A 72,089-nucleotide genomic window follows, 5' to 3' on the forward strand; every position below is an offset into this window, starting at 1 on the left:
GCATTTTCTCTATAAACTTTATCTAGGTACGTTTATTATTTCTGACGCGCATTTACCCAATTACTCACGAATGTTGCACTAAGCTCTCTCAAATCACAATGCATGTTTACATGTCCAACCAGTATACAAAGCACATGTTTTTTAATGACCTGGCAAAATTTTATTGCACGTGCAAATCGTTTGGTTAGAAAAATCAATAATCTTTCAAACGGTATACTATACATGTATTTTCATGTGCAAATTATGGTTAAATCGAGTTGTTGGCAGTAATTAAATAGTTATAAGATCTTATAAGATATTCCGTTGATGATAAATCTTATTGTTTGTGTGTTTGTGCTAAGTAATGAGAGTTTCAAAATACAATTCTAATTAATAAAAATGTGTAAAATTGCAAATTTAAGAAATAATTATTATAGTTATTATAATAACAATGTCTAAGATAATATATGATACTACTTTCAATTTAAATTCAACGTTTAATTTAAGTTAAACCAATATCGGGATAGTTAAAATTTTTGAAAGTTATTAAGCACCAGTTTCTTGCACGAATACTTGTCATGGTTACATTGAAAATATTTACCTTTATAAATATCTTAATAATACTTAATTGTTGTTTTATGACGTATCTTTGAAATATCTGCTGAAAGTTATTGAATATATTATATCATACACACCGCCCATGTTATAGTATGATATTGAAAATTGCTTTTGACTTTACATCAAAGCTACTTTAATTGTATTCTGTCAACAACATAATAACAATTGAAATGACTTTAATACCTGACTTTTTATGAATACATACCAAAAGCATGGATATTTTGAGTTTGTAAAAGCAGAGTGTCGGGCATTGGGGAATAACTCATCTAAAATCAAGTATAAGTATTGTACAATCTACTTTGATTTATTTCTTGAACGTATATCTATATATATTACTTTCCGATTAAGTATGATATATAACAATAAGTGATAGGTTGAAAGTTCTTGAATTGACAGTCCCAGTCCTGTTTATTTTTGTTTATCCCTCGTATATGATAATATTCCGAAAATTTAATTGTTTGAATATGTCTTCTGTTTTGCAGACTCTATAATTAGACTGCAAAACTGGACTAAACACTTACGTCAATGTCGGAAATGCCTTTTACTTTTTAGTAACTACCAATTTGAAACACTAGTTATTTGATGTGTTACATAAACTATGATTTAATTGAGACGGCAACCACAGAATGTCGGTACCAAACAATCTTTTGTAATAAAGCTTGGAAATCCTAATTCTTACGGTAGAAAAGAAGTTTTCGGCTGTTTCAAAATTAAATATTTTCATATATGTATTACATTAAAAGATCATAATCGTAAAAAAACATGCCATGAGTTTTTATGAGTATACTAAATATAATCACGGAGTATGTACTGATAAACATTTAAATATTTTAGATGCATAATTGTTATCCACAGTAACGGCCTTATTTAAAATAAAATAAATGGGAATTTATTCCCCTATTTATTGAATTGTTACGCTAGTGCAAAACAAGGCAACAAAATTGAACCAATGATATGTTTTATATAACTATGAAACAATATTCTTGTCTTACGATATCACTGTTTTTACAAAATATCTTTACAAGCAATCCTTGAGTTATAAAAAGATTTTCTTTTTGGAAGATACCTTACCTATACAGTTATTCCCTGACTTGTCTATTTTCATGCATATAAATTTGAGTTTTAAATGTTACTTTCAGGAAAGTTACAATTCTCTCTCTTGCTTGATGCGTACATAAGTCTTGTCATTGTCAGATTAAACCATATACTTAATGAGAAAAAAGTAACTTCTGACATATAGCCTTTGAAAACATGGACTTGGAAAATGTTTCTGTATATCGTGAAAGATGTTTTGGTTTAAGACATGATAAACAACGAAAGGACATTGGTGTCACCTTTCGTAATTTGATTTACTAGTTTTAAAGTCATTGCCAGGAGGTTTGGTCGGTACAATTGATTTACAACTGCTGTCTAATGAAAATACCAAATCAACTTAAACCTTTTGAATATCCGTACGTGCTATGCCAGTCTACCTCTATGTCTAATTTTCGCTTTTTCCAGCGTTCAATCTTAAAATTTATATGTTAAGGAATGTTTTATATTTAATCCAAACTATTGAATAGAATGATTTTGATACAATACTAAAGAAATTTAAAATGTTTTTTCTCAATACTTTAACTAGACCGATTCTCTTACATTTATTAAATTAAAGTTTCAAAATTATTAGATTTCGAGGACTGATTTATACTGGCAGATAGGAGATAGGTTCTGTCAGATAATGTCTGTGTTTAGATAGAAATAAAGTTAGCATCAAGAAAGCTAATTGATCCATTAACTTAAGGAATCTATTTATTGTTCATTAAACACGCAAACTGTAAATAACCATAATACTTGAGAGAACGTCCAGTACGGCAAAATTGAAATGTTGCACCTGAAAATTAAAAGATGACCTTGTTATATTTTTCTGGTCCTTTGGTTAGGGGGCGTGATGGCGGTTGTACTTTTCATTATCCCTCATCTACAGATTCAATCAAACCGGATCTGCAATTTTCATTTACTTTTGTTGTGATCAATTGTTCCTAGGGATCACACTTACTCTGAATCCTGTTTACATGGGCTACTTTAACAATCTTCATTGATCTTATTCCATACCTTTCAGTGACAAAAATATACTTTTGTTCGTGTAAGAAAATCATTAATTGTTAAATACATCGATTGCCTTTAAATGAAACTTGTAACATAAATTACACAAGGTAAGATAAAATGTACAACGTGACCAGTATGTGGAGCTGTCATTCAAACTGATGAAGTTTCGTTCTACAGTAAAGTGTTTAACAATTTCAGAAGAGTATACATTCCGTCTCAAAAAAATCTGGTGCGATTCATACATTAAATGCTGTTTAACTTTTTGAAGAAAGACTTCCATATAACAAATATATGGGAAATCATAAAATAAACTAGTATGTTTTTATCTCAATAATGAAAATATATCTCCATGTGGAATGGTGAAAATAATTTTAAGTGTGCCATAACGCTGCCCTTATTCATTAGAATAAGCACATTGTATTTCAGTGTAATTCTAAAAATACTCACATATGGGTAAAATGAAATGAAATGAAAAATTATCAAACTCTTGTTATCTATAATATTATTGTTATATAAAATGTGATTACATTGATAAAAAATGCATATAATCACGCAACAGTTTAAAAATATTTTTATGTCAAAATATAATAATAAATTCTTGATATTATTAACTTGATTTTTTTCACTTATTTTTATTTTAATTTTACAGTGCGGACAAGATAGAAAATGCGATTGCCATGTTATAAACAAAATGTTCTGTAGTTTTTTTTGCAAATTGGGATAAATATTGAAAGTATCTAAAAATTCTCAAACGACCTTCAATTGTAGACTTTTACCTCATAAATTCACCTGATTTGCAAGATTTCAAGAACGTCATTAATACAGTCTGTTCGCAAACAGTATTTAAGCTTAATTGTTCTCTTTGATTATTTGTCTTAAAGTACACTTCTGATCTCACTAGTGTATATAAAGCTGTCTTGTTCATAAATATAGATTGTACTATTTTTATGAAACTGAACCAATATTGTTTTTGAAATATTAACTGGAACATAAAATAGGATGACACAAATTATCAATTAACTTTAACATTTACCACACTTCAAAACATAATTACGACGTATGCTGAGATAATCAGCAAAACAATTTTTAATGGAAATACAATACTTAACATAGACATTTATTTAATTTATTTAAGATCTCATATTCAAATTTCAACATTTTCTTATTGGTGCTAAAGGGGGTAGACGGTGGTTTGCACTTGACAAGTGATTAGTTACAATAGTTGTTTCCGTTGATTTATTATTGCATTCAGATTTAAGATAGATCCATATGTCCTCGGTTTGACGTAACTCATATTAAGACTACACAACCAGACAAATCCATTTATGTCAATGTCGGAAGTGGCTGCTTCTCTGCAATAAATGTCAATATAACACAGTCGTTATTTGAAGATATTCTAGTGTAAAAAGTGATTTAATGTAAAAGGAACACGAACAGTGCTGCTTTCAAACAATCAATCTTATCTCAGAACAAGCTCTTTGAAATTTTACATAAATTATAATCATGTCAAACTCTGTCAAAATTAAAATACTTCGGAACTTGCATTTGAATAAAAACATAATTATTATTGAACAAACAATGGTATAACGCTTTGTGTACAACGTATAAATAATAGTTTATGTAGAAATAATTGTGTTTGAAAAAAACCCATAAATTTTCATTATACATACAACTTCTTAAAAATAAAAGCGAAGGTATATAATCTTTTGTCAGTTCCCATAGTGACAATTTCACAATACAAATAATGTCTTGCTGCACAGCACAGTAAAAATGATTGATTGTTTGATTGATTTTAAGAAAATGATAATTTTATAAAAATCTTATTTTTATAAGTTTATAGCGTACTGTATAACAAATGCATAGTCGTGTTTTCCCCAAGCAATCCTCATTGCTCTGTAATTGGGTTGTTTGGTTCTATGCTTGGTACCGTGTCGATGGTTCTGTTAAGCTTGAATTGTTCGTGGTTGCGTCCATCGAATGAAGCATTTTCTTGTTATATTTTGTGTATATATATTTTGTTAATTAAAATCACCACAGAAAATTTTCAATTGTTTCAAAACCTGTCTCCCTGTACCTATATAAATTTATTTAACATAATTATGTAAGGCATGTCTGTATTTCTTGCATTATCTTACAGTCGTAATTCTTGTTATTTTCACTTAGTCACTGGTAACACTAAGTTCATGACATTCAAATGTACATTTCGGCATGTAACCTTTTAGACACATTATAAAAATTGCTGTGTATTGTGAAAGATTTAATTTGTTTTATAGCATGATTTGAGACAAAACATCAATTTAAGGACTACTCCATTAAATGTTTTGTTTTATTATGTACTTATTACTAGGAGGTCTGATTTCATATTTGAGCTGTATTACCGTCTTTGACCAGGATCAAATAAACGGAGCAGGCGACATTTCCGCTGTCGTAAAGGTAGACGTTTAGTCCGTATTTCACTATTTGTATTTTGTAATCGTTCTTATTTGGGACAAAACTAAGTGTCTATTCGACGTAAAAGTAAAACATTATTTGAAAAGCACACCCGCTAAACAGTAAGAAATGTACATATAATTCCATCTAAATGAAGCTTGTAAATAAATAGAAAAAAGATAGATCTTGAAACAAATCTTTGTTAAATTTTCTTCTTTTACAAGAATTACCGGTAACAGAATATTACAAAAGCGTTAAAACAAGACAGGGTTTTTGTCACAAAAGGCGTACATTTATTAAATTAAAAAAAAAAACTATTTTGCATTCGCATCTTGAATGTGCGTGTTTTTGAAATTTTCTCTATCTAAATGTCATGCCGCGATTTAACAAATCAAGTGAATTGTGTAAAAGTAAAGGTAACGGAGATCTAAAAAACATACAAGTTACAAATATAATCAAATGTGTATAAATAAATCATCGGCAAAATAAATCTAGATATTTTCTTTCTTATTTTTTTAAGATTTTGGATTATATGTTTATTGTTTTGCATTTGCTACGGAATCAAAGTTTCAAAATACAATTTTAATTAGTTTCCTGCCTATAGAAATGTGAAATATTGTAAAATTGAAAATGGTTATTACAATACTAATTCCTTTTTAATTGCACCTTAAACTTAAGTGAAACTAATTTCGGTACAGGTAACATTAAGAAACGTAATTGCATGACGATATATTAAGATACTGTCATACTATGATTACATTACAAATATATACCAGTACTAATTGCTTAATACTTAATTCAATGAATTTTGTTAAGACAATCATACACACCGTCAATGTCACAGTTGTCGCTAGAAAATATTAGCAAGAATACAATAAATACGATATACAAGCTTGAAATTGTAGAACATATTATTTGCTCCATCTTGATATAGGCTGAAGTCTGTTAATTGTTCTACAACAAGAATAAAATGGAAATGCAGAAAAGCAAGAAGGCAGGTAAGTAGTCATGCAGACTTAGCACTAGTGAATTTAGAATGTCATAGTCGCGGTATTTGTCCTGTATTTCTCTTATTTAACACAGCTTTTTTCTGATATAACATAATTTTGATACATTGATAATGATACATTAATAATACGTTTATTGCGAGTATCGAATTACTGGTAGTAAGGAACGTAGAAAGCTAACACCAAATTAAACAATTATTGTATACGTTTTAATTTAATTTTTCTACCGGAGTTTTAATATTACCAATAAGTCCAAACTAGACATAACATAACCAATAACATGATAGTATGGCAAGTTAAGAAATCTCTTTGACTATATTTAACAAATAATACATGGCCTTAAGGGCAATATGCAAGCTAAGCTCAGCTGCGCTTCGGGCCATATACCTTCCTCAGTCTGACCAGTCAGCCCGTAAACTTGCATTTTGCCCGAAAGGCCATGTTTTATTTGTTATATTATACCGAATCTAAATCCTTTCATCCCTTTTGTTGCTGACATTTTTACTATAATTTATTTGTTCAGTGTGTGAAATATCCCAAACCCTAGTCGGATTCATTATTATTATTTTCAAGCGATACAGCAAAAAAATTCATGCTCTTCTTTTGTTATTCAATTTTTGTTAATCAAATTAAACAGGCAAAAAACCCCGAACTTTAAGATTTAATATGACGTCATCCAGTCCATATAAGAATTATGGACCGCCCCGGTCTGTATGCGGTTTATGGACCGAATGACGTTATATTAAATATAAAAGGGCGTATGCAAATGAGGTATAATATATAATATTAACCCTTTAAATTACAGAAACAGTAATTTAATCAAAATGAGACTGGTAAATGCGGAATGAAAATAGCTTGCAAAAATCAGAAAATCCGTTGAGCACAGTGAAAGGGAAAGATTTTTAACAATTGATCAATTGCAGACACTTATTGAGTCTACACTTTGATACAGCATCTAATACACACCCCTAGCTCCAGTTTGAGCAGTATTACATTTTAACGAAATAAAGTATTGGAATCAATAATCCCGCAGAAACAGAAAAAACACTGAATTTAAGTACGAGCCAAAACATTGTACAATTGTCACACAGCACTCGACTACTGATGTCGTAAGTATAAAATCTGGAAAATTGGATATCTAAGAGAGCAATATTTAAGTTGACCATAACATGTGACACTTCTAACAGACTGAGTTTTAATTAAAAAAACATTTTTAATTTAAGCTTAAATGAGCTTTTGGCATAGGTTAGTCGATGCGGCGCCCATCCTCCACCATCATTATTTACACTCTAGAGGTCATAGTTTTGATTATATCTGTATATAACGTGTCATATCTTGAATACGTTTAAAGATTGATTTCACATATAAGTACTTGCTAATATGTATACAGTTCAGTCTTGGAGGAATAAAAATTACAGTTAACAAGATTGAAGGATGAAGGTCGTGCTCAAATTGGTTTTATTGTCGTTTTGAAATTGTTGCACTAAAATAAATTTGTGCATGAATGATGTCTAGAAATATTTTTATATCAAATGAATCTCCAAAATTGCTACAGGACACTGTTTTACGACGCGTCACCCTTTAAACAAATATCAAGGTAAAATAGAGAAAATAAGGATCCCGAAAGAAAGCCCATCACGACAAAATTGAAAATGTTGCAGGCTCGGTTTGATTGAGCCTGCCCATGGACGGTACCGTCGAGTGCAAACTACTGTCCACGCCCCTAGCACCGGCTTTAAACATCTTATATTTTCTTTTGGTAATTGGTGCACTTAGTAATATCTATGAAAGAAATGTCTTTTTCAAAAAATGTTTCGATGGCTGATTAGTGTCTGTACAAATGGTATATGGCAGTCAATGTTTTCTAAGTTTTTTTTAACAATTTGTTGCAACTTCTATTAGATAAGAATAATTAAATCATAATAAAAAACAATAATACGATTACGAAACTTTTTATAAAAAAATGAAAACGAATATATTTAGCAAACACTGTTTTTTCTCATCTCTCACAAAAGTACGCTTATTTTAACTACGAGGTACCGTGAATACTCCTTTAAATAATTTTTTGTATTCTGAGACTGGTAGGCTGAAAATATAAGTTCCTATTTCACGTCAATGAAACGTTGAAATGGACGAGTACCTTTCATTTTGTAACATAATATCAGTCACCTTGGGCGTTCTTCTGTCCTAGTGTTCTTTCCTGTTTTGTCTGTATTAAATCACTGATACAAACTGTCTAACTAACGCCAAAGCCAATGCTAAAATGTAAAAAAGGAGAGAAAAAAACGAAAAAAACAAACAAAAACAAACTTGGTTGTTTATTCTGCGGCTTTAACTATTCTTTTCATGAAAAATTAAAGCAAACAATGTAATAGAAATACGTTCATCGTTGTATTGTCTTCTTGTAGTAAGAATAACTTTTTCTTATTTTCTGTTTTCATAATAAAAAGTTTTTCTCAATTTTTCCCGGTAATAATGAAAATATAAATATTTTAGACTTTTACCAGTATATTTTGTTCATAAGATTTTGTTTGAAATAAACAGTTCACTGTAACTTATAAATTGTTAAATTAAAATAATCTTTTAACAATAAATAATCAATGAAGAAATAATCATCTATAGAAAAGAAAATGTCTTAATGTACAACTTGTTTAAAATTGAATAATTATGTTACCGTCTCAATTTGTGATAAATGTATCATGCAAGCAGATTTGTTTTATAGTTTTAAGCCTTTTCTATGTATTGTTTCCTTAGTTTGCAATAGCATCGTTCGAGGCATATACATAATCAAATGATCGGGCAATGTGCACATAATATTTTCTGGTGTTTACGTCCAAAGTAACATGATTTGAAGTCTTGTTTGTATTTATATCGATGTTGAATGCCGTTATGTCAGAGAAAACAGTTTATGCCTTATAGGACCTTCCTATGTTGACTGTTTCAATTTGATATATTTTATACTGTTTATGCAGAAATTTCAAATTTCATTATATAAATGAAATTAAATTAAAAAATGAAATTAGGGGAAACAAAATAGTTTAACGCTTTAAAACACTCATCAGAATGGTTTCCGTCGATTCAACACATTCACTTTGATTTTTCTTACACGTTCAGGAGTTATTTCGTAAGCATAAAATAATGTACCCAAAATGATCACTTATAAGTATGTACGATTTTAAGTTAAACAGACATTGGTTGATATAAAGACAGACAGGTCTTTAGAAATCTGCGGTCCATAAACTGCACATTCCTGTTTTGATCTTTATATTTTGTGTTTATTTTAACTTTTTTATAAAGTCAGATGTCAAAGACATTCATACAACATACAGAAATTAAATACAATATCATTATAAGGTGGATTCAACTGAAAGATAAAAGGTTTTTTTTTTGTTTTAACAAATGTCGGCGTTACATCTGTGATACTAATATATTTTTGTTAAATTTGAAAGAAAAAGAAAAACTATATTTGCCTACAAATTAAAACAAAGACTCTTGATCAATGCTTTATGAACAAATTATCTTCTTTTAAACCATATATCAAATACTTTCCCCATTGTACGTAATAGAGAATGCTATACTTTCTATGAGTTAAAGTTAAGCAATCATTATTACAATTCATTATAATTATACACCGATACACAGTGTATAATCTGTAATCATACTATTATGTTTCTTAAAATTCAGGCGTATTGTGAGCATTGCCATTTTATTTCTGGACGAGGCGCCTTTCGTAACGTTATTTTCACACATAATTACATATTCAGTAACTATATACTATTTCCTTTAACACATTGTTTCCATTCAGGGCATAGAAAAATGGCATTGGTTTTCGAGTTTAATATAATAAATGGAAACTAAGACAACTGATGACGTCTTAAGCTATATGGGGATAAATAATTGCCATATTGAACAACAGTAATACTCAAATTACAGATCACAATTTGCTAACATATAGGCAAAACAGCGTTTCATTTAAGTAGATTCTATTAAAGATCCTGTAACACAATTTTTATGGTTTTATATCATAAATATGATGCTTAAATTAAGATTTATCAAGAAGGTAATTAGAAATTTATTTTCTATTAAGTCTAAGTAAAATTTTTCCATAAGAAATGAATGCATATATTTTGATGATTATGTCGTATGGTCCTTTTCACATGTATGACTGGTCGTTTATGCCTGTAAGGACATAAAACATACGCCTTGATAAATGAATAAACAAGATTAACAATTTCTGGCGCAAACCAAGGGAAATATTTATATCAAAGTGCGCATGCGTGAGATGGTTTTTCCGGGAAGTTTGTAAAAACGGAGGCCCGGCATGCAAATTATGTCAAAAGGAAGTATGAGAAATTAGTTGTTATAATAAGATGATGAAATGGAATGATATAGGAATGATATGGGATAATAGATTGTATATCGGACTGTAAACAGACAAACACAAGAGATATATATATATACAAATACAAGGACAAAATGATACATAAAAACGATATTCAAAAACACGAATATCGACCACATGACATACTTCCCAACTTTGGGGAATGTCGCCCCGACATTCATTAAATATTAAAGAGGAAGAGCTTGAATCAGACATTGCAAGTAGTAAGCTTAGACCATAAAGTAACTAAACTACTAGGTACTACATAACTAAATCTAAATACTGAAGGCAATTACAACCTGTGGGTAAATATATAATACCCGGGCAAATTACCTTAAAATCAAGCATGTTCCACAAAAATACCATATGCCGCGAATCGCGAAAAATATATGTCACGCGGAAACAAAATTTTAAGTTATAATTCATTGAAGAGGTGCACTCTCAACAATAAATCCTTTATTTTTAAAGTACTGCAAAGTACATTTATAAATTACCAAGGTAAAATATATGGTACATGGTATAAAACATAAAACGAAACACATCAGTTACTGAACAACGCCTAACTTCAAAGTTGAAACACACCTAGACTATAAATCGAAAGAAAAAGCATTAATCTAATTTCCAGTTATCATTAAGCATCCATCCGGGTTTCTTTCTTGTACGTTTCTGCCTCTGTAAATTGTTGTTGTTGTCCTTAGATGGATTTCTCAGTGCAGGAATGACATATTCTGAACCTGTAATAGAATGAGATGTTTTATTTGGAACAGAATAAGAAGTTTGAGTTGCTGACATGGCATCTTGTTTTCTATTTGATGTTCCTGTAAAAGAAGTTGACATACAATTGTTAGAATCATGTATTGTGGCAGAATTGCTTTGTGAAACATTTGATGGACTTTGGTTCTTGTTGCTGGGTCATATGGGGGTTGCGTTCGTTGAACGCCGCCTTTCCTTGTTGATCTTGTTTATCATATTTGATGTAAGTGAGGAATTGAAATCTAACGGAGCTGTAATGTAAACATCAGAGGAGGGATTGGAGAACGAGTTCTGATCCGAATGTAAGTCAGAGGAAGCAGGCTTGTATAAGGACTCAGTTGTTTTGCACAAAGGCATCCCCATAAAGGGAAGTAAAAGGTTCCTGTGCAAAACCCTGGACCTGTCCTTGCTGTTTTCCTTCTTCACCTCATAGATGGGAATTCCAGAGGTGGGCTGGCTGAGAATGGTGTACACATCCTTTTCCCATCTATCGGCAAGTTTGGATTTTCCCCGAACACCTACATTTCGGACCAGTACTCGATCCCCGGGCTTCAATTCCGCTTCTCTCACACGGAGGTCATAGTACCTTTTATGTTTCTTGCCTTGTTTCTTGGCCTCTCAGAGTGTAACAGAATATGCGAATTTTAGTCGGTTCTGGAGACCTGAGACGTAAGAATGGTCCTTGACAGGAGATTTGTCTGGTTCGATGCCAAGAAACGCATCGATGGCAAGCCTAGGGTGGCGACCAAACATGAGAATGTGGGGAGAATAACCAGTAGAAGAATGGGGAGTAGAGTTATAGGCATGGACAAGAGCGGGAACATGAGACTTCCAATTGACCTTCTTGTCGTCTTCCAGGGTCCCTAACATATTCAAGAGGGTTTCATTAAAGCGCTCAGACATCCCATTACCCTGTGGATGATACGGAGTAGTCCTGGTCTTGTCAAAATTGGCAAACTTGCACAACCCACGGATAACTTCACTTTCGCCCTTGATCACTATGGAACCGACTAGGAAAACCATAGTGACAAACAAAATTTTCAAAGAGAAGTTTAGCGGTAGTATGTGTAGTTTGGTTCTTGGCAGGGATAGCCTGAGCAAAACGAGTAAAGTGATCAGTAATGATCAAGATGTTTTCATAACCACCCCGAGACATCTCCAGAGAAAGAAAATCCATACAGACAATTTCCATTGGATAACTCGACTGAATAGGATTTAACTTAGCAGTCGTTTTATCCAATGACTTTCTCCGGATACATCTGGGGCAGTTTCGAACCTTGTGTTCGATATACTGTTCTAACTGAGGCCAAAAGAAACGTGAACGGAACAAGGAAATCGTTCTTGTACAACCTTGACGTCCTGCCTCATCATGCAAACCCTGGAAAGCTAAATCAAGCATATCCTCAGGGAGAACAAGCTGAGTAACATGATCACCAGTTGAAGTACCTTTACGATAAAGAATTGAATCCTTAAAGTAAAGGTTGCTCCATTCCTTCAGAAATGATCGAACCTTGGCCGTTTCATGTGACTTTTGGCGTTCAGTTAACCTGTGACCAATTTCAAAAGAGTTGAACTAAACGGGAAAGTGTTGGATCACCTTGCTGCTCCTTCTTCCAATCAATTGACTTAAGGCTGCTTCAGACTTCGATCTCGTCTCTGGGATAAAGAGAAAGAACAGTTTGGGTAAAAGAAATACATTCTACGGCTAGAAGTTGACCTGGACCTTCAGATTTAGAAAACAAAAGAGCCTTGACAGCATCTGAAAGGAGAATGTTAGAATCAGGAAGAGAAGAAGCTGAAGGAATTCTAGAAAGTGTATCGGCGTCGATGTTCTCTTTACCAGCTCTGTACCGCAAGTTGATGTCATACGCAGACAAGGAGGATAACCACCTGTGACTGGTAGCATCAAGCTTGGCAGATGAAAACACATAGGTTAATGGGTTGTTGTCTGTTCTAACTTCCACAGAATTACCATAGAGGTAATCATGGAACTTATCACAGACAGACCACTTAAGAGCCAAGAACTCTAGTTTGTGAGCAGGATAATGTCTTTCTCCTGTTCTCAAACCCCTACTGGTATAGGAAATAACATGCTCCTTACCATCAGCACCAACCTGGTAAAGAACCGCTCCCAAACCGCTAGTACTGGCATCAACATTAAGAATGAATGGTTTATTGTAGTCAGCAAAAGCTAAGACTGGAGGAGAAGAAAGTTTATCTATCAAAGAACAAAAGGCATTCTGCTGATCTGGACCCCAATTGAAAGGAACTTTAGATTTCTTAGAAGAACTTTTGCAGGTAGGAATACCAATAAGGTCATTCAAAGGTTTAGCGATCTGTGCGTAGTCTTTAATGAACCTCCTGTAATAACCTGAGAAACCTAAAAAGCTACGCAACTCCTTAAGGCAAGTAGGTACAGGATATGTCTTGAGCGCTTCAATCTTCTCAGGATCTGTCTTCACACCATCAGCACTAACAATGTCACCCAAATACTGGACTTGCGGCTTAAAAAATTCACACTTGGACCCTTTAAGTTTAAGATTGTGAAATGAGAATCAATAGAATCAGAAAAGATGATAATGTCATCGAGATAAATCAAACAGTCACGAAGGTGAAGTTCGCCCATACAACGCTCCATCAGACGCTGAAACGTTGCAGAGGCATTGGTAAGACCAAAAGCCATTCTGTTGCACTCATAGAATCCGAGAGGCCCAACACTAAAGGCAGTCTTTTGCTTATCAGATTCTTTGACTGGGACCTGCCAGTAACCTGAGCGAAGGTCGAGTTTAGAGGAAATAGTGGAACCAATGAGAGGATCTATAGTTTCGTCGATGCGAGGAAGAGCATAAGCATCATTGATTGTACGGTCGTTCAGTTTCCGGTAATCGATATAAAAAAGACCCTTCCTTCTTTCTTACTAACACAACATTGGAAGAAAAAAGACTCTTGGACTAACGGATCGCTCCTGCCGAAATCATGTCTCGTAAATGCTCACGTGCCTCCTCAAACATCCCTGGTGGTATTCGGCGATAAGGGTCTTTAAAAGGTGTGGGATCAGACAGATTGATTTCATGTTCGACCAAGTCAGTAGAACCAAGATCAGTAGGCCCAGAGGAGAACTTATGCTTCCACTGATTGAAGAAAGAAGTTGCCTTAACCTGCTGTTCAGAAGTTAAAGTTTCAGTGGGAATAGAAATACCAAGGTCATCAAGAGACTTGTCTGAATTGTGGGATTTATCAGCAACGCCCTCTGAAGGATCAATGGTGCGAACAACAGACACATCATGTAAAGTACAAAGAGTCATTCTTGGATGAATGGTAATAGCTCTAGCAGTCAAGTTACAAACACGTACTGGAACCCTGCAAAAAGAAGAACCAGGTTGAAATTTAACCAATCTAGGGCACACATTCAACATAAGAGAATCAGTAGACTCTGTAACACCAGATGACATGTTGCCAATATGTCTCACCTTGCCCTCAAGTGTTGTTGTTTCAAAAGGCTTCACAATGACAGTCTGATGATGAAGAAGAGTAACAGGTTTGGTGACAATGTCAGGCAAGGAAGATATGATGTCTGAAAGTGGAGATGATGTTGACTCTGTTCCTGATGACTTCAAAACATTCAGTATGTTGGTGCCTATTATCAAAGGAACTCTGCAGGAGTGATCTGTGTCTGGAACACAATCAGAATAGGAGCTGAAAAAGATTGTGATGAAAGAGAAGGAAAAGAAACCACCTGATAGTTAAATGTTGTGTCTACATGTCTGTAAACTGTATCAATCTTCAAAAAGCCAGCAACAGGATAAAAATCAATGTCACAGAAGCCTGAAGTACAAGGCTTTGTGGAATTCAACCTAAAATATACAAAATCAAATAATAATATACATGTATATCTCTGGTTCAAAACAAAAATTGATTTTCACATGTAGATCTTGATCAAGATTTTACACCACTCAATATAGATAAATGAAAAAATCAACCTAGATCTACATTATACAATATAACTATAAAATGGCACTTGATACTAATTAAATTGAAAAAGACACTTATCAAAAATATGTAAACACTGAATTTAAAGAATTTACACTGTTTGTTTACAAATGTTCAAAGTCCACAAATATATTGTTGTCGTCTAAATGGTCCGAAGAAGTGAATGATCCAACGTTGATATATAAATAAGAATAGGTACCTTTAATTAATTAAATGTTAGAGCTCTTTAAAATATAGAAAAATAACTAGTTGAAACTTTTGTTTATATTCATGAAATTCCTCGGGAGTACCCGGTCACCGGAAGTAAACAAGAAATATATAAGCCGTTCTGATTGGCTGGAGTCGGGAATTCCCTACGTCACCGTCTGTGTTCGTTGTTTCGTCCCAAATAAATTCGTACCATGAAAATACCATCCACACATAAAAATCCACACTGGCCACCAATGTCGTATGGTCCTTTTCACATGTATGAATGGTCGTTTATGCCTGTAAGGACATAAAACATACGCCTTGATAAATAAATAAACAAGATAAACAATTTCTGGCGCAAACCAAGGGAAATATTTATATCAAAGTGCATAAATACAGATCCGAAATACATAAACGATCAATGGAAATATGCATGATAATGAAACATAATGAATAACAACAATTACCTGTAAGGACATAAACATACGCCTTGATAAATAAATAAATAAATAAGATAACAATTTCTGGCGCAAACCAAAAGAAATATTTATATCAAAGTGCGCATGCGTGAGATTGTTTTTCCGAGAAGTTTGTAAAAACGGAGGCCCGGCATGCAAATTATGTCAAAATGAAATATGAGAAATTAGTTGTTATAATAAGATGATGAAATGGAATGATATAGGAATGATATGGGATAATGGATGTATATCGGACTGTAAACAGACAAATACAAGATATATATATACAAATACAAGGACAAAATGATACATAAAAATGATATTCATAAACACGAATATCAACCACATGACAATTACATATAACGTGCACAAATATTTGCAGTACATATAATACATATTTTTCGATGTCTGAAAATTGTTTTTTAAGCATAATTATATACAAATATAATTTTTTTATTAAGTGTGACATGCAACCTCAATTATAACATACAGGATATTTAAACCTCCATTATATAGCACGAGCCATACGAGATATATACAAGCATTTTAACAGCATTTACCTTAGCTTGGTCAATTTACTCATTTTTCGTCGTATGTGATAGGTCATCAGGGGCTAAAAGAACGAAACAACCGATAATTTGAAATGTGTCTAGTTTAAGTTGATTAGGTTTAAACTGGAGGAAGCAGAAAATGGATTTTTAGGTCAAAATTTTAAATCTTAAAAAATTGAACAAAAGAGTGTTTTCTTCTTGATATTTAAATATTTTAAGGAAATATATAATTATACAAAAGCTAGGTTGAGGCTGTTATGATTTGATATTTGTATTCACAGATATAAACGGAATTGTTGAATTGTTATCTTCGTGTCCGGGGGACAGATTAAAAAGTAATAAGAACTTATACAAAAACAAGTTAAGAAACAAGTTAAGAAAACAGAATCCCAAAAGTACACCGAATATGTTGCAGGCTCGGTTTGATTAAGGCTGTTCATGATCAGAACTGGAAAATCGATAGAATTTTTTTTGTTTCTCCTAAACAATTTTATTGTCAAGTTGTATAAAGTTGTATGTATTTCATGAGAAAATTGGATGATTATTCAAGTTCTCTTGTTTGTTGACATTAATTGTTTATATGAATGTTAAAAATTTGATATTGCTTAACTGTGTAATATGATAGAAGTCTATTATGTTAAATGCTTGTGTGAATCATTTTAAAGGTAAAGGAATTGTCTGATAGACTAAGTATTAACGGATGTTACTTTTGCTGGAACGAAAATTTCGTTAACGAAAGTGAACAATAGAATGTATATATTGGCTTTGTTTTGTACAAAGGACATCGTTTTATCAAACCACATAAATGCATATCAAAAGAACAATTAAACTATTATAGAATACATTAAAAATTTGTTGGATCAAGAAGCTTGTGTTAATTGAATAACATTTGAAATATCTCACAATATTCAAATAAATGAAATGGTACGTTCCTTAACACTTGTGAAAATGGAAAAACACTAACGTTATTAACAGACGACATTCAAATTATTCGTGACAAGATTGCTTTGTTGAAGAACATTCAAATTATGACAGACTCGCCCCCACCCCACCCCCCCCCCCCCCCAAAAAAAAAAGAGAGAAAAATATTGGAAACCGTTATTTAATGTCATGTCTAGTACGCTGGAAACTAAGGCGTTATGATCAAATAATATTGTATAAATGACGAGATTAATTGTCCATACCGTAGAAAGACATTATTTCAATGAAAACATAGAGCAGTTTATTTAACTCTGTAAAATGTTGAAACATAAGCTAAATAAACAAAGCTGTAAACTAACCTGATTGTTGAATTTAAAACATAAACATGTCCATTTTGTTCAATATAAATGTAGATCTTGACAACATATTTGCATATTATAAAGTTAATAAGAATTAAAGTTATGAAGTATCCAAAAGACTATATCACACTTATAATCGTGGAAAAAACCCAACAAATTTGTAGAACCAAACAAAACGTTTAAACATTGAAATGTTAAAGAAAAGAAATCGTTCATTCTGTTCATTTATTGAATTAAAAAATATATCATTAACTTTATAAATGACCCCTGTCTTCTTTTTTAAAATAATGTACTTAACACCGCTAGGTTAGGGAAATTGTAATCAATGTTACGTTACGAGACTTTTATTTCGCAACAAAACTAAATAAGATGTATTAAAATGCATTGATACCATGCAGGTTTAATTCATTCTTATAGTCATTATGTCAAGTAAAACATAATGCACTGAGAAATAATTAATAGTCATGTGTCAAAATGTTCTGGAAACTCACAAATCACACGGAAATAAACGTAAATTTATTTTACTATTTGCTTTTAAAATGATAATAAAAAGATAGTTTTCTTTCAAATATTATCGTATCAAATTATGGATTCTTAATAAAAGTGTTCAGAACTTCTTATGTCTTTACTTTTGACGAAAGAAATCAATCTTCCACCGAAACTGAATCAAACGATTTCTGAGGCATTATGTTCGCTAAAAGGTCTAACCTGTCTTATTCAATACCAGATATCAATTTAGTGTTTAATAAGCACCTTATTAACTGAAGCTTGCCGTTAAAATTAATCGAGGGTTTATTACTTAATGTTTATAAAAAGGACATGTTTGAAATATTGTCTTAGTTTTTATTAACAATTCCAGAAGAATTAATATTTCAGTCGTAAAGGGCAGACTAGTACGTTGTTTTCTTTGCCAGTAACAAAAATCAGAATGTAGATCAGTGTTATCACTAACCGTCTTTCTACTGAAAAATGTGAACTTATATGATATGAGAAACGGAAACATATTGAGTTCCACGATTGACCACCGTCTGTCAAAGTCTTGTATACGACAAAGTAATATTGTCAAAATGTATCAAGCTTAAAAGCAATTAAATGACGATAGGTAAGAGTACCCTTAAAAGTACATTTTTTTGTCTTCGTCGCAAATTACAAAATAGACGTAAGATAAATAAATATCTTCCGCAATTAAGCATAAAAGCCTTTTCAATATTTTAACACTTGATTGGATCTAAAAGACTTCTTTATATCTAACAGAAATAATCTCTGTTAACATCATAGTGAGCAGTATACACAAAAGGATATATTTCGCGTGTGTGTAAGTTGAAACATTATTTCATCGAGTGAGCGTCGAAAACATTATTCTCACCAGTTGCGTAGCAAAAGAAAAAAAACCTGTTTTTGAAGCATACGAAATGAAATAAAATTACATCTTACACAATAAACAAACTATATTTCTTTCACTTTTTCATTCTATGCTAGGTTGATATGTTTGTGAATTTTAAAATCTCTTTTTTTTCACTATTTGCCTCATAATGCAATGATTATAAACCATTTAATTAAATAAGTAATGAACTTAAGAAAGCGATGATGATACTAAGTTAGTTCTTGAACGAAAATTTGCTTTGACAAATTACATAAATTATTAAATTTCAATGACAATTTTATTATAAAATTTAACAATGGCTCAACTTTACCGTATTACGGGCGACGTACTATATTTATGAACATTAAGTGAAGGATTAAACATCATTTAATATGTATATTGGATTTGAACTGACGGACATTTATTACATTTAATTATTCACAATTTAACTATATGGAGACAAACTAAGGTAAGACACAAGTTTTATGTGTAAACATTCACAAGAGAAACACGAAATTAAAGCTGCATGCCTCCATGTGAGCCATACTATTCAAGAAAACCAAACTTAAGAAAATTGTACTGATATATTAAGGAAAGTAATAAAGATACGAGATGACAGTAATAATTTCCATGTTATATGCAAATAATGGCGTTACTAGAAAGCAGAGGTATTGTAATGGTCGTGGAAAAGATTTCAATCATAACGAAAGTGACCTGGACCGTCCAGGAATCGGACACGAGTTGTCCGATTCACATTAAAACCCTCTATCTATTTAGCTAACTGGGTAATTGTCTATTTTGTTACTGTTCTAATTCTTGGTATTTTACACTTTTAGCATTGTTATGCTTTAAACAGACATAATACTGTCTTAATTTACAGATTATTTGTAAACGTAACTAAATGTGAGGAAAAATGTCTCTCCCAGTGAGAGTGAATTATATTTTGTTAAATATAATAAATGAATGTATATTCAGAAAATGTTTTCAACTAGTTACAGCAAATGAAAAGTTTACAATAAAGTGGTATTTGAAACAAATAAATTTGTAGAGCTGTTTTTTATCAGTCAGTATGCTCTCATAGCTTATGTTGATGGTTATAGTGTTGTACTAGAGAACAGTTCTATTTCTCCAAGAGGACAAAACATAATCTTTCAAAACCTTGAACCAAACCTGTATATTTAATACATACATCACTTCAAGGTCATTTGCCATAAATGATTTCATTCTCCATTTAAAGATTTTACATTGAAATCTGACATTGACAATAAGGGAAACGTCTCTGACAGCAAAGGAAATAAAGACGACAGTTAAAATGATTCTTTTGTCTACAAGACTATTAATATATTAACATATTGCTATATATAGTTTTAAAATAAAAAAAATAACCTTCAGAATAAATGCGTTTATTTAAGGTTTAGTAAAAGTTAATCTGAAATCAAATGTTAATTTCAAAAGATGATCTATGGTGATTGTCATCTTTTCGTAACAATGGGTATTATAAGCACATATTTTAATTTTTGCATAAAGAAAAAAAATGATTGATTTAAATAGACCGAAATAGTACGGTTCAGTCGTTAAAAATATTTTACTGTTTCAATATTTTTTTTGTATCGTTTGTTTTACACCGATGTGTAACGTGTGTTTGGTCCTTACTCTGCGGTGAATACACATAATCGGCTTTCTTGGTTATTATCCACTTTTCCGCAGTTTACCCAACTACTAATCCCATATGATTTCTGAATTAGCCGTGAGAATAAAACTGTAGCATTCTTTCTACATTTGTTTCCTTATCTATTTAGTAATAAAGATAACAAATAACAAATTTCTTGAGTATCTTAAAGAACAGATCATATTCCTATTTCTTTATTTTTATTTTCAGACGTTCATTTGCTATTATATGAATTGTGATTATTAAAGAACATTCGAACTCTATATCTTGAGATTAACAATCACTCATAAGCTATAGCAACATTGTGCTAAGTTATGAAATAACAATGACCTGTTAAATTGCTTTAAAATGTTCCTTTGTCATAATTCTAAGTTCATTTGATATGTATTAAATATTAGTACGATTTATTTAGATTATAATGAGTTTTCAGAATATAATCTTAACTAAATTTCAACATTTTATAAACATGACGTACAGAACGCTTAACTTACGGAAACAATATATAGCACACTTTTTAAGTTTCTAAACTTTTGTAATGATAGATACGGTTATAGCACAATATCAAACAATGGTGAAGTTACGCGCTAGCAAATTTATTTTCCATTATTCAATGATTTGATATAATTCAAAATAACAGAAATAACGCAATGTCCATAGGAACTCTCTAGACTCCATAGAAACAATTTGAGCTTATGAATCCATACAAATTTGTCGTCATTAAAAGCTATCTGTTTAACTTAATTATGCTTAAATGTGTTTACAAGGCGTCTCTTCCTTTAAAGCGAAATACTGTCAGTAATTATATTGATTTCTTAATTTCTATTTCCATGTTTTGTATAGTTCCTATTAAGTATAAAATCGGATATGATGCAGAATATTTATAATTAAGTTTGTAACAAATTTCTATATTTTTGTCAAACATTAATTTCATTATAATTCTTTTTGTATTGTCCAATTTATATTTTTGTTTGAAAATATTGCAATTTTATTTGGCTCTAAGTATCCGTAACTCATCAGAAATGAAATAAATGTTTATGTTTTGAAAATGAAGTAAAAATTATATTATCTACATAGAGTTAATTATAAGTTTCGATATTTCGTGACATGTATGCATTATTATCATCAACAGTAAAAAACAACAACAACAAGAAAAATGGATGGATACTAAAATGATGAAATAGGCAGTCATTATTTTATAGAAAATTTAAAATTCTTGTACTGTTTGAAATATTCTGTCCCTTGAGTGTATTGTTTGAATTATAGTTGCAAAACTTCTGTTTGCCTTTTTGTTGTATCATACTATCGTTATTTAAGTAAAACATAGTATGATACAAATATAACACTTCAACAACATTTAAAGTCCTGGTGCACTTATCATCTTCGTATTACACAATTTATCCCCTGAAGCATTGAATAAGTAACATGTTTAAATAATTAACAATCACAAAATAAATCTTACCAAAGTAAAGGAATAACTGGGTAAGATTAATATGAATTGATAATTTATTAAAATATTGGTGACTAAATCAAGTCAGATTCTATCTTGTAAAAACAATTGTGTCTTTACTTTACATGTTTGATGTTGTAGATATGTATTTGACTATTATCATTAATACTTTGTTAGAACTTTCCTTTAATAGGATATCATCGAGAATGTTTGATGGATGATCAGGATATATCTGGTTTTATGATAGGCCCTTCTCTGAATCAATTTCTTACCTTGTAGAGAAAGCCATATACATACATAAAAAGTTCCAACTATTTGCGATAAGTATTTTTCAGTTTCATTAAGTCTGTGCATTATGTCTAGGTTACAAACCAACCGGTTGAACATTTTTTATTTAAATATTTTATTTTCGGCATCCAATTTTAAAAAAGAAAAGAAGAAAAATAATTATTTTTCTTAAAAATGAAAAAATAAGCGACTGTTTATATTGATTACTTCAAAGCTGCAACTATACAATTACTTGATGTTGAATGCTTACCAAATTACAAAATAATTACATAATAATGTTTTCCGTCATTACCAAATGAAAATGACAATTTATTTGATGAATTCGACTGTAATTTTTTACTAGCAATATTTAGTACGTTTTCCATTACCAAATTACAGTCTCTACAAAAATATTGATGTAACAAAATATAAATTAAGAATTCTTAAAAGATTTAGTACAAACAGATGCTTTTCTAGAAAAGAAACAAGTTGTATAACCTCATATTTGTTGTATTATAATTCATACCGACACAAAAAGACTTTTGGATAACGCTCTTGGTAGTTGATACAGTATTAGGTTTTATTTGACTGAAAACTGTTAAAAACAGACTCTAAAACGGTCAATAATGAAATGATTTGATTCCATTTGATAAGTAGTGATCGGTTTACTCACTGGATCCTTGCGTATGAAGTATATAGTAAGAGTTGATTGCTGCAACTTGCATCGTAGCAGCTGGTAGGTGTACCAATAGGCTTGTAATTGATAATAAGGTCTTAATAATTTCTAATATAACACTCTGGATGAATCAAGAAAACTCCGTAGAAAGTTGTAAAATACAATGATGTATGCTGTACTTCATTCTTAAGCTAAAAAGCAACAAAAACACTATAAAATATTAATACATGATTTGATGTCATTACTGTTTTCTAAGTATTTGTGTCGTGTTTTTCTCTGCGGCGTTTGAATCAATCCGTTTTTCAGACTCACGATGTGATGATAGAATAGCTTTGTGCTTGACCAAATATATCACAAAAAAGAATAACGAAAATTAAGCTGATTAAACCGTATGGCAATAGATGTGATTGGCAAACACAGACGTTTTACGGATAGTTCTTCGCATACGAATTTGCTTTCTCTTCATTCTGTTTATAGATCAGGATTTTCTTTAAGTACCTTCAATGAGTAAAATACAAACAGGTTAGTAAACAGTTAAACAAAAGATAATATAAACAACAAAAGTCTTAACAAAAACGTATTTTAAGGTGTTATGTTATTATTATTGTTTTTAGATAATATACTACACTCAAGTTCTATTATCTCGAACTACATAACTCGCAAACTTTCACAGTTGTCAAAGCGTGTTTGTAGTACAAAAATGCATGAAATAATAATAGAAGATAATTTGTTTCCTCTTTTCGTGAATATGAAATATTACTTATATCGAAATAAGAATATCTTTATGAAAACCTACAGCTACCATAATTTCTGAATTTAAACCTTTGACATATTAACTTGTGTTGTTTTGAATTTGAGGCTGAACAGTATAAGCTAAGCTGGTGTTGCTTATTAGCTCCTAGGAAAATATAAGATCAGTTCAGCATGTACAAATTTAAACCAAAATTTTGAATTTAAATTATATCCGAATATTTAGTAATACAACGTTTATAAATAATTAGACAATATAAATAAAGCATTGTTGTGTTGATCTCCGATACACATTTTGATTAAACAATTATGTTGATATTCAACTTTGCTTATCAAAATATAAAAGGAAAATGGTAAGTTTTTTAGAGTTCGTTAAATTTAAATGTTAACAGTTATGGAAAATATAATTTCAAAAGAAACTTGTAAATACGCTCGTATAAACAATAATTGCACTTTCTTTGAAAGCGAAAAAAACTACACTATATCTAAACTTATTCTTGTGTACTCATCATTAAAGCTGTTCGGCTCTAGATGGGTAATTGTTTTTGTGTAAAATATCAAACTTTACAAAAATGTACTCGACAGATTATGACAAGATGGTATTCTTTCAAACCTTTTGTATTTTGTGCAAATACTGGGCTAAATGTACTGTTTTATCACTAATTTTAAACGAAGAATTTTTAAAGAGCTATTTTGATTTTCCCAACAGAAAATATTTAATAGATATTTGTTTGAAAAAGTCGTAATAACACCAAAAAATGAAAATTATTTATATGCAAAATATGCGTTAAGGTAGATCATGAGTAATGGGCACTATAAGGAATATATAATATGATAAACAAGATCAACAAGGAAATGCGGCATTCAATGAACGCAGCCCCCACCCGAGCCAGTAACAAGAGCCAGTGGCAAGGAGCCAAGGAGGACCCCAAACAAAAACAGGACAGGGCACAAGGCAGAGCACGGGCAGGCAAACCGCTTCATAAGAATAAATAATTAGTAATTGATAAGGAACTAAAAGAAAAATAACTCTAAATTTGACAACATAGGCCAGTTATATGTCTAAGAAGTCCCCTGTATGCAAAATTTAAATTAAATTTACTGTGTGGTTTATGAGTTATGGATATATATCTGAATTAAAACTTTGCTATTACAAGGGCTGTTTTTCAGAAATGAGGAAACAATAAATAATCAATAATATCATCATTATGAAAAATGTTTTCCTATTGCTCATTGTTTAGAAACAAATAATAACAATCAGGTAACACATTACACGAGCGAAAAATGATTGTTCCTAAACAAAATGTTTTGCATATATATAAAAATGTCACCCTACCACACCCATTTTAAACACTTTAAACACCATTTCCCTATATAAAAAGCCTTTTCAAAATATCCCTAAGATTTTCCACAATGACGGGCTCTTTTCAAAGTTTGCGTATATCTTTTTAAAAGTATATTTCTTGATCATGCAAAATATAAGATACTTTTACGTGTAGTTTTTATTTTATTAAATTTTGAAACTATCTAGTATCATATTTGCTATTAAATTTGGCATTAATTAGCAAATAAATACCTACAATAATTATATAATCAAATGAAATACTCTTCTCTTCCATAAGGGATCTGAGAGATACATAAATGATGTTAAAAAGGAAAAAAGAAAGAAAAAAAGTTGCCCCTCAATTTCAATGTAGTTGACGTGTGATACTAGCCTATTTGAATACTCTTCAAAGTGGAGGTAATGCATTATCCATGGTTTACCTAAAATTGGTCTTTTATTAACATACCTGGATAAACATATGTAGAAAAAAGATAAAATGATACATTAGTAAATAAACACATTTTATGTCCTGTAACGTACATTATAATTCAGAAGATAACATTAGTATAACAAGTTGAAAGTGAGTCACAAGGGAATTCCATTTACATAATTATTTTGCAGCTGATGGAAATCGGAGCTTAACAGATTTCGGTCACGCAAATAGGTGGTGTCCATTTTGCTTATAAAACAGACAAAATGTACTTGTAGTAAATTTGTTTTGTTTCATTTAATGAGATTTTATCCAAACACCTGAGAAAATAATCAGAAATACTGTTTCCCAGACAAGTGCAATTTTTGTAAATGTCAATTTTATTCAATAAATCTCATTTATTTGCGTAGGCCGATTCAACAAAAATGAATGTTCATGTTATAGAGCTTGTCTCCTCCTAGTGTTGTCATGGTTCTCATTGTATTCCTCTCCAAGCTGAACAGTTGTCTTATCTAACGCATGTATGTAATATGCTAGGATTGGGAAATGAGAAAATAGAATACTCCTTTTCAGCGTTCTGTAAAGAAACAGCAACAATAACAAAAAACATCTACCAATATTACTTTATGGAAAAAGTGTTCTTATCGAGACAAAATAATCGCAATGATTGTAATACACTCCATAATCATCTTTACCGCGTCAAATGGCCGTATCATGTCATTTTATGCGTATTTACCCGTATTGATCAATAAAAGTATACTTTTATTATTTAAGGTTCATTTTTGTCCCACTTGTATCTCCTGTAAGTTATCTTGGATGGACAAAATGATCAACCGTTAGGTAAAACATCAATACATAATTGACTTTCTCGATATGTTAATGAACGACTGGAAAGAGGTAAACAAGGCAAAATAATATAAACTCTTATGGTTTACCCTTTTAATTAAATGTCAGAAGTGATTTAGGACTATTACTTGGAAATTTAGCTTATTGCGTTTATAATCAAGTTTTATTTAAAATAGGATTCAACAGGTTTTAATCTAACATCTTTTCGTTTAAAGAAAAGCTTAAATTAAGTATCGTTGAGTTCCCTCTTTTTCGGATGTTGATTTTACCAATACTAGTTTGATGACCTATCAAACATTCGATGATATAAATAAAATATGACTTAAATTAAAATGAATATATTTGTACAAAACTTCATTATATCAATGTCAAAATGCACATTAATAGCAATTGTATTTATCATGCTTTTAATAAATATTTTGGTAAGTCAATATTAGAACCAAAATTAATTTTTTTATATCTATTTTCAATCAAAATGTTCAAAAGCCTCTTAGGACTAGATTGTCATGTCGCAGCAGATAATGCTACTCTTGAGTTGTATAAGATTTTCTGTTTTTATCTGTAACTACGTAAATAAAATCAAATCGTTATGCAATTGTATTCTAATTATTTATACATTCTCTATTTATAATTGTATGTTAAAATATGACTATGAAATAGTTTTTTGGAGTAATATATCAATGACTCTAGAACGTATTTAAACATGAATTATCGGTATTCTCGGTGTTAAGTTGCTATTATACATCGGTTTTAGATTTTTGATGCGTAGGTTTTGACCATGAAAGGCCTAAATAACCGATTAACACCGCTGATATCAATTCTTAATTAATTAACTATTTTTGATACGTTATTCCTCATTGCTATTAAGTTGTCGAGCTATGGTTATTTCGTTAAAGTAAAGAAAATAAAATGACGCAGTAGTAAGGATATTGTTCATCATAATAAGGTTTCAGAATTCTTTCTATGTTGGTTTAGGAGACAAACCGTCAGTTTTTTATGAATTATTGAGGAAGTACAAACAAAATATATATAAAGTGGTGGATCTTTATCTACAGCACAAAGTACACTAGCTAGACAAGCTCAAAAAGCTATTTTTAAGTTAAACAAGTATTTGTATAAATTCACATATATAACTCCTAAGCATAAATTTGATTTATTTGATAAATTAGTAGCTCCTATTCTAAATTATGGAAGTGAAGTGTGTGGTTTTGCTAAAAAATTGACAATAGAAAGGGTACATTTACAGTTTTGCAAGAAAGTACTTGGAGTGAAAAAGACCACACAAAATGATTTTATTTACGGTGAACTAGGTAGATTTTGTTTTAAGACAATACGCTATTATAACATAATAAAATATTGGGTCAAAGTTGTACATACAGAAGAAAATAAATATGTGTCTTTGGTATATAATATGCTCAAAAATGATTTAGAAAATGCACCGAGGAAAGTAAATTGGTGCTTTTTAGTAAAAAACTTATTTTGTACACTTGGATTTTATGATGTATGGTTGCAACAAAATGTTGGTAATAGTAATTTATTTTTGTCTTTAGCTAAACAAAGATTACACGATCAGTTCAAGCAGAATTGGCATGATAGATAAGAAAATTCTAGTAGAGCATTGTTTTATCGAACTATTTCAAATTTTAGATTTCAACCTTACTTAGAACACTTTACAAATAGTAATTTTTGTCAATCTTTTGTTAGAGTTTCGTCACATAGACTGCAAATAGAAGCAGGTCGTTGGTCAAGACTGGCGACTATACCAGTAAATGAAAGATTATGTAACGTTTGTAACGTCTTAGAAGACGAGTATCATTTTATTATAGAATGCAAGTTGTACGACGAACTTAGACATAAATATATATTATCAAAATATTGGCGACGGCCAAATATGTACAAATTTATAGACTTGATGAATAACGAAAACCAGATGATAGTAAGAAAGCTTGGAACTTTCATACATACTGCTTTTAAAAAACGTAACGAAATATTATATGGTAATTGAAATAAGGTATATGTTTTAGAAATATTAATCTAGATTGTTAATCATGTAAAGTTTTAATTTAACGAATGCATTATCACTTTTTGTGCTGTATTTATATAATGGATATTAATGTGTATTGTGTTAAGTTGTCTTTCATATGTAGCACAATAGTCTTATCACACAGAAAAGTAAATTGGTCATGTAGTTTATCTTAGTATTATGCTCACTCCAGTCAATCACCTTTATGTTTCGTTTCGTTGAAAGGTTGACTTTAAAACTGGAAAGAGGTAACCTGAAATTTAGTTCGAAATATGTCACAATTTGTAAGGGTGAATAAGGTTGAAAAAACCTTCTCCAAAGTAAATTATGTTTGCAAGATATATTGTTAAAATGAAATTATTGTTAAATGTTCGTCATAAAGTTTTGTATATGTATGCCTCATGTGCTTTTAAGCCTAATGGTTTTGATTGAAATAAACTTTATAAACTGACAAGTAGTTTCTTATTGCCCTTTATGCTGCTGAATATATTCTGTTTCGAGATAGTTAGTTTATATATAAAAAAATGTCATTCTTGTTATATTGCTTCGTCAATAGTATTAAGCTAAGCATGTCAATCATGAAAGTCTTCAGATCAAATAATAGAGTTTTGTTTGTTCAAAACAAAACACTTCTTATCATTGCAAGTAGATGTTTTTTTAACGAAACCCCATTGTTACATTTGTGTCAAACCGAGTCTGCAATTTTCATGTATTTTAGCTGTTTTTATTGTTTCCGAGAGATCCCTTTTTTCCATATATTTTAAAACAATTATACTCTTTGGTATATGATACTATTCCAATAATAGATAGTTTGATTATGTCTTCTGTTCGGTAGACTCTATTATTAATCTGCAAAACTAGACTAAGCACTAACGTCAATGTCGAAAATGGCTTTTACATTAGTAGTAACTGCCAATTTGAAACACTAGTTAATAAACTATGATTTAATTTAGACGACAAACACAGAATACCGCTACCAAACAACCTTGGGAATCCGTACTCGTTCGGCAGCAAACTTCCCGGCCGTTTCAAAATTAAATGTTTTCAAATAATTATGTATTACATTAAAAGATCATTACCGTAAACTAGAATGACATGAAGCGAATGAGATAAATTTATATGTATACTCAATATAATCACGGAATATGTACTGATCAACATTTAAATAATTTAGATACATAAATGTTTTCTACAGTAAATGACTGCTAAAAATACAATGAATGTTCGAGCATTTTCTATTAATTGAATTGTTACGCACAACAAAGCATCAAAATTGAATAAATAATCTGTCCATATTAAATTGGCCTGTCAATTATGAATACATGTTAATAAAATCAAGGAATAACATTGTTCATTATATGAATGCAAACAAAGACGTCTGTAACAACATTCTTGTCATTTGTGACATATCTGTTTTTACACAATATCTTTACAAGCAATTCTGCAGTTAAAAAAAAACAAAACAACATTTTGTATAGTTAAAAATGTAAAAGGAAGATACCTTACTAATACAGTTGTTCCCTAACTTGTCTAATTTCGTGCATATATATTTGCGTTTTAAATGTTACTTTAAGAAGAAGTAACCTTTCTCTCTCGTGATTGATGCTTACATAGCTCTTGTTATTGTAAAATGTACTCATTATTCTTAATGAAAACAGAAAGCAACAACTGACATATAGCCTTAAAAACATTGATTTGGAAAATGTTTCTGTTTATCGTGAAAGATATTTTGGTTTAAGACATGATAAACATTAAAAGGACTTTGGTATACCTTTCGTTATTTGATTTTATTGTTTGAAAGACTCTCCTAGAAGGTACACTGCCGTCTAATGAACGTACCAAAATCAACTTAAACCTTTGGAATGCCCGTTCTTGTAAGACTACCTCTATGCCACTTTTTCACTTTCCCCATTATACATTTGTAAGCGTTTAATTTCTACTTTAAAACCAAACTTATTCTAGATGTATCAGTGGAAGAATGTGTTATATTCAATCCAAACTATCAAATAGAAAGATTTTGATACAATATAGAGGAAGTTAACATATTTCTTTGACAAATTCATTTACATTTATTTAATTAAAGTAGCAAAATTATTATATTTCGAGGACTGATTTATACTGGCAGATAGGAGATAGGTTCTGTCAGATAATGTCTGTGTTTGGATAGAAATAAAGTTGGCATCAAGAAAGATAATTGATCCATTTATTTTAGGAATCTATTTCTTATTCATTTAAAACCAAAACTGTAACAAAATACTTGAAAGAACGCCCATATCGCAAAATTTAAAATGTTGCATTTGAAATTTAAAAGATGACTTTTTTTTAAGTTAAAGGTATTGCACAGAATTATTAACGTCATTTTCGGTAGTGAATGTTTCTCTGCATTTTTTCAAAATTTGTAATTTTCACATTAAAAATAATTTATTGGTACACAGTACTGAAACAATTAATTGAATGACTGTTTGTTTGATTGATTGATTTTAAGAAAATGGTAATTCTATATAAAGTTTATAACATACTCTATATCAAAAGTTAAGTCTTATTTCCTAGCAATCTTCTTTGCTCTATTTTTTGGTTGTTTGGTTCTGTGCTTCGTTCCGCGTCGATGGTTTTGTGGTTCTGAAATTATTGGGGGCTGCGCTAATCGAAAACAGCTTTTCCTTGTTGATTTTACATAATGTAAGGCATGTTTGTATTTCATGCATTATCCTACCATGATTAATGTTATTTTTAGAAGTTACATTTAGTTCTTGTAATGACATTCAAAGGTACAATTTGGCATGTAACCTTTTAGACACATTATAAAGCTTGATGTGTATTGTGAAATAATTAATTTGCTTCCAAGACACATTTGCAGCCTCCAAGATACAAACGGATTTCTGATTTATAAGATAAATAAAAAACATATGATATGATATATATTGTTTGCTGCCGTACTCTTTACAAGGTTGACCTTTAATATTATCAATGCTCAATTTTTCTTGATTAATGTAGCAACAAGGGGAACTCCTCATTAATCTTCTTATGATTAAGTCTCGTTTAAGGAACATGGGATTGAAATTAAAGAGATATATATTTTTTCTTGATTTGAAATAGACAGATAATGAAGTGTCGTTTTATTGAACAAATTCTTATTTCGGACAAAATATGATAAACAATATTCAAATATCAACAAGGAAAGGCGGTGTTCAATAAACACAACCCCCAAATGACCCAGCGGCAAGGGGCGCTGGAGGACACCAAACAAAAATAGAGGGCGCAAGGCAGAGCACGGACAGGATAACCACATAAATGATATTTTAAAAACAATAGTAACCAAAGATCAAATGTAGATTTGTGATGTCGATGTCAGGACATACAAGTTATTCCAGGTAAAATTTCAGCATGTAAAGCAGATATTTGTTTTAAAAACAAACTGTTTATTATTCAAGTTCGACATCTGAAAAATATGACAAGTGTTTGATTAAAGTATGTGTCTTCAAACTATGATTTACAAAACGGAATTTCTTTTAGTAGTAATCAAGACAATGTGACAAACCAATACGTTATCAACAATATTTAAATAAGAAACTTGCTGCCATTAGGATATACGTACACTTTTTATCCTTCTCAGAGTAAGATATTTTTGTTTTACGTAATCATATCAGGTCAAATTATCATTTCCAAAAGTAAATAAGAAAAAAACTAATTTACAAAAATAAATGAAATTTTATTGATCGGAGAGAGGTATTTAGAAAAGAAATTGATCTATATTTGTTCTATAGTTTTTAAATATTTCTTGTAATATATAAAGTATATAGTACTGTTCTTTACGTAGCATATACTGTGTGGTTATCATACATTGTTAAATACAAGACTGAATATAATTTGACGAGTACACAACTGTCAAAAGTACAAATGTAAACTGAACGAGCCGCTAGCGGAGTCGGATATAGAATTTGCAGCTGCATACAAAATCAATAAATTCAGTATTGTTCTCAACCATGTTAAATGACCTCTTTATTTTACAACAATTTTTGACATTTTGAAAAAATGTGTTAGTTCAATTACAATAAGGATTTCATATGGATTTTAGACTATCAAAACTGAAAACGAAGCCAGTTGGTGAGCGATATGGATTTGAATTGAATTTTTTGCAATCTGGAAATGAAAACGAGGCTATATTGAGAAATTTTTATGAAAACTATTCTGCATGCGGATCATTAATTTGCGTGTTATTGAATACTTTCCTATCTAAATTATATTTGTCATCATGTGAATTGTTCTTTTGTAAATGTAACGGAAATCTAGCAAACTTACGAGTTAAAAGTGTCATTGCATTTAAATTAATAAATCATCGGCAAAATAAATGTAGCTATTTTCTTTCACATTTTTCTTTAGATTTTTGATTATGTGCTTATTGTTTTGTATTTCCTACGCAAAAAAAGTTTCAAAATACAATTTTAATTAGTTTCCTGAGTATAGAAATGAGACATATCGTAAATTTGAAAATGGTTATTACGGTTAACATGATCCAATTGTGAACAATTTCTACGATCTAATACGATATTAATTCCTATTTAATTGCACTTAAAACTTGTTAACAATTTAGAAAAGTAATTGAACATGTGCTTATATTAAAATACTGTCATACTATGGTTACATTACAAATATATACCAGTACTAATATCTTAAGTATGAAATACATTTGTATCTATTATAATAATTTAATTAAGACTATCATACATACTGTCAATGTATTATTATTTAATTGACGAGTTTTCGTTTGTCGTAAATATTATCACGAATATAATAAATGCGATATACCAGCGAAAGATTGCAGAACATTATTTGTGCGATCTTGATATAATAGGTAACTGGTATGTTAACTGTTTAACAACATTAATTATTTGGAAATACAGAAAAGCAAGATGCCAGGCAGCTACACATGCTTGACGTCGGCATGTAAAATTAAAAAAAGTCAATGTCTGATATAACAGAAAATTGGAAATTTGTTACATTGATTATTATTTACAATTAATTGCGCGTATCAGATTACTGGAAGTCAGGAATGTAAAAAGCTTAAACTCAATGAAATAATTATTACATATATTTTACTTTATTTTTTCTATCATAGTTGCAATATTACCAATAAGTCCAAATTCATAAAATAACATTCTTTCAAGATCTATAATAAATTGTATAAGTTTGTTTCGGATGAGTTGTATCATTTATTGAGAGGTTGCAATGGCTGGTGAAACAAGACAGCCGAAGAATTATCGAAATGACACTTGGTTCTCGGCATAACCAATAACCTTACAGTACAGAAAAATATAAAGTCTCTTTGAATATTATATTTCACATTTACCTTTTAAATTACTGAAACAATAATTAAATCAAACGTGCGACTCTGATCAATAGTTGAACCAAAATACCTTAGAACGTACAAAATATCTCAAAAAGCTGATATCCGTCGAGCACAATGAAAAGAAAACAACGTTTTAAAGTTTGAACAATTGCAGACATTGATTGAGTCTGCACATAGTACAGCATCTAACACACACCTTTGGCACCAGTTTGAGCAGTATTACATATTAACACAATGAAGTATTGGAATCAATAATCCCAAAGGAACAGAAAATATAACAACACAGAATTTAAGAACGAGGCTAAACATTGTACAACTGTCACACAGCACTAGACCACTGATTTCGTAAGTATAGAATTCTGGAAAATGGAATATCTCAGAGAGCAATATCTAAGTTGACCATAACATGCGACATTTAGTTTTAATAAAAAATATTGTTTAAGCTCAAATGAGCCTTTGGCATAGGTTAATCGATACGGCGCCCATTGTCCACCATCAACATTAACACTCAGTCATAGTTCATAGTTTTGTTTATATCTGTATCAAACTTGTCATATCTTGAATACGTTTAAAGATTGATTACACATATAAGTACTTGCTTTTATGTATAGAGTTCAGTCTAAGAGGAATAAAAAATACAGTTAACGAGATTGAAAGATGAGAATCGTGCCCAAATTAGCTTTATTGTCGTTTTGAAATTGTCGCACTAATATAAGTTTGTGCATGAATGATGTCTAGAAATATTTTTATATCAAATGAATCTCCAAAAATTGCTACAGAACACTATTTTTCGACGCGTCACCATTTTAACAAAAATCAAGGTAAATTGGTTATTTTGTAAGCATAAAATAATGTACCCAAAAAGTTCACTTTTAAGTATGTACGATTTTAAGTTGAACAGACATTGGTTGATATAAAGACAGACAGGATATCTTTAGAAATCTGCGGTCCATAAACTGCACATTCTTGTTTTGATCTTTATATTTTGTGTTTATTTACTTTTTTATAAAGTCAGATGTCAAAGACATTTATACAACAGACAGAAATTAAATACAATATCATTATAAGGTGGATTCAACTGAAAGATAAAAGGTTTTTCTGTTTTAACAAATGTAGGCGTTACATCTGTAAAACTAATATTGTTTTGGTAAATTTGAAAGAAAAAGAAAAACTATATTTGCCTACAAATTAAAACAAAAACTCTTGATCAATGCTTTATGAACAAATTATCTTCTTTTAAACCATATATCAAATATTTTCCCCATTGTACGTAATAGAGAATGCTATACTTTCTATGAGTTAAAGTTTAGCAATCATTATTACAATTTATTATAATTATACACCGATACACAGTGTATAATCTGTTATTATACTATTATGTTTCTTAAAATTCAGGCGTATTGTGAGCATTGCCATTTTATTTCTAGACGAGGCGCCTTTCGTTACGTTATTTTCACACATAATTACATATTCCGTAACTATATACTATTTCCTTTAACACATTGTTTCCATTCAGGGCGTAGAAAAATGGCATTGGTTTTCGAGTTTAATATAATAAATGGAAACTAAGACAACTGATGACGTCTTAAGCTATACGGGTATAAATAATTACAACTGAACAACAGTAATACTCAAATTACAGATCACATTTTGCAAAACATATAGGCGAATCAGCATTTAAGTAGATTCTATTTAAAATCCTGAAGCACAATATGGTTTTATATCATAAATATGATGCTTAAATTAAGATTTATCAAGGAGGTAATTAGGAATTTATTTTCTATAAAGTCTAAGTCAAATTTGACAATAAGAAATTGATGATTACATATAATGAGCACAAATATTTGCAGTACATATTATACATATTTTTTGATGTTTGGAAATTGTTTTATAAGCATAATCATATACATATATAACATTTCACTTAAGTGTGGTATGCAACCTCAATTATAACATACAGGATCTTTAAACCTCCATTATAAAGCACCAGCCATACAAGATATATACAAGCATTTTAACAGCATTTTCCTTAGCTTGGTCAATTTACTTATTTTTCGTCGTATGTGATAGGTCATCAGGGGCTAAAAGAACGAACCAACCATTAATTTGAAAGGTGTCTAGTTTAAGTTGATTAGGTTTAAACTGGAGGAAGCAGAAAATTGATTTTTAGGTCGAAACTTGAAATCTTAAAGAATTGAACAAAAGCGTGTTTTTTTCTTGATATTTAAATATTTTAAGGAAATATATAATTATAGAAAAGCTAGGTTGTGGCTGTTATGATTTGATATTTGTATTCACGGATATAAACGGAATTGTTGAATTGTTATCTTCGTGTCTGGGGGACAGATTAAAAAGTAATAAGAACTTATGCAAAAACAAGTTAAGAAAACAAAATCTCAAAATCCACCGAATATGTTGCAGGCTCGGTTTGATTAAGGCTGTTCATGATCAGAACTGGAAAATCGATAGAATTGTTTTTGTTTCTCCTAAACTTTTTTTTATGGTCAAGTTGTATAAAATTGTTTGTGATGAAATGTGTATACACTATATATCCTCTAGAAAAGTATTGCTAACAAAACATTTGTAAAAGAAAAATCCCCAGGAGGCATTGTTTTGTATTTCACGTTTCGTATTTCATGAGAAAATTGGATGATTATTCAAGTTCTCTTGTTTGTTGACATTAGTTGTTAATACGAATGTTAATAATTTGATATTGCTTATTGTGTAATATGATAGAAGTCTATGATGTTTAATGCTTGTGTGAATCATTTTAAAGGTAAAGGAATTGTCTGATAGACTAAGTATTAACGAATGTTACTTGTGCTGGAACGAAAATTTCGTTTAGGAAAGTGAACAATAGAATGTATATATTGGCTTTGTTTTGTACAAAGGACAGCATTTCATCAAACCACATAAATGCATATCAAAAGAACAATTTAACTATTATAGAATACATTAAAAATGACAACAGTGTTGGATCAAGAAGCTTGTGTTCATTGAATACCATTTGAAATATCTCACAATATTTAAATAAATGAAATGTCGATACGTTCCTTAACACTTGTGAAAATGGAAAAACACTAACGTTATTAACAGACGACATTCAAATTATTCGTGACAAGATTGCTTTGTTGAAGAACATTCAAATTATGACAGACTCGCCCTCACCCCACCCCCCCACTCCCCCCCAAAAAAGAGAAAAATATTGGAAACCGTTATTTAATGTCATGTCTAGTACGCTGAAAACTAAGGCGTTATGATCAAATAAGATTGTATAAATCACGAGATTAATTGTCCATACCGTAGAAAGGGAGACTTGAAACAAGCATATAGACATTATTTTAATGAAAATATAGAGCAGTTTATTTAATTCTGTAAAATGTTGAAAAATAAGCTAAATAAACAAAGCTGTAAACTAACCTGATTGTTGGATTTAAAACATAAACATGTCCATTTTGTTCAATATACATGTAGATCTTGACAAAATATTTGCATATTATAAAGTTGATAAGAATTAAAGTTATGAAGTATCAAAAAGACTATATCACACTTATAATCGTGGAAAAAAAAAACAACAAATTTGTAGAACCAAACAAAACGTTTGAACATTGAAATGTTAAAGAAAAGAAAAATTCATTCTGTTCGTTAATTAAATATATCATTAACTTTATAACTGACCCCTGTCTTCTTTTTTTAAAATTATGTACTTTACACCGCTAGGTTTGGGAAATTGTAATCAATGTTACGTTACGAGACTTTTATTTCGCAACAAAACTAAATTAGATGTATTAAAATGCATTGATACCATGTACGAATGTAGGTTTCATTCATTCGAAATGTAGTTATACCTCTTATAGTCATTATGTCAAGTAAAACATAATGCACTGAGAAATAATTAATAGTCATGTGTCAAAATGTTCTGGAAACTCACTTACAAATCATAAGGAAATAAACGTAAATTTATTTTACTATTTGCTTTTAAAAATGATAATAAAAAGATAGTTTTCTTTCAAATATTATCGTATCAAATTATGGATTCTTATAAGAATGTTCAGAATTTCTTGTGTCTTTACTTTTGACGAAAGAAATCAATCTTCCACCGAAACAGAATCAAACGATTTATGAGGCATCATGTTCGCTAAAAGGTCTAACCTGTCTTATTCAATACCAGATATCAATTAAGTGTTTAATAAGCACCTAATTAACTGAAGCTTGACGTTAAAATTATTGGGGGTTTATTACTTAATGTTTATAAAAAGGTTTGAAATATTGTCTTGGTTTTTATTAAGAATTCCAGAAGAGTTAATAGTTCAGTCGTAAAGGGCAGACTAATACGTTGTATCTCTTTGCCAGAAACAAAAATCAGAATGTAGATCAGTGTTATCACTAACTGTCTTTCTACTAAAAAATGTGAACTTATATGATATGAGAAACGGAAACATATTGAGTTCCACGATTGACCACCGTCTCTCAAGTCTTGTATACGACAAAGTAATATTGTCAAAAATGTATCAAGCTTAAAAGCAATTAAAAGACGATAAGTAAGAGTACCCTTAAAAGTACATTTTTCGTCTTCGTCGCAAATTACAAAATAGACGTAAAGAAATAAATATCTTCCGCAATTAAGCATAAAAGCCTTTTCAATATTATAACACTTGATTGGATCTAAAAGACTTCTTTATGTCTGACAGAAACAATCTTTGTTAACATCAGAGTGAGCAATATACAAAAGGATATATTTCGTGTGTGTGTGTAAGTTAAAACATTATTTCATCGAGTGAGCGTCGACAACATTATTCTCACCAGTTGCGTAGCAAAATAAAAACCTGTTTTTGAAGCAACGAAATGAAATAAAATTACATCTTACACAATAAGCAAACTATATTTCTTTCACTTTTACATTCTATGCTAGGTTGATATGTTTGTGAATTTTAAAATCTCTTTTTTTCACTGATTGCCTCATAATGCAATGACTATAAACCATTTAATTAAATATGTAATGAACTTAAGAAAGCGATGATGATACTATGTTAGTTCTTGAACGAAAATTTGCTTTGACAAATTACATAAATAATTAATTTTCAAAGACAATTTTATTATTAAATTTAACAATGGCTCAACTTTACCGTATTACGGGCGACGTACTATATTCATGAACATTAAGTGAAGGATTAAACATCATTTAATATGTATATTGGATTTGAATTGACGGACATTTATTACATTTAATTATTCACAATTTAACTATACGAAGACAAACTTAGGTAAGACACAAGTTTTATGTGTAAACATTCACAAGAGAAACACGAAATTAAAGCTGCATGCCTTCATGTGAACCATAATATTCAAGAAAATCAAACTTAAGAAAATTGTACTGATATATTAAGTAAAGTAATAAAGAAACGAGATGACAGTAATAATTTCCATGTTATATGCAATTAATGGCGTTAATAGAAATCAGAGGTATTGTAATGGTCGTGGAAAAGATTTCATGTTCAATCATAACGAAAGTGACCTGGACCGTCCAGGAATCGGACCCGAGTTGTCCGATTCACATTAAAACCCTCTACCTATTTAGCTTACTGGGTGATTGTCTATTTTGTTACTGATTTAATTCTTGGTATTTTACACTTTTAGCATTGTTATGCTTTAAACAGACATAATACTGTCTTAATTTACAGATTATTTGTAAACGTAACTAAATGTGAGGAAAAATGTCTCTCCCAATGAGAATGAATTATAATTTGTTAAATATAATAAATGAATGTATATTCAGAAAATGTTTTCAACTAGTTACAGCTAATGAAAAGTTTACAATAGAGTGGTATTTGAAACAAATAAATTTGTAGAGCTGTTTTTTATCAGTCAGTATGCTCTCATAGCTTATGTTGATGGTTATAGTGTTGTACTAGAGTACAGTTCTATTTCTCCAAGAGGACAAATCATGATCTTTCTAAACCTGTTCTGATCTTATCTATGGTGATTGTCATCTTTTCGTAGCAATAGGTATTATAAGCACATATTTTATGTTTTTGTATTCAGAAAAAAATGATTGATTGAAATAGACCGGAATGGTACGGTTCAGTCGTTAGAAAGATTTTCTTGTTTCAATAGTTTTCTTTGTATAGTTTGTTTTACACCGATGTGTAACGTGTGTTTGGTCCTTACTCTGCGGTCAATACACATAATCGGCTTTCTTGGTTATTATCCACTTTTCTGCAGTTGACCCGACTACTAATCCCATATGATTTCTGAATAAGCCGTGAGAATAAAACTGTAGCATTCTTTTTACATTTCTTTCCTTATCTATTTAGTAATAAAGGTAACTAATAACACATTTCTTGAGTATCTTAAAGAACAGATCATATTCCTATTTCTTAATTTTTATTTTCAAACGTTCAGTTGCTTTTTATATAATTAGTGTTTATTAAAAAACATCCGAACACTATGTCTTGAGATTAACATCCACTCATAATCTATAGCAATGTTGAGCTAAGTTATGAAATAACAATGACCTGCTACATTACTTTTAACTGTTCCTTTGTCATAATTCAACCTTGTCAAAGTTCATTTTATCTGTGTTAAATATTATTACAATTTATTTAAATTATAATGACTTTTCAGAATATAACTCGTAACTAAATTGCAACATTTTATAAACCAGATGTACAGAACGCTTAATTTACGTAAGCAACATATAGCAAACTTTTTAAGTTAAAAAAACTTTTGTTATGATAGATAAGATAATAACACAATATCAAACAATGGATAGCAAATTTATTTTCCATTATTCAATGATTAGATATAATTAAAAATGACAGAAATAACGCAATGTCCATTGGAACTCGCTAGACTCCATAGAAACAATTTGAACTTATGAATCCATACAATTTGTCGTCATTAAAAGCTATCTATTTAACTTAATTATGCTTAAATGTGTTTACAAGGCGTCTCTTCCTTTAAAGCGAAATACTGTCAGTAATTATATTGATTTCTTAATTTCTATTTCCATGTTTTGTATAGTTCCTATTAAGTATAAAATCGGATAAGTTGCAGAATATTTATAATTCTTTATAAAGTTTGTAACTAATTTCTATATTTTTGTCAAAACATAAATTTCATTTTATTTCTTTTCATTTTGTTCAATTAATATTTTAGTTTGAAAATATTGCAATTTTATTTAGCTCTAAGTATCCGTAACTCATCAGAAATGAAATAAATGTTTAAGATTTGAAAATGAAGTAAAAACTAAATAATCTCGATAGGGTTAATTATAATTTGCGATATAACGTGGAATGTAAGCATTATTATCATCAACAATAAAAAAAACCACAAACAAGAAAAATAGATGGATACTAAAAATGATGAAATAGAAAGTCATTTACTTTACAGTGTTTAAAATTATTGGAAATGTGTAGTTCGAATTTTGTCTTGGTTTTGATGATTTTGCGTTACTTATAGCTTTGAAAGATAAGATTTTTTCAATTTCCGTCCATTATCTCCACAAAAGTTGTTCATATTCATCTCAAATTTTATATATAAATATGTCATTAGAATACAATGGTCAAGGTTGAATTTGGTCATGGTTTGATGATAACTGACAGAGTTATCTCTCTTGAACTTCAGACATTTTTAGTTTCCGTGCATTGTGTCTCCAATAGTTGTACACATTCAAATCAAGTTTGGCACATAGAAACATCATAGGAATAAGCAATTCAGTTGAATTTGGTCGTGGGTCAATGATATCTCTTTTGAATGTGGTACATTTTGAAATTTTCAGTTTCAGCACTTATTCTTTTATGGAAATATATGTAGTCAATATTTTGGCTACGAACTTTCAATATGCAATTTACAAAAGGTTAACACTTAATAGTTTCAATGCCTTGAACTTTATATAAAAATGGTTTGTGTTAACATTGAATAGTTTTATATTCTAATATAAATAAAGTAAACTAGATAAATACAGAATCCCTGAAGAACGCCCAACACGACAAAACTGAAAATGTTGCAGGCTCGGTTTGATTGAGCCTGTTCATGGACGGTACTGGAAAGTGCAAGTTACCGTCCACGCCCCCTAGCACCGGCTTAAGCAGAATTCAACATTTAAACATGAAATAGTAAAATTTTGAATTTAGAAACATCCGCAGATGTGTTCATACGGCGGTTATCATGGAACCTTCAACGTGACACAGTAGTGCCATTCCATCAAAAGCGGCGTATGGTCCTCAAGTAATAAAAAGCGTGTGCCCTAAACGAGAAAACAATGGGCGGAACTTATTAATTTAAAAATGGAATTTTGAAAGGGGATCAGAGCTTATGAAGCCTGCATATCACAGATAAGACGTCAAAAGACAAATTTAAAAAGCAGGCGTCATATCCTAAGGGTGATTCAACATTATTCAAGTAGGAATATTGGAACCACCCAACTAGAAAATGCCGAAATGTTGAAACTAAAAATACCACAAAGACAAAAATAATGTCGTGCTGAACGATCCTCAAGGATCGAAAATATAACATCAATTAAATTAAATTACGGGGAGACTTTTGACAGCCGCCACACGGCACAAATAACACGGATTTGATCATAAACTAGATAAATACAGAATCCCTGAAGAACGCCCAACACGACAAAATTGAAAATGTTGCAGGCTCGGTTTGATTGAGCCTGTTCATGGACGGTAGTAAGTCTGAACAAAACTTTTTTAAGGTGTTATGTAATTATTTTTGCTTTTTGATACCATACTACACTAAAACATGAAAAAAGAGTAATAACGCAATAATGACTAAAATCTCGAACTACATAAGTCTCAATTTTTCACACGACGCCTGACTTGTGGTCAAAGTATAATATTAGTACAAATGACATAAAATAATAATAAATATTTTTTTTTTATGAATATGAAATATAACTTACATCAAAGCAAGAATATTTTTTATGAAAAGCCACAGCTCATCGGCATAACTCACTGGATCCTTGCGTATGAAGTACACATTATTTCCTAATTTAAACCTTTGATATATTAACTTGTGTTGTTTAAAGATTAAAGCTGAACATTATAAGCCAAGCGGGTGTTGCTAATTAGCTTTTTCAAAAAAAAATCGCTCAGGTTTTTTGAAATATCCATGATCTTAAAATACCTGTGTTCATTTTCTGTTTAGAAATGGTCACACTTATTTATCAAATATACATTTGTTACAACGTTTTTAAATAATTAGACCATATAAATGAAGCATTGTTGCGTTGATTCCGATTCCAATTTATTATACATATTTTGATTTAAAATATATGGTAGCATTTATTTTGATATTCCACATTGCTTATCATAAGAAAAACGGAAAATATCATTTCAAATGAAGCTTGTTAATATAAATAATAAGTGCATTTTCTTTGAAAGTGAAAAAGAAAGAAAAAGAAAAAAAAACATTTTATATCTTAACTTATTCTTGTGTACACATCATTAAAGCGGTTTGGTTTTTGTGAAAAATTTAAACTTTACAAAAATGAGTTTGACAAAATAATGGCAAGATCTTTCAAACCTTTAAAGCATTTTATGTGCAAAAGTTGGGCTAAATTTACTGTTTTAGCACAGTTTATTTAATGAAAAATTTTGAAAGAGCTATTTTGATTTTCCCGACACAATGTAGATATTCATGAATTTCTGTTTAGTACTGGGGTAGAAAAGAATAAATGTTGGCAAAGTCGTAATAACACCAATAATAGCAAATATGCGGTAAGGTAGACCATGTGTAATGGGCACTATAAGGAACTGAAAAAGTGAAAACATAGGACAGTTATATGTCTTAAAAGTCAGTCACCTGTATGCAAAATTTATTAAATTTACCTCGAGTTTTATGAGTTATGGATATATTTCTGAACTAATACTTTGCTATTAGAAGGGTTTTTTTCAGAAATGAGGAAACTCTAAGTAATCTATAATATCATCATTATGAAAAAATGTTTTCCTATTTGTCATTGTAAAGAAACTTATAAAAATATTCATGTAACAAGTTACATGAGCAAAATGATTGTTTCTATACAAAATGTTTTTCATATGTATAAAAATGATACCATACCACACACACTGTAAACACTGATTTGACCATTTCCCTATATTAAAAGCCGTTTTCAAAATATCCCTCACATTTAGCACAATGACGTGCCTACATTTTCTAAAAAGTATATTGGTTGATCATGCAAAATATAAAATACTTTTACCGTGTAGTTTTTATTTTATTAAATTTTGAAAATATCTGGTATCATATTCGCTATTAAATTTGGCATTATTGAGCAAATAAATACTTACAATAATTATATAATTAAAATCAAATACTTTTTTCTTCCATAAGGGATCTGAAAAATACACAGATAATGTTAAAAAGAAAAAAAAGCTGCCTTTTCAGGGGTTTGAACCCAAGCCCATCAATGTCAATGTAGTTGACAAGTGATACTAGCGTATTTAAAACTCTTCAAAGTGGAGATAATGCATTATCCATGGTTTACCTTCAACTGGTCTTTTATTAACATACCTGGATAAACATATCTGGAAAAAGGATAAAATGATACATTAGCAAATGAACACATTTTATGTCCTGTAACGTACATTATAATTCAGAAGATAACATTTGTATAACAAGTTAGAAAGTGAATCACCAGGGAATTCCATTTACATAATTATTTTGCAGATGACATAAATTTCTCTCAGGAAATCGGAGCAAAATAGATTTCGGTCACGCAAATAGATGTCCATTCTGTACATTGTACAGAAAAATGCACTTGTAGTAAGTTTGTTTTGTTTCAGAAAGCTCGTTTATTGAATCAGATTTTATCCAAACACCTGAGAAAACAATTAGAAATACATTGTACTGTTTCCCAGACGAGTGGGATTTTTGTAAATGTCAATTTTATTCAATAAATCTCATTTATTTGCGTAGGCCGATTCAACAAAAATGAACGTACATGTTCTAGAGATTGTCGTCATAGTTGTATTTCTCTCTAAGCTGAACAGTTGTCTTATCTAACACAGATATGTTATATGCTAGGATTGGGAAATGAGGAAATAGAACACTCCTTTTCTGCGTTCTGTAACGAAACAACAACAACATCAACAATTACAAAAAAGTAACAACAAGAAAACAACAACACCAAACCCCTACCAATATAAATTTATGGAGAAAGTGTTTCTATCGAGACAAAATAATTCCAATGATTGCTATACAATCCATAACCATCTTTACCGCTTCAAATGGCCGTAGCATGTCACTTTAACCTACTACTTGAATAATTTTTGTTTATCTATAAACATGATTCAAACAATTTATTCTCGGCATCCAATTTAAAAAAGAAGAAGTTAAAAGTAAAAATGAAGAAAATACGCTGCGGTTTATATTGATTTCTTCAAAGCTGCTGGATGCTGAATGCTTTTTAAATTACAAAATAATTACATATCTTTTCGGACATTTCCAAATAAAATTGACAATTTATTTGATAAATTTGACTGTAATCTTTTACTAGAAATGTTTACGACGTTTCGTCATTACCATGTTACAGTCTCTATCCACAAATATTAATGCATAAAAGATAAATTAAGAATTCTTAGAATATTTTGTACTCAAACAGATGCTTTCTTAATATGACACAAAACGAAGGAACTTGTTGACTAACCTCATATTTGTAAATTTATAATTCATACAGATACTAGCCAATAATTTATGTAAAATGCGTTTTGTATTTGATACGGTATTACGTATTATTTGACTAAAACATGTTCCAAAAGACTCTGAAACGGTCACAACTAAAATAATTTGAATCCATTTGTTAAGCAGTGATCGGTTTAACTCACTGGATCCTTGCCTACGAAGTATATATTTAGAGCAGCAACTTGCTTCGTAGCAGCTGGTAGGTGTACCAATGGGCTTGTAATTGATCTTAGGTCAAAATAATTTCTCATGTACAAACTGGATAAATCAAAGAAAACAGTAGGAAATTGTAAAAGAAATTGTAAAAGACAAAAATATAGGCTGAATTTCATTCACAATCTAGAAAGAAAAAAAAAGAAAGAAAGAAAAAAAAACCGCAAAATATTGATTAATGATTTGATGTCGTGTGTCATAACTTTCCTAAGTGTTTTTGTCCTGTATTTTTTCCAGCGTTTTTTTTTATCTGACTAATGCCGCGATGATAAAATATAAAATTGTTTTGTGATTGACCAAATAAATCACCCAATAGATTGAATTTTTTTCATTTCATTTGTTTACAAAGACAGAAACAGGTATTAAGCTGATTAAAAACGTAATGCAATAGATGTGATTGACAAACACAGACGTTTTACGGACAATTCTTTGCATACAAACAAGATGTAAATTTGCTTCTCTTCATTCTGTTAATAGTTCTTGGTTTTTGTCTAAAAATTCAAACGGTTTTAATGTAACAATTTTCAAGCAAAGATAATACTGCCTGTATGACAATACAAACAACATACGTCTGTTATAATGGTATGTTATTATTATTTTTAGATACCATACTAATTTAAACATGAAAAACGGTATTAACACATTAATGACTATAATCTCGAACTATAGTCTGTCCCATCAAATTTGAACATTCCATTTTTTATTTAATATAATAGTAAAATCATTTAAATTACTGTCATGTTAACCCGGACGTCAATATCTCTAGGCATGTTTTTCATTTTTTTCATAAAATCAGTAATATGGTCAAAATGTTAAAATTATATTTTTTCCCGTTGACTTACGTTGTAACCTGACGTGACGTCCATTTCAAAATGGCGGCGCCCATAAAGACGTCATTTAGGGTTCGTCTCACATTTAGCGTGAAATATACTCGGTAATTATAAAAAAATTATTATTCTTACTTACTTACTAATCAATAGCTAAATGTTATCATTAAAAAATGAAAAATGTCAACTAAGTTGCCAGTGTCAAAAAGGCAATTTTACTAGCAAACCATTATTTAAAATACATGTAATCAAAATCATTTGAAGTGAAAATATCAGTAAGCTTAATAAATTCTAACACACAAAGATTTAATTAATTACCATGATATACTGTCGTATTTTATATTTTTTAAGAAGAAAAGAACAATGAAGTGATTTGATTAGATAGCTTTTCAATCAAGCGCGTATCTAGAATACCGCAACGCGTCGTAGGGGAGCGGGAACACTAGCTAGAAGACTATAAAATGGTTCTTCGCTAATTAATGTTTAATTAACAATTCTGTAGTTGTCTGAATTCTGCCCATAAGTGTGTATCACGTCTATTCAAAAATAAATAAATTGACCAGGTTCGATGGGATACAAAAATATGTAACCCTTCTTATCTCGGGTGCGATGTTCGTGAGCTAAAACTTTCCGTATGTTTCAACTTTCACAAGAAATCGCCAACAAATACTATATTATCATGCAAATCTGACAAAAAATATAAAGAAAGAAAAACTGATTCACTTTACGTTCAGCATTGGTTTGCTTGTTACCACAGTGTCTACTTTAACTAACTCCGTCGCTAACGAGAGAACACAGACTCGCGTTCGAGGAAAATGTAAATTATAATAATAATATCATGCTTTCTATTTTAAGCAATCAAACGTAGGCCTATACACTTTAAGCTCGTAAATACAGATTTAATTTTCCGTCTCACAATTCAACAAAATGTCCAGAAATACCGGCAGTGATTTGATATTATTAACAGTAAGTTTGAATTGGAGTGTTCAATAAGCGTCAATAAGTGTTTTTTTGTAGACTACAAGTGTAACATATAATTACTTTGTTAATATGAAGGGTAGATCGAGTCAAAGAAAAACACCGAGTGACGTTCTCAATAATTTTAGCCTTCCTTAAATTTGAAAATATTCAGTGAAAAAACAAAAGATAATATGTAGGGAAATTATTTCTGAGAAATATATAAAATAGTTTAAAAACATAAATTCAAAACGAATGTTATATGTAATTAATGGAAGAAGTATTGTACTGTTGTAGACTCATGTCATTTTAAGTGTGTTTAAAATTATTTTTAAATACAAATGTATTATCAAAAGTTTTATATTATTAATATATGAATTGAAGGTGTAATTTTAACCGTTAAGTTGCAAAATCTGGGTATACAAAATATTTAAAATGCCATCAAGACAAATTTATCTCAACGCTTAAAATTATCTGTTTGAGGTTACATATGCCTAACCGCCCTCTGTCAATGCCGCAACTGGAATCATCCATAAAAATCGCGAGGCATTTTTGTTACGTCATATATTTCGTAAATTGTTGTTGACGTAATAAAGTTTTTTTCGTCAGGAATCCATAAGCATTGTGGTGTTGATAACTAAAATTGATGGGTCGTTCTTGAATTATGGATTTGGAACATGCTGAATTATGATGTGTTTCATTTACATATTTCATTTGCTAACCCAGATAACTCCACAAATTGAACAATGTTTTAATAATGAGACGGATTATCAGTTTAAAAAATCTGGATCATTAAACGTGTAGGAGTCATGTCATTCCAGGATTTTTGAAGTAAAAAAGTGGGATCTACGGAACTGGATAAAAACTGGCAATGAATCTTCAGAATTCGAATTTGTCGTGACGTTTATAAAGTTCATAGGGATAATATTCAGCTTAAAAGTAAGTGCAATTTCTAACGTACTTTAATATAAAGTCGTCGGGGTTATAAGGTCGTCAGACATTTTCTAGCCTCTTTCTTTCTCTACCACGTTGCCTAGTAGTTTACAGAGCGTGTTTATTTAAACGTTAAACATGTTTCCTAATTTATCTTGCCGTTTAAATGTTGTTTATTTAAAATGTCAGTTTTCACAGGGACCTTTTCCATGTGTTTTTTGCTAACGGGGCGACAGAAACATACTGTTGTAACACGGCTTTGGCGAAATGCCACTCTCGCGCATGGCAGCCATCTTGTCATTTACAAGATTGTGTGCGTTTAAAATAATCTTTATTAACAGATTTACCTCCCTTAGACCATTAAATCTGTTTTAAGACTTAAAAATCTTTCTTATTCCCGTTGACGACTTTCTATATAGACTGACGACATAATATACAAAAATTGCTTTATGATTTTTGAATCTTTATACTTTATTTATCTATTTCCATTTAGATCTCAGCCGCATATAAGGATCACTCTATTACCCATTACAAAGGATCGGTAGGTTTATTTATATGCCCAAGTTAGCTGGTTTACAATTTATCCAAAATCTTGCACAGTCTTAAGTTTAAATTATAAAAGTGAATGTTAATGAATAAACACTTCTACGAATCTAATGACTGCGTTTGTTTTTTTCTGTTTTATTGTTACATTAATAGTTAGTGATGTTTTCATATGTTGTCTGATGCGTTCTTGGTGCTACCCCTGTTACCTTGACTTTGTGTTACGGACGTTTTGTTCTTTGTTTTATAAATCACTGTTCCCTTTTTTACTCGGTTATGACAACACTTGCCATGTTCTCGTCACAAATGTATACATATTTAAAAAGTATACGGAAACAACAAATATTTTAACCGTCTCGAAACATTAACGTCTTATATATTTCCATGCAATAAAACTTCTAAAAGTGCGAATATCTTTACTGTATTGTCGAAGGTCTTTAAAGCTATTATTTGTATGTGCTTAATTACATATGTATGATTGCGATTTTAAGGCAGGCCAAATACAAAAAAATGCGTTGTTTTGATAACCCAAGCAATGCGTAAAAAAGTACCCTAGTTAAAAAAAGATGTACATGTTTAATTATATAGCCTTAATTCCATTTTGTTTAACTTATACCAAAGATACTTAGAAGAAAATTAGAAATGATACAAAACTTGAATGCAAAGTTTAAAGGTTAGGAGGTTCAAGTCACGTGACCTTATCGTGACGTCGTCGCCATTTTTTGAGAAATTATACCCAAGTTTAAACAGTAATATTTACCATAATTTTTGTTTATACATGAAATAAAACACATCTTTGGGAAGATAAATCAATATTTTATTGATTTATGTCATTATTTATACAAAATTACGGAAAAAATGTAACTTAAACTTTGTAAACTTCAACCCATGTCGCGGTAGTTAACACGCGTTGATATACGGCCGGGCAAGATTTTAGTCGATTTAAAACGGTATGGTGTTTGTTTTTACCGTTTGCTAGAGCGCGTAAATGATTCAGATTGTTGATTATCCAATGAAATTTGAGCTTACAAAATTCTCATTACTATGGTGCATGAACGCTGGAAATCGGCCGGAAAATAAAAAATTGACATGTAAATAAAGAAAAAAAAATGTTTTTTGGGTAAGTTTCGGTTTATTTAAAGATAACTTTCATAAATATTCATGTTTATCATACATTTTACTATTGAAAATGACCACTTACTAATAGAAGTAAGCCAATTTAACTCTAGCAAACGTGTATTTCCAGACCCACCCGCGAGGCTATTTTGGCAGCATACGCCGGTAGTAAAGTACCCCACCACCTTTAACGTTATGGTGTAATGTTGTTACCTATCTTCATTATCATGGCAGAGGCATTATTAGGTAAGAACTTTCAATTTATTTTTTATTAAATGATATCAATGTTTTATTTACATTGTTTGAACAATAATATTCAGAATCTGTAAGATTTAAAAAGCTAAATAGTTGAAGTTGAAGACATATAAATTTTACATGTTGATTATAATGATGTATAAATTGTAAATAATAAATAATGATGATGATTGATTCTAGTATTTTTAGCTCGACTTTTCTATGAAAAGGGGAGCTATCCTACTCGCCCCGGCGTCGGCGTCGGCGTCGGCGTTGGCGTCGGCGTTGGCGTCACACCTTGGTTAAGTTTTTCGTACCACCCCACTTTATTTCAGAAGTATTACAAGTATGGCTTTGAAACTTACCATACTTGTTCACCATCATAACCTCCATCTACAGACAAGAGTACATAACTCTGTCAAGGTTTTTGACAGAATTATGGCCCTTTTTTGACTTAGAAAGTGTATTGAGCTTGGTTAAGTTTTTTGTACCACCTCACTTTATTTCAAAACCATTGGAGGTATTGCTTTGAAACTGACCATACTTGTTTACCATCACGACCTTCATCAACAGACAAGAGGACATAACTCTGTCAAGGTTTTTGACAGAATTATGCCCCTTTTTGACTTAGAAAATACATTGAATATGGTAAAATCCACTTATTGCCTTAACCCTTTGAGATATTGCTTTGAAAACTTTTAATGCTATTTCACATCATTACCCCCCATCTGTACGCAAAGAGAAGGTAACTCTGTCAAGGATTTTTTTTTAAAAATTAAGGCCTTTTATCGACTTAGAATCTTGGTTAAGTTTTTAGTACCAGTCCACTTTTTGACTGAACTGTTTGAGATATTAATTTGAAAGTTGGAATACTTGTTTACCATCATGGTCCCAAAACATGGGCAGGAGAAGGTAATTCTGTTAAGGATTTTATTGAATTATGGCCCTTTTTGACTTAGAAACTCAGTTAAGATTTTCATTCTTGTTCCACTTGTTGACTTAACCATTTGAGATATTACTTTGGAAGTTGGAGTTCTTATGTGCCATCATGAGAACCTATCTGTAAGCAAGAGAAGATAACTCTGTGAAAATGTTTCTTGATTTGTACTTAGAAATTCCTAGTTAAAGTCTTGTGTGCCCTTAACTGTCAAAGTTTTGTTTTATAGGCAAGCACTAAAAAAGTCGAGCGCGCTGTCCTTCTGACAGCTCTTGTTATTTTATTAAACTTAAAGAATCATATAATGTTTAAAAGTAAATTAATCATATAATTGTGATAAAATACTGCAAATGTTGAAATTTTGTGGCATGATGCTTTGTGGTCCTTTCTCCTCTCTTTTTCAGGAACTTACTTGCTGCTGTGCGGCAAGTTCCCTTTTACCATGCTGCTGTGCGGCAAACAGTCAAAACTGCGGGTCAGTAAATATGTTTAATTTCTTAACAATTCTACATATGCTGCTGTGCAGCATTGTGGCCACAAATAACAAAAACATTTTTAAGATACTGTAGCACTTTTTACTTTTGTCCACATATGTAGGTTGTTCCAGTTCGGTGCCTCCAAGTAATGGTGACGTAATAAAAGTATGGGCAGATTCAGACACAGCAAGTACCTTAATACAGACTTTAAGTACAAAGTTCCCAAAGATCAAGTGGGAGAGTTGTGACAAATATGTTCTGAACACTAAAATCAATAGACTTAAGAAAAAGCAGACTTTGCTCAAACAAAACCACAAAATGAAGCAACTTGATGCTTTTTTAAATACAACTTTTGAATTGCCCCTAAAATCAAACATTAATGAAGATGAAGACAGGGAAAATGTATCGTCACATAACATTGTTAAAATTAAAAGTAAATTTTCAGAAATTCAAAAAAAAACTGTACAAATTGTTTCAGAAAATAGATCACTTAAACGTGACATTGGTGGCATTGAAATTGAAAATGAAATTTTGGTTAATCAGGTTCAGCATTCTGAAAGAAAAATAGAAATTTTGCAAAACCTACTTGAAATAGCCAATGATAAATATAAAGATGTATGCACATATAAACAAGAAAGTTATAAATTGAAAGAGGAACTTCAGGAGTGGGAAGACAAGTATGATTCTTTGTCATCAGAATATGAAAAAACAGTAGAAGACTTATATGATAAAAAACAAAAGTTACAAAAGCAATCCACTAGAAATTTGAATAAAAAACTGAAAAGAAGAGATAACACAATAGAAGAAAAGGGCAAAATAATAGCAGAGAAAGAGAGAGAGTTGGGGGAGAAAGAAAGGGAGATTGAAAGTGTGAGAGAAGAGAATGAAATGATAGCATGTAAGGTTACAGATTTGCAGAGAGAGAGAAAAAATTTGTTACAAAAAGTTTGTAGGTTAAAAAAGAAACCAAATTGTTACACTGATGTTTTTGAAAGTAATCTTTTACAGATAGAAACATTAAAATTACAAGTATCAGAAAAAGACCAACAAATCCGTGACCTTGAGCAAATAAATACATTGCTCACTGAGCCATTTATAGACACATTTTAATGATGGTAAAATTTTCAAATGAGTTGCGGGAAACCGTAATGACCTTAGTCACTGAATGTGGGGTAAGTCAAAAAAAGGTAAATGAGGTTATGTCAGTTGTTGTTCAAAAACTAACAGGTAAGACACTTTCCAGATTACCAAGCACTGGGGTGAAAAGTAGACTTTTATTGGAAGCGAAAAGGGTAGCTAACCAACAGGTTGCAAAAGAATTGCTTAGTACAGGTAAAACTTTTACTTTACATCAAGATGGTACCTCAAAGTTTCATAGGCATTTTCAATCATTTCAATTTACAAGTAATACTGGTTTACAATTTTCAGCAGGAACTTATTGAGGTTGGGTCTGCTGATGCAACATCTTTATTTGAAACCTTTAAAGATTTGATTTCAGATTTAGCTGAATCAATTAAGTGTGAAGACAAAAGAAAAAATATTGCTAAGATTGCTGCTTCAATTATAAGCACTTATGTCGGACCAAGGTTCTGTTAACCCTGTATTTAATGAGAAAATTTAAAGTATTTAGGGAAGACCTATTGCCACTTGTATTTTCAGGTTGGGATCAATTTAGCCTTGAGGAGAAAAACATGAACTAGGTAAACTCTTTTCATTCTTTTGTAAAATGCATCATTTTTTTAAACAATCGCCACTGAGACTGATAAATGCCGTACACAGTTTGAAAGAACAATAGTGTCTTGAGGGTAAGAAATCCCTATGCTTTTTCTTACAATGAAAGTGGTATTTCCCGATTAATTCGGACAGTAAGCAAGGCTTTTTCAGTCATGGATGGAAAAATCTGGTGTGGGAGGACATTTTGCTACATACTTAGCTGATAAAGATGTAAAAGAACCAGATAATTACCTTTAGAGGCACCGCTTTAACCACTTGTACCATGCTGCTGCCGTAACTTATCACCATTTAAATGATAAGCAGCACTTTCTCCAAATTGTGTCAGAACAAATGAAGTTCAAAAAGCAATATCTTTTAGACAGTGAGCCAGTTAAAAAGCATGTACAGAGCCTGGACTTATAAATAAAGTTAACGGTCCACTTCTGGAAGACTTATAAGACTGTCCCAAAATCTCTGGCCACTGAACACACATCTCACACTAAAAATTCATAGAAACCTGGTCCAAGGCCTCTCCAATTCTTGCAGTAAATGTGTCAGGAAACATTCAAAATTAAAAAAAAAAGAGCCAGTGTCTAGAAATCTCTATAACACCATCTGAGGATCCATGTGAAAGCCTACACACAGATGGCATTAGAGCTATGTTTTGCAGGTATGTTGTTAATTTTAGAACGCCAGGCAAAAGACCAGCTACCTGGTGGAAGATATTGGAATTTAAATGAACAAGTTTGTTCAAGGTTGTCTGCGGTACCTACCACAAATACTGTGTCTGAGCGTGACTTTGCCCAACTTGACATGTTAATGAGGTCCAAACCTTCAGCTGCTGTGACAACATTTGAAGCCATTATAATGTGGTCAAACAATAAAACATCAGACTGGTTAAATTCTTTGTCACCAGAAGAACATGCACAGGTAATAAACGAAGCTAGGGTAAGTACACCAGAATTTCAAAAATCAATTAAAGAAAAGCAACAGTTATTATACCAGAAAAAGTTAGAAGTTTTAAAGAAAAAGCAGGAAAAAAAGGTAAAACAAGAGGAGAAACAACATTCAAACAAAGTAAGGTTGACACAAAAAATAACTGAAATTGGTGGTCTGTGGACTAGTTTAGAAGACTTAGAAAAGTTCAAAACTGGCAAAGATAAAGGTAAATTTAAAGAAGCAATTCTTACCCAGTTGCAATTTAGAAGAGTAGTTTTAAACAGCAAAGGCCAAAAAAATCTCTTTCAGCAACAACACAAAGGGCAGCAATACACATTAGAACAACAAGAAGACAACCTTAAACAGGTAATCATTCTAAATTTGGATGAAGAAGCTGTAAGTCAGCCGGACTTAAAACTAATATATAGGGCAGTTGATGATGTACAAACATGAATTGAGCACAGTGAAATTAAGCCTGCACAAAAAAATAGAGGAAAACCGTCAAAAAATTATTATTTATCAACAAAAAGAGTTTTTTGCCCATGTTCCATGAAAACACCACATACACTTATAGGTAAGAAATTTAAACACAAATGTAGAGACCCCAGAATCTGGCGTAGTGGAATGGTATCAGGGTATTGTAAAAGATATAAAAAAGCAAAATGTGGATATTTCAAAAACTGAGTATTTTGTAAAATATGATGATGACGATGATTTATGGTTTTTCCCTTTACTCAAAGACATGGAAAAAGGAGATTTAATTCTAATGTAATCAATTTAATCAAGTTTTTCCAATCTGAATGAAAGACATAGTGATCTTGGTTAATATGTAGAGTACTTTATCACATAAAATGTGAAGCAGGAGTGTGACTGTAATAGAGTCATTTAATAAGAACGATATTACACTAGTGTGATAACACTTTGATGTGACATCATTTGCGCTATATATATAAATATAGTGGTTAAGTGCGCTAATGTTAGCGTTTACACTATAGGTGCATCAATGAAAAATGACACTTTTTAACAGTTAACCTTCCTTACTTTTTTAATATATATGATAATAGAATATCATATTTGTGAAGTATTCAACACTAAATTTATTAAACTCATTGAATAAAACAGCCAGATGCTTGCATAATATGATTGTATTCAACTCGTTCAATGAATTTAGTAATGTATTAAACCTACACTCATTCAATATCCTCTATGTATATATTTTTTTTCCTTTAATATTTTTGTTGTCAAGTCATAAATAAATATTCAGAATGTGTTAAATGGCTCAGTGAGTACATGTACTTCATATAGGTATACATGTCTATAATGCAACAAAAGTTATTCAAATAGATTTTCTTTATTCAAAATAATGGTCTGATACATTTTCAGATTTGTTTATATTTATATGCATATATGATCTTACCAATCTGTTGCCTTAGTAATTCAATAAAAGTTAGATTACACAATCATTAAGAAAAAATACTTGTAAAAACATCAGTTATGTATATACTATATATGTATTTATTGTTTTCTTTCTTTATTTTATAGAATAGACAGTTGCTGTTATCATAAAAGTATCACTGAACCAATATGGAATCCAGATGTTGTTGCAATCAATTCCATTGTTGACCTATGTTTTTAGTGTCTGTGTTTTTTTTATAACAGTTGCTTTGGTAACCATAAACATGTTTTTGTTTTAAACTAAAAAAATGTGATTTTGACAGCAATGACATCATAAAACTTTAATAGAAATTTCAATGACGAAAACATTATATGCAGTCGGTTTTTAATGTAAAAATTATGTTTTTGTCATTTGTTTTGCCTATTTGTATTAAAGAATATGTGTAGTTGCTAGCCTATAGTAACAAAAAACAACAACAAATGTTATGCATACAAATACCATTGTTGAATCAATAAAGATATTGATAATATCTATCAAAGTAGAATATTTTATCAACAAAATGCATTTTTCTATTTTGTATTCACTGTTTTTTCACTTATTTGCCTTTGTGTATTAAAATATATATGGTTGCTATGGTAACAAAATATATGTTATTTACACAATTAACATTGTTGTATTGATTAAGATGTTTTTAAATGTCAATCAAAAATAGATTATTTGATCAAGAAAAGGCAGATTTTCAAGTATTTATTCACTATTTTTCACTTATTACCAATGTGTATTAAGATATGTGGTTGCCATGGTAACAAAAAAATTTCATTTGTTTCTTACAAAATCATCATTGTTGAAAGAATATATAAATATTTATCAAAAGTAATGGCACATTTGATAATGAAAGGCAAATTTTTAGTTTGTTTTCACTATTTTTTCACTTTTTTGTATTAAAAAAATATTTGGTTGCTATGGTAACCAATGACACATTTTTATTGAAATATTGAGAGTTATATTGCTATTTATGTTGAGAATCTGAAAACAAAACAAATAGAAATAATTGTTTCACTAATAAAAAAACAACAGAATATCAATTTTCACTTTATTGTTAGTTTTTCTTGTTTGTATATTCAATAATTCACCAATGTCGGCCATTTTGAATTCAATATGGCCGCCAGACAAATAAATGATGGGGCGACATAATTCAGAAAATTGCCAATACATCAAAGTTTCATAAAATGTATACTTATAGGGGGTTTACATCACTCTTTTTAAAGATCCATACAAAATTACAAGTTATTAATCTTTATGGAGTGCTGATTTTGGTGCCTTTTCTGTATATACAATGTTATATAACAGTGAACCTCAAAAAGTGACGAAATCGCAAACATAAAAATTGCCATAACTTTAGAACCCCATGTGATATCTTAAAGATCTATACCTTATTTTAAAGCTTATGGCATCACCTTTAAATTAGAAACTGTTTTGGAACCATTTAAACATATATAAAAATGTGCATGAACCTCCTATAAAGGTACATCATGTATAAATTTCAGAAATGACCAGTAAAAAGGGCAGACCGGAAAAACTTAAAAACTGCTGTGAAGAAAACATGACACATGCGTTTAACGCTGTTAAAGCAGGGACGATGAGTATTTCAGCAGCGTCCAGGGCATATAATGTCCCAAGAATGACTCTTTCAGATAGGGTAAATGGAAAAGTACAATTAGAAGCTAAAATGGGAGTCAAACCTGCATTAACGAGGAAGAAACTTCGTTATTACATTATATAGAATATATGACAAATCGCGGGTTTCCCATGACCATTCAACAAATTTTAGGGTTTGCTTGATGTATTGCCGAAGAAAAGGTAAAAGCGAAGTCTTAAGTAAAAACGGCCCTTCCCGTATTTGGTGGAAAGGTTTTAAAGAGAGAAATCCGGGGCTTGGCACTAGAATCCCTGATCCATTGGACAGAGGTCGCGCAACTAAATCAAATGTTGAGGCGTTACAGGAGTACTTCTCCTTGCTTAAAGATACACTTGAAAATAGTGGTCTCATGTCAAAGCCCCAATGTATTTACAATTGTGATGAGGCGGCCCTGTTTCTTAATAAGTCGGCAGGACAGAAAGTAATTGTTCCGGTCCGAAATAAACATGCACATTCTTTGTCTGTCGCCACCAATGAGCATATAACGGTCGACTGCTGTGTAAACACTGCAGGGGCAGCAATACCGCCTATGATAATATTTAGCAAGAGCTTGCCTGGTGGGCCTCATCACCGTCAAGGGCCAATAAATGCCAGTTACACGTTCGCCGAGACCAAAGACTCTATAAACAGTGGTTTGAGAAAACGTTCATCCCCCATGTGGTTAAAGACCGCCCGCTGCTTCTTATTCAAGATGGCGCAACTTGTCATATGAGTGGCCCGCTTATTCGATCTGTTTCTCTGTATATATGTTTTTGCATGGGCCGGAGGCCTTAAAGCGAATAAAGTATTTGTATTGTATTGTATTGTATTGTATTATTCGATCTGCCATTGCAAACGACGTCATTATGCTTTTCCTTCCGTCCAAAACTACCCACATTACCCAACCACTGGACGTTGCTGTATTTCGTAAGATGAAAATTGAAACCTCTAAACTCATGAACTCTGCAAAAATGATTAAATCGGACTTATGGGTCGCTAAGAAAATGTCGGTGCCATGCTTAAACTTATATTTGAAGCTAGTTTTACAATGTATCACAGAGGGCTTTCGTAAATGTGGCATTTATCCCTTCAACCCAAATGCTATTGATAAATCCTTTCTTCTGAGATCAAGCGCAGAAACTGACATAGAAGCCATTGACCCATCAGCTAAATTCTATCCTGAGCATGATAGTTTCGGTAGTTTACCACCTGCTTCATGTGCTCATACTTCACCTGGTCCCTCACTAGAAAATAATGGGACTCTTATACCTGAGGAATCGTGTGTTTTGCCGGCCCAGACTTCGCATTTTCTCCCTCTGCAGCAAGCATCAAATGAAGTTGATTTTGATGGGAATAAGTACATTGCGTCAGCCATTGACCTAAGTATGGTGTCCGAAAACAATTACGCATCCGGTACATCAACAGATGAGTATATGCTACCGATTTTCCCAGAACTGAGTTTCACTGTTGACGACGAAGGTATACTTCACAACGCCGAATCAATGTCTATTGCAGATAAGGCTGTCTTTGTGCAGGAATGTCCGCCAGAATTAGCCCTTTCTGCAGTTGAGTTAAGCTTGACACCCAAGAAGAAAAAGAAATATAACGAAGCCTTTCAGCTTGGCATTGATCTGCCAAATGACAAAGTATTTCACACTTAAAAATCCCTGAAAACCGAAACTCCGATAGAAAAAAATCATTGGCTACCAGCACATCTTTCCCTCTTCCTAGCATAAAAGGGCACTGTCCAGACTTCAAAAGCGACTCCATTCAAAGATATTACTGATTCCGCTCCAATCCATCCTTTAGTGCGTGCCGGATTAATATCACCAGATCTTGTTGACATTCTTGTCGTCCCTAAGACTAGCACTCCTATATCAAAAACAAGGATAAACAAGAAAACTTCAAAAGCTAGGGTGTTAACAAGCACTGAAGTTCAACAGGAAGTAGAGGCGCAAGAAAAAAGGCGGGAAGAAGAAGAGAAGGCGAAGCAGCAAAGAAAGCTCGATAGAGTAAAACGAAAAATGGAGAAAGAGGCTGCTGATGCAAAACGTAAGGAAGAAATGAAAATAAAGAAAGAACTGAGAGAAAAAACAAAAGCTGAAAAAGAATGTATGAAAAATGAACGCAAAATTAAAAAAACAGGCAAAAATCGAACTGAAAACTAATGAAACCATTCCAGACGAATAGATTTGCTTCGTTATTGTTCACATTTTTTAAAGAATTGTAATTGTTTTATCTTCAGGTCAAAATGATGAAACGCTTAGTCGTTCGAAATGTCATGGTGGTAGGCATGCATCACTACAGAGAAAAGCAGTTAAGCGTTGGATCATATTACAGAATTGAAATTAAACCAAATAATCCATATGACGAGACTGCAGTCGCTGTGTATGATGGCAATATTAAAGTTGCCAATCTCAAACGGGATTGTGCTAAGGCTTTGTTTTGTTTAATGCAGGAAAACAGGGCAACTTCTAAGTACTTTCTTAAGCCGCTTGAAGTAAGGAGTAGACGGACGGGCCCTGAGCAGTTAAGTGTCGTTGCATTTCAATGTCCAGAAGAGTTCATCAGGGAACTTACCAATAAGGCTGAAAATCATCCATGTATTCATGTTATCAGTATGAACCTTAAGTCACAAAAATAAATACGAAATATCTGCATATAGTAAATACGCAAATTTATCTATAAGTACTCCGTGCATTTATTTGTGCATTTATTTCCGTTAAAATGTTTGTAATAGCTTGTTTTTTTCTGATGCATGTTACCATCATGGTTTTTTCATTGTCATTTACTGTTAAAGCTTTAAAGCTGTTGTGTCTTTAAGTTTCTTTAATCGCGTTCAAGTCTGTATTTCAACTTAAGTACAAATGTTCGTACAAATTTTCTTTTTAACAGACATAATTACATGTGCATTGTACTTGCTGTATGTTATCATGTTTATTTTCAATAGTTTCTCAAGAATGTTAGTAATCTAGCATGTAAAACTAATTATGTTCTTGTTATAATTGGTATAGGCCTACATGTAGTTTAATCAAAACTGGCATTTTTTAAAAAACAAATTGTATGACGACTTTATATTCATCTGACGACTTTGTATGATTATCATTGACGACCTTAAATAAAGGTGTATGTATAGTCGTCAGGTGTCCTCCTTTGCTATTTATAATCACTTCTTCGGACTATCTCTGAAGTTTTCGATACAAGTTATGGGTTTTATACAAGAAAATGTCTCTTGAGGGGTTTACAGATGAATAATCACGAATCCGGGGATGTACGTAGCTTACGGAATCGGCTGAACGCGCTGAACTGACGACTTTATATTAAAGTACGTTAGATCTACTCCAGTCCATGTGACTCGGTTTTCTTGTTGCTTATTTTTCATTTTTTAAAGTTTTCCATCATGCATTGCAACTAAACTGTTACATCTTGTAGATCCAGCTTTGTAATAATAATCATGAAACGACCCCGAGAACCTCATGTATATTTTAGAAACATGACACGTGCTTTCTCCCGTTGATCTTCAAATGAAGAGTACTTCGGCAATGGCTACGGAAAATAAACAACAGAGATTTACCATAGAGAAATCAAAATTTGCTTTCACAAGAAAAGTAGACACTTTAGAGTAAAATCCTGAAAAATCTCGAGGGTGACTTTTTTTTTAGTTTACAAATTTTTTTTAATTTTTATTCAACGTCGTTTTGTTAATTCATACCAGGCAAAAGTTCATTTCAATTTTTAATGGGACAGACTATAATTATAATATGGTAAACAAGATCAACAAGGAAAGGTGGCGTTCAATGAACCTTAACGGAGCCGTAAAACGTCTGACTGGCGGGTCAAATTTGTTTTTTTTTTTGTAAAAAAACGCATTAAATAAAATCATAAAAATTTGTTTGCATTTTTCGTGAATATGAAATATAACTCAATGCAAGAATATCTTTATTAAAAGCCACAGATGCATTCTTAATGTCAAATTGTGTTGACTTTAAAGATAAAATTATAAGTTAAGCTGGTGTTGTTTTTTTTTATATTTGAAAAAAAAAAGATCGCTGATGTTTTTGAAATATCCATAATATCTTAAAATATCTTGGAACTTATTGTCCGTTTTCTGTTTAGTAATGTTCACGCCTAATATCAAATATACATTTGTTTCAACTGTTCTTTAAGAAAACATAAATGCTATTGATATAGATTAGTTCAACAGGCACACATTTAATCTTTAAAACAGAATTTTAATTGTGAATTATATCTAATTGTTTGGACATTGTTTGAACATAGTACAATGTATATTAATACAACGTTTTTAAATAATTATACCATATAAATAAAGCACTGTTGCGTTGATTTCCGATTTCAATATATAATACATATTTTGATGTTAAATATAATGTAAGTATTTATTTTAATTTTCAAAATATAAAAAGGAAAACCGAAAGAGTTCGTTACATTTATGTTATAAGAATTATTTCTCCTAAACATCATAATGAAACTTTGTTTAGCGTCATAAGGAAGCTTTCAAATGTAAACAATAATTGCGTTTTCTTCCGAAGCGAATAAGAAAATTTATATCTAATTTTTTCTTGTGTATACATCTTTAAAGCGGCACGGCTCCAGATAGGCAAATATTTACATGTAAACATTCAAACATAACAAAAATGTATTTCACAGGATTTTTTTAAACTAAATCATAATTTACAAGCCTTTAATCATTTAATGTATTTATGCAAAATTAGGCTAAATTGACTGTTTTATCAATGCATTTAAACGAACTATTTTGATTTCCCCTATACAATTAAGGTATTAATACGTGTCTGTTTAGTTATGGAGTAGTTGTGATAAAATGTTCGCAAAAATCTTAATATAACCAAACCATCGCAAAGTGTTTATATGTCAAATATGCGTTAAATTGGTCTATTATTTAAGTACCTAGCTTAAAATCTGCGGAAAAGGGATAAATTGATAACTAACCAAAATCCTGTAACGTACATTATAATTCAGAAGATAACATTAGTGTAATGTTTAAGAAAGTGAATCTCCAGGGAAATCCATTTTCATAATTATTTTGCAGCGGACATTAGTTTTTCCTCAGGAAATCGGAGCTAAACATATTTCGGTCACGCAAATAGGTGTCCATTCTGTTTATTAAACAGATAAAATGTACTTATAGTTATTTTGTTTGTTTCATTGAATCAGATTTTATCCATACACCTGAGAAAATTATCTGTTTCCAAGACGACTGTGCTTTTTGTAAATGTCAATTTTATACAATAAATCTGATTAATTGCGTAGGCCGATCCAACAAAAATAAACGTACACGTTCTAGAGCTCATTGTTTTTTTCTCCCAGCTGAACAGTTGTCTTGTCTAACACATGTATGTAATTTGTTAAAATTGGATAATGAGGAAATAGAATACTCCTATTCTGCGTTTTAAAGTAAAAATCTACCAAATGAATATAACTTAAAGTTAAGGAAAAAGTTTTAAAATCGAGACAAAATAACTGCAATGATTGTTATACAATTCATAATCATCTTTACCGTTTCAAGTGGCCATATCATGTCATTTTAAGCATAATTATTCGTATTGTTCAGTAAAGGTATTCTTTAATTCTTTTCTGTTCATTTTTGTCTTACTTATATTTTCTGTGAATATAAAGATATCTTAAGATGAACCAAATTATCAACCGTTAGAAAAAATATCAATACATAATTGTTTTTATCGATATATCAATGAACGACAGGAAAGCATAAAACTAGGCAAACAATATAAACTGATGAGGCTTTTCCCCCTTTTAATTACATTGTAAATGCTAGAAGTGATTAAGGACTATTTTGTAAAAATTTGGAAAGAAAGTTGTAGCTTATTGTGTTTATAATTAAATGTTGTTTAAAACAAGATTCAACAAGTAATTATCTAACATATTTTTTACTTTAAGCAATCCTAAAATTAAGTATCGTTCAGTATTCTGTTTTTTCAAATAATGGATGTTGATTTTTCCAATACTTGTTTGATGACCTATGATAAATACATTGCACGTATAAAATCATTATCATTTTATAAGCAACCTTTTGTTACGAACAAGCGATGATATAAAGAAAATATAAATTATAATGAATTCATTTTACAAAACTTTATAACATCAATGTCAAAATGCACATAAATAGCCATTGTATTAATTATGCTTTCACCGAATATTTTGTTAAGTCAATTTGTTGTTAGAATACAAATACTGAACTTTTATATCTAGTTTCCATCAAAATGTTCATAACCCTGTTAGTAGTGATTTTGTCATGTCGCTGCAAAAAATGGTGCTTGTGAGATTTATAAGATTTTCAGTATAAAATCGAATAAAAATGTAGTTGTATTCTAATTATTCATAGAAGAGGCAGCAAGAATTATATTAGATTGATATGTACGATAAAGATGTTCTTCAGAATGTGTAAAAAAAGGTTGTAATCGTCTAAACATATATCAGTGATACATTTTTGACTTTGAAATGTCTCAAGATTGTGTATTAACTATATTGATTGTGTGTTGAAAATACAACTATGCAATAGCTTAGTGGTGTAATATTTCAAGAAAAGTACTCTAGAAGGAAGTCATCTTATTTTTGAGACCACTTACACACACATGAATCTGTAAACAAGCATTAAAATAAGCTTTTTGTAAGCGTCCCCGTCAAAACAAGGTGGGGGATCTGAAAAAGGTACCTTCCCCCTCTCTAAAAAAAGAGAGATAAAAAACATCAATACAAAAACCTCCGCAGATGATTTTTCATATTAACACTCAACCGTCTTCTTGTAAATATTTATCCAATTTATATGGTCTATCACTTGTATTTCTGTTAGCTGTACATACAAGTTTAAAAAAATCTTTTATCCTAATTATTATTTTAAACATATTTTTGATATATAAACTGTATTTTTGCTCGTTTTGGAAAATTTGTAATCACGTTTGGTCAATGTTTATACTTTAAAAGCTTTTCAATTATAGTCATCATAGTTATATTGTACTGGTAGGCAAAAAAGTAACTCAATTTCAAACATTCCTTTTCCGTTCGTAAAATGTATCTTATGATAAATATTTCATTTTATGTTGAGTTCTTCATAAGACGGTGCTAGGAGGCATGGACGGTAATTTGAACTGTTCAGTTACGTCCAAAAACAGACTCAATCAAACCGAGCCCGCTACATTTTCAATTTTACCTTATTGGGCTTTCTTTAGAGATTCTGTTTCCCAGGTGGCTAGCACTTTTTATTACGATATTTGAACCCAAAGTTATACAATTAGATCTATTTGCTATAAAGATTATTATATATTTTAGGTCTACTGGCATTCCATTATTTGAATGTCTCTTGCACTTTTAATGACATTTACTATTTTTAGACAAAGCAAATGTCACAACAGGTATCTCCTGCATCAAAATCATTTCCATTAAAGAAATTTGTGCATTAAGGTAGAACGCGACACTTTGCGAACTTTCGAGTAGCGTCTTGAAAATTGGCATGCAAAAAATTGACTATATTTCTGATTGGATTTCGTTGATTTTATTTCAATAGTTTAAGCCAATTTTTGTACACATGACGTCAAAGTTGACCATTAAAGCCCGTGTTTGAACATGAAGTCGTTGCGTATACTTGGCAACTGTTACGGGTATTTCAACGCCATTGGCGGACAAAATATCTTAAATCCTACAGCATCCGACGAAAATTATTTTTTCCTTTTAGCAGATATAAATTTACTGTTTTACGCCGAAAATTGTTTGAGAAATGGAAAGAAAATTGTCAATTTTGTGTAAAATTTGACGTTCAGTTTAGCCGCAATTTTCGGCTTTAAAGCGGCTTATTAAAAAAATCCTGAAATCAATTTTTGATTTTTTTCTTTAAACGTCCTTTAGAATGTATACTTAGTCAAAATAACTAAAAAAAATTAGGGGGTCAAATTTTTCAGTACACGTGATTTTATTTCCCCCACCCCATGAGTTATTTTGTAACGAAATTCGACGTATGCAGATACGTTTGAGATTTCAAATTGCGGCAATAATGTTCAGGTTATCAGGAGAATTGTTCTAATACATATAAAACAACAACAACAATGTTCAATTGCAAATTCTAAAAATTGTACGAAAAACAAACGATTTTTTTCTTGTTATCATTATCGGTGTTCCTTTTTGATATTGTAATACAATAAGATTAATAAACTTGAATCGAGAACTATGCCATAAGGAACAAAAAGCAACTATATATTTTTATGTAAATTTAGAAATTTACGGAAATTCAATCATAAATCAATACATAGTCTACAAGAAATTCTGCAAATCTATACATTTTGCATTACCCACACTTTGAGTGATATACTGTGAGTGATATGTATTTTATTTCACCTATTAAAAACCAAAATTTGAATTTCACTTGTAATCAAAAACTATTGCAACAATTTGACGGAATTGGCGAAATATTGACAAATTAAAATATACCGTTCATAAATGAAACTTAGTCAATTATATTAGCGTGAAGCAAACAGTCATGTTTGAAACGTTAGCTCAGTGGGTGTTGGATTACAGATGTAGCACGTTCGATTCTATATAAACATCTGTAATACATATTTTCTCGTTTTGCTTATCATTTTAGAATATTATAATGTTAAAAATAACGATTAATTGAGGATTCACCATAAACGCTGTATTAACACATTACTATCAAATCGGCCTTTGCAAATATGCATTATTCACCATATAGCCAAATTTATGGTAAAATTTATTTTGAACAGGAAAATTTAGAAACAGTACTTTAAACATGAAATATAATGAAACGTTGTAAATACATGTCTTCCGATTTTAGCGAACCGGCGGCCCTGAGCTAGATACTGCACAGAGGAGTGTTGCGTTGTAAATCTTTATACAAAATAAAGATATTTCAATATATATTGTCATTTTTTTGTCTGTACATGCTACGGGCACTGTAGAGGATATGTCGATGTTTCACTAACTATTTAATCAGTATGCAACTGACATGTTAATAAAACCGAGAAATATTACATTTTACTCAAAGTTTTACTATGTATTGTTATTCTGACAAATATCAGATCAGACTATTATTTCTTTCCTCTTGTAGAAAGTGGGTAATTCTGAAGTACATCTTTATTCTCTGTTTTATATACAAAATCTATATTTACAAGAATAAAAAAATCATATTGTGGTAATATCTGACCGTGTAATTAAAAAAAAAACGAATTTTAGTAAATACGGACTTCATTCAAAGTTCCCGCATATCACGGTATATTAGTCATATACGTATTGCATGATATACGGTCCCGTACTTCAAGTTTCACTTATTTTTACCTGTCTATCTATAATATACGGAATTCCGTACCCTTTCTTGTATCCATATATTTTCCGCAGTGGTCATAATAGCGTAAAATGCCGTAAAAAGCGGGATTTTGACACAGGGCGATCGTTTTAATAACATCAAAAAACCAAACGCCCCGTGATAGCGTGACTTTTATCCAAAGGGGTGGGGGAAATAAAATTACGTGTACCGAAAACATTGAGTCGGTGACCCCCTAATTTTTTTTAGTTATTTTGACTAAGTATACATTTTAAAGGACGTACAAAGAAAAAAAATCAAAAATTTATTTCAGAAATTTTTTAATAAGCCGATTTTAAGCATAAAAATGCGGCTAAACTGAACGTCAAAATTTACACAAAATTGACAATTTTCTTTCCATTACTCGAACAATTTTCGGTGTAAAACGATAAACTTTATATCAGCTTAAAGAAAAAAGTAATTTCCGTCGAATGCTTTAAAATTTAAGATATTTTGTACGCCAAGGCGTTGAAATACCCGTAACAGTTGCCAAGGATACGCAACGACGTCATGTTAAAAAACGGGCTTTGATAGTCAACTTTGACGTCGTGTGTACAAAAAATTGGCTGAAACTATTGAAATAAAATCAACGAAATCCAATCAGAAATATGGTCAATTTTTTGCATACCAATTTTCAAGACGCTACTCGAAAGTTCGCAAAGTGTCGCGTTCTACCTTAAAGCGAATTGCTATTATTAGTAAAAGAAATGGACTTCAACAAACTGTGCAGCTATGACAAAACTAAAGTTCAAGAACAATTATTTCAACAATATGTGTAACAACGTTCAAACTAGAATTTCAAAGGGATACTTCTGTTTGTTCTATAGAACGTAAGGTATACTTTCTCAATATTGTTTAAATAAGACATCAAACAAGAAAACTATTTTCAGGTGAATTATAAGCTTCCTTGACGTACAAAGTAAAATAAAAGGATCTTAGTAAAATAAAAAGATCTTCCTTAAATTGATTAAACTAAAGTTTATATTTAACAAATAAACTGAATCAAGTACACTTACATTTGTTTAAATTAATGATATATACGATATATGGAGCTGGTGAACGCAATCAATTTACTTGAATTTTTATCAACTGTCAACATGTATGCCTTTGTTTTGCATCAAAATACATTTAAAGTTACATTGTTTAATAAATTATTATATATCGTTTGACCAATCATAAATATATCTGAGATAAATAAACGTTTGTGTTCTATGTTGTATAGAAAACAGAAAAAAATAAGAATAAAGATCAACAAGACAATGCGATGTTCACAGAACGCAGCCCCCGACACAATCCAGTCACACCAGTAGGGCACCTAGATAATGAAGGCACCAAACTAAAAATGTGGAGGACACAAGTACGGTGAAAGGAGGGGAAGGATATGAAGTCTCAAATGATACGTATACTTTTGTAACAAGGTAAGTTTTAAGCTTATTTATACGGAGCTAAATTATTCTGAAATAAAAGAACGAGTAGAAATGTGAAATAGAAAATCACAGACTTCGAACATATAATATCGGTCTTCGCGGTGTTAATTGGCTATTTTACATTGGTTTTGCATGTTCGATTCGTATTACGACCATGAAAGCCGTAAATAGCCAATAAAGACAACTGATATTGTTTCTTAAATACTTTAATTATTATAATAGTTTTGATACCTTATTCCGTGTTGATGTTTTCTTTTCGATATGTGGGGATTTCTTTAAAGTTAAGAAAATCAAATTACGCAGTAGAAAGGATATTGTTCATCATAATAAGTTTTCAGATAATTTTAATTTTGGTCAAGGAGACAAATCGTTTTAAGTTTTTAATGAATTATTTTCCACGTACAAACAAAATGTATGAAGTGACTAGTATTTTCTAATTGCCCTTTATGCTCCTGAATATATTCTGTTTCGAGAAAGATGGTTAATATTATAATAAGTGTCAATTTTGTTAGATTGCTTCGTGATTAGAAGTAAATCAATTATTTTAATTTTATAAGCTATCAGATATAAAATCAGATTTCTTATATTCTTATAAAAACACACTTTTTATAGTTGCAAGTAAATCATTTTATGAATATCCGTTTTTACGTTTGTGACGTTTAAAACAACTTCATGTATATCACCAAAATATATGTTTATATGCATAAGGTATATGATGCAGATTTATTAACAATGCATTGAAAGGTATCGTTTTGGCAAGCCATGAACGTTGGTCGTGTTACGGATTATGATCTTTTCCTCTTCCTCAATGAGCTTAAATCTTATATATGAATATGTCAAATAGATAACATCAGACTAGAAGGAGATTTATTTGACTTCGAACTTATTCTTATTACTTTATTAAACCGAACATTTGTATGTCAAAAGACAATTAATAAGCAAATATATCGACAAACAAACTCATTCCGGCAATCTTATAATCATGTTCTTTACTGAGTTGAGAAACTGTGTATACTAATTTCAGCAGAATATTGTTATCAAAATTTTCAAAACTGTTTTTACTAAACAATGGTTGACTACTGTATATTCGCCATAATGTTATGTTACCTGCTCTTTCAATTTTCTTTTGACGTCTTATATGTGGTATGCATTTTACATAACTCATTGATTACCCCATTTATAAAGTCCATTTCATTAAGTTCCACCCATAGTTTTCTCGTTTAGCACACACGCATTCATTTCCTGGGATACCAAATGCTTATTATGGAATGAGACAAACGCGTCCATTGAAGACTCCATGATAACAGCCATATGAACACATCTGCAATGTTTTTAAATTCAAATTTTCACCATTTTCGTGTCTAAATATTCTATTCAGATAAAGCTGGAGCTAGAGGTCGTGGACGGTTCTAGTACCGTCCATGAAAGAGGCTCAATCAATGATGAATAATGATAAGGTTATATCGGTAATGGCTGAATGGAGTTTATGTTGGATTGCAAGCATTTTTAACATTTCAAAACCTAGCTGTAGTTTTCATTACAAAGTAATATTTAACTTGAATGCTCGATTTAATTGATCAATTTCAAATTTTCAGATTCACAAGTGACTCTTTCATGGTCCTACTGTGGTTAATTATTGATGTTGTTAATATTTTACGCTCATACATTTTACTTCTTTAATGTAGCATTGATCGGTAATGCAAAACACTCATATTTGGACATTTATCTTATATTGTTCGTAACGTCTAATTTTACCATGTAGAATGAAATAATATTCCAATAATAGATAGTTTGAATATGTCTAATGTTAGGCTGGCCCTATAATTAGACTACAAAACCAGACTTAACACTTACATCAATGTCGGAAATGGCTGTTTAGTAGCTGCCAGTTTTAAACATTAGTTATTTAATGTTTGTTTCCAGATTTTTACATAAACTATGATATAATTTAGACGGCAAACAAAGAATGTGGCTACCGAAAAACCTTCTGTACATACGTTTGGGAATCTTTCGGTAGCAAATTTTTCGGCTGTTTCAAAAAATAGTTATGTAATACATTAAAAGATCATAACCGTAAACTAAAATGACATGAGGCGGATGAGTTTTTATGAGTATACTAAATACAATTACGGAATATGTACTGATAAACATTTAAATGTTTTAGATATATAATTGTTTTCTACAGTTAAAATTTTATTAAATGTAAATTATATGTACGTGAATTTATTCCTTTATTAATTGAACAGTTACGCTAGTACAAAACATGGCAAAAGATTTATTGATAACATAATGATAACATGTGTATGTGTGCACGCGCGTGTGTGCGTGTCTGTGTTACGTATAAATAGTTTCTTAGAAATATCTAAAAGGAAATATCATAATTCAATTATGAATTTCAATTTAGAATTGTAACCTCTGCATATATTAATAAATAACAGCATTATGTATTGTTGTATTTCTCCAAAACTGTTGGGGAGTCATATTAATTTTGCCTTCGGCGTTTTTCTTTTGGGTTCCGCCCCGGGCCCCTTTTTCGCCGCCCCTTAAAGTTTCGCCCGGGCTTTAAAAGGGAAACACTGGGCTGGAAGGATTTGACGAAATTTTTCCATGATTTGTTTTAAAAAATAATATTTTGTTTTTTGCATTTTTCCCCCAGAGTGGCCACCAGAGTTAAAAAAGGGCAATTTTTTTTTTCAAAGCTTAACAGGTTTTAATTTTTCTGTTTTAAAAAGGGCACAAAACGGCCCCGTGGGAGTTTAAAAACAAAAAAATAAAAACTTTTTCTGGCCTTTTACAGGTAAACTGCTGGCAAGATTTTCATACCACTTTTTTACATCTTTAGATTTACAAACGGGGAGAAAATTTTTTGTAAAAAAAAACCTTTTTTAAATTTTTTAAACGCATATTCCTTTACCCGATTATTCTAAGAAGAAGAAAAATATTAGATTTTTCAGTTAAACAAAGATTGATTTAAATATTAATTTTGTGTTAATAATGCAATAAATAGATGTAAGAAGAAGAATTCTTTATTTCCAAATCCTCATATAAACACCAACGGTATGGTTTAGGCTTAAAAGGCCTTGACTGGACACAAATAAATAAATGACTAATAAAATTACTCACGTTCAACACATTGTTACCTACATATATTATTAGAACTGTATGATATCAATTTCATTTGAACTCGTATATCAAAAACACTACAGTGACTATGTACTGTCATAAATGTATATCTCTTTTGATGATGATTATATTATTATTTTCTTCTTGCATTATTATGTTAAATGAATTTATCTATATACAGAGACAGGTTTGGAAACAAATAAAAGTCAGTTGGTGATTTTAATTAGAAAAATATATACATGTATATAAACAATATAAAAAATCGCGAAAACAATTATCAACAAGGAAAGCCTGCATTCGATGAACGCATCCCCCAACAATTTCAGCATCATCGGTCCATCGGCACGGAACCAAGCATAGAGCCATTGGAGCAAAGGATAGAGCAAAGAGGATTGCTTGAAAATAAGACTTAACATTTGTTTTTCTAGAGTATGCTATAAACATTTTGATAATAACGTTTATATAAAAAACATTTTCTTAAAGTCAATCAATCAAACAATCAATTAAACAGTTGTTGATGTGCTGTGCACTAGAAACTAACTTTATTGTGAAAATGCCTCCTTACCATTGTTTGTGCAATAATAATGGTCCATTAATCAGATGCAAGTTCCGAAATATTTTTATTTTGACAAAGTTTGACAAGATTATATAAT

The 72,089-nt window shown here is 30.8% G+C and overlaps 1 protein-coding gene across 1 annotated transcript; it reads left to right on the forward strand.

The window, feature by feature from the left end:
• Positions 1-14,802: 14,802 nt before the first annotated feature.
• On the forward strand, positions 14,803-57,627 carry LOC132725557 (golgin subfamily A member 6-like protein 22). Its single transcript, XM_060710693.1, has 6 exons — positions 14,803-14,878; positions 52,275-52,694; positions 53,024-53,128; positions 54,198-54,844; positions 55,023-55,083; positions 57,392-57,627. Exons 1-6 carry the CDS (start codon positions 14,803-14,805, stop codon positions 57,625-57,627), a joined length of 1,545 nt encoding a protein of 514 aa, XP_060566676.1.
• Positions 57,628-72,089: the final 14,462 nt, after the last annotated feature.

This window comes from Ruditapes philippinarum, unplaced genomic scaffold, assembly GCF_026571515.1.
Source record: "Ruditapes philippinarum isolate M1 unplaced genomic scaffold, ASM2657151v2 ctg1354_1_1_1_1, whole genome shotgun sequence".
Taxonomy (NCBI): domain Eukaryota; kingdom Metazoa; phylum Mollusca; class Bivalvia; order Venerida; family Veneridae; genus Ruditapes; species Ruditapes philippinarum.

What these genes read in the sequence shown, in the direction of transcription:
- LOC132725557 (XM_060710693.1), top strand. Translation starts at nt 14,803, where the DNA reads ATGTCAGGCAAGGAAGATATGATGTCTGAAAGTGGAGATGATGTTGAC. An exon ending in TGATGACTTCAAAACATTCA is followed by an intron (nt 14,879 to 52,274) that starts GTATGTTGGTGC and finishes AAATTGTTTCAG; the next exon opens with AAAATAGATCACTTAAACGT. An exon ending in AAAAGAATTGCTTAGTACAG is followed by an intron (nt 53,129 to 54,197) that starts GTAAAACTTTTA and finishes TGTTAATTTTAG; the next exon opens with AACGCCAGGCAAAAGACCAG.